The sequence below is a fragment of the Hylobates moloch genome, unplaced genomic scaffold (assembly GCF_009828535.3).
Source record: "Hylobates moloch isolate HMO894 unplaced genomic scaffold, HMol_V3 SCAFFOLD_2, whole genome shotgun sequence".
NCBI classification, from domain to species: Eukaryota; Metazoa; Chordata; class Mammalia; order Primates; family Hylobatidae; genus Hylobates; species Hylobates moloch.
Genome location: NW_026652277.1, coordinates 92,392,673 through 92,464,761, shown reverse-complemented (window position 1 = coordinate 92,464,761; position 72,089 = coordinate 92,392,673). Strand labels below are relative to the sequence as shown.

At 37.1% G+C, this 72,089-nt stretch overlaps 1 long non-coding RNA gene across 1 annotated transcript; it reads right to left on the bottom strand.

Moving 5' to 3' along the window:
- Positions 1 to 16,943: 16,943 nt before the first annotated feature.
- LOC131382770 (uncharacterized) lies at positions 16,944 to 25,869 on the bottom strand. The gene is made up of 3 exons (XR_009212362.1): positions 25,804 to 25,869; positions 19,941 to 20,079; positions 16,944 to 17,015 (listed from the first exon to the last, which is right to left on the bottom strand). It is a non-coding gene; the product is annotated as an uncharacterized LOC131382770 (long non-coding RNA).
- Positions 25,870 to 72,089: the final 46,220 nt, after the last annotated feature.

The following is a 72,089-nucleotide window of genomic DNA, read 5'->3' as shown; positions in this document are numbered from 1 at the left end:
GGAACTCCCTAGAAGTACTTCATGGAATTATGACCAAAAATGCTCCTGCTTCATAAAAGCTGGTGAACATGATCCTATTCACCAACTTAGACTGTGAACTATATTGGCATATATATGTGTGTGGTGTGCATAGCATATGAATGAACACACATAAATAGGTAAAACATTGCCCTGAAACATCTTCTTAAGAGATGTCGTTACAAAAGACGGTATTTGAGGTAGGCTCTATGTAGTATCAGTATAGGTCTATTCTATAGTCAGGGACATGATAGGTTAACAAAGTTCAGTAGGTTAGTCTGGGAGCCTACAGCACCTCCATATCTTCCATCATTCAAACATATACGCATTTATCAAACTGAAATATGAACATATTATTCTACACCATTGTATCAGTGGAACTAATGAACTATAAATTCTAAGTTAGAAATGATGAAATACCAACACATATTTTGGAACTGCTTTTACTACCAATGAAGACATTGGCAAGATGCTAGTTTAGCCATTTGGAGAGTTGGTGTCATGTTATTTCTATGTTAGTATTCTAAATATTCATCAGAATGTTTTAGCCCCATTGTTTTAATCTTTATAACTTTAAAGAATAAAAGGAATTTATGTCATAAGAAAGCCTACCAACTAAGACTTCAATACTTCAATCCTGTCTGTATAGTGACAACCACTGGTTAATAGGGAACTGATAGAAGCAAGGCTTTTGGCTGCTAAATTGTATTAAAACTTACAGGTGAGTTTTATTTCATTCTTTTGTGGCCACCTAAAATTTATATCACTTTTACTACTTTCGAATATTTTAATTTTACTTAAGTTCAGGGGGTTTGATGGTGGCATTGGAGAAGGTGTTATACTAATACAACTTTCCTCCACTTAATTCCATTATCCCTATTTAACCTCTTCACACCGATCTCCCAGTGCTCACAGTTAAATCTCTTCTTTCTGCAACTGCCTTCTCTGACTGTTCTTGCTGCCTTAAGGGCCTTTTAGCATAGCAATCCCTATTTCCAGTCAATAGCCATTCTATCTTCTCACACTTACTATTATCTTTCACAGAAAAGTACACCTAAGGAGTTATTATTTATTGTCACAAAAGCAACTAAACAAGTTTCATGTGAGAGCATTATTTGTCTTAAAATAAGTAAGTTAATATAGTTTCTTTCTTTTCTAAAAATGCCATTGTTATTGATACAAATAACACAGATGTTCAGAAAATATTGAGTAGGTTGTGAGTTATGTCTGTAATTGTACAACTTATTAATATGTTGTTTCCCCTGAAGAGTGACTTTAAGAATTCCAAAGTGTTATGTGATTAGATAAAAGGGTTAAAAGGACAGTTTGCTGGTTTTCTATAGAAGAAGCATACCATTCCTCGTGGAGGAATTGGTAATTCAGAAGAGAATTCAGTGGAGGAAGGCAGGTGGGTGATGCAAGCCTATGGAGATGGAAGAGCCCTGGCTTTTAAGCTAGTTGTCCAGTGATCAAATATAGTAGTTAGTAATTAAAATCTGGTTGGCTCTTTTTTTTTTTTTTTTGAAACAGAGTCTTGCTCTGTCATCCAGGCTGGAGTGCAGTGGTGTGATCTCCACTCACTGCAACCTCTGCCTCCTCAGCTCAAGTCATTTTCATGCCTCAGCCACCTGAGTAGCTGGGACTGCAGGCATCTGCCACCACGTCCAGCTAATTTTTTTTTTTTTTTTTTTTGTAGAGACAGTGTTTCACTGTGTTGCCCAGGCTGGTCTTAAATTCCGGAGCTCAGGTGATCCCCCCTTGGCCTCCCCAAAATGCTGGGATTACAGGCAGGAGCCACTGTGCCAGGCCAAAATCTGGTTGGCTCCTGATAATTATTTCTTGATTGGATGGACGAAAAAATAATTGAATAAATAAAACAAGTGGATTTATCTCAAACAAAGACTTTGATCTGTTGATGAAGAACTTATTTTCTAATCTATTATGTGTGGATCTTAGATTAAATCTTCAGAAAGTTAAGCTCAGAGCTATTATTTGCTGTATTCTAGATTTCCTTTTTTGTTTTGTTTTGTTTTTGTTTTTTGAGACAGAGTTTCACTCTTGTCATCCAGGCTGAAGTGCAATGGCACGATCTTGGCTCACTGCAACCTCCGCCTCCCAGGTTCAAGTGATTCTCCTGCCTCAGCATCCTGAGTAGCTGGGATTATAGGAGACTGCCACCACACCCAGACAATTTTTGTGTTTTTAGTAGAGACTGGGTTTCACCATGTTGGTCAGACTGGTCTCAAACTCCTGACCTCAGGTGATCTGCCCGCCTCGGCCTCCCAAAATTCTGGGATTACAGGCATGAGCCACTGCACCCAGCCTAGATTTTCAATCAAGAATATGCTGAATATTTCAAGAGACTCAGAATATCTTTGTGAAGTACATATATATTTTGTTGATATATACAAATATGTCCAAGTAAAAATTCATATGAACAACATTTAAACGAATTTTATTGCTTCAATAAAGTATAATTTTGATGAGCATAAACTTTAAGTATAATGTGAACAAAATAGTTAATTATTTTAAAGGAATTTTATTTAAAGAGGTTAGATATCCAATTGTAGACACATTTCAGTTCTTTCAGATACTAGCATTTCCAAAAAGACTTAAATGACGTGTTAAGACTATTGAAAAACTGACAGCTTATTATTAGCTTACCCTACCCAGTAGAGAAGATGATTATTTATTATGTACCATATACTTGACACATTTAAGCAATCCTTACTTCTTATAATTGCTCTCTGTTAAGTATTATAATTTCTATTTTACAGATAAGAAATCAAATTCACTAAGTAACTTGTCAAGGATACAATACCTAAGTGGAAGAAACAGGATTCGACCTAGGTCCACCTGCTTCCAAAACCTATTTAGTTTCTATTGCACAATGCTGTCTCTATAGTCAGATGAATGAAGGCACACACCTATGCACATACACACACATAAATAGCAAATTTCCTTACTTCTATCCTAATCCAAAACTTGTACTGACAGCAAAAGCATACAGGTGCTGTAATTATGTAGGCAAGAAAATAAAACCTAGAGAAAGCATATTCCGAATAGGAGAGAACATGGTTTATTCTTGTAATCATTTAACTGAATGCAGTCATTCCATTGTGACTCAGATTCTAATTGAAGCACAGTCGAAGTTTAGAAACTGTGTTGATGTTTTTTTTTCGCTTACCTTTTCCTTTGTCAATGTCATAGGGTCCTAGGAATCACTCCACTCTGAAGGATTCCCTTGTCTTCATGGCCCAGTTTCTCTGACACCGTGTTTATTCTTATGATGACCATGGTGGTAGGGGGGACTTGACAAGATCCCTTTTGCACTTTTATTGTCAATGGAATTTAATAGAACAACTTCTTTGAGGCTCTTCAAACATGAACTCTCCATTTCAAACTGCTTCCAAGTATGTCACTACTAAATAGAAATTTCTAGGGAAAGAAATAAACCATATGTTGCTTTTCCCTTCAGCTTATTTTAACCATATGGTACTAGAAATGGGAATGTAACAGTGCTATTAATTTAAACTCCCCGTGTTTCCAGCACTACTTTTCCCCAGTTAATTTAAAGAAATCTTTACTACTGGCCTGGAAAAACTGTCTTTGCCAAATAATTAAGAAGCAATGTGAGGAGAAAACATGTAACTGAAAGGTGCACTCAAGTGGGCCTGAGCCTAAGAACACCACTCTAAACCCAGAGTTCACAGAACACGCACTGAACTATTGGAAGAGTTCTGCGTTTGCACTTAATTCTGGCTTGGAACAGAGCTCACAGGTTGTCACTGATATCCTACTCACTGTTTTTAACAAAAGGGCTGAGTCTGGAGCATTATCCTTCATTTGAATTACACATACTGAGTACTTCAAAAGCTACAGAAGTTATTTGAGGTAACTATAAAAATGTTTTTATTTATAGTTTTATTAAAAAGCATAAACATGTTTTCAACACCAGAAGAATGACAACATACTTTCAACATAAATTCAGTTTTTTAAAAAATTAAGTTTTTTAAAAAAATTATAAAAGTTTGTTCATCTTAGAAATTAGAAAAAACTTAAGAAATTGGTCACACAGAGATGCAATGTCCACTCTTCAAATATGACTGTTGATTTAAATTTTAAAAAGATAAAAAATAATATAAATTAATTTCATGTAAACTAAAAAGTATAACTCAGAGCCTTTGCAAATTTCATATTCGTGTCTGTTCTTTGCTTTTCGTTTTGTTCAGGGCGTATTGGGACACTGAGATGGTTTGGTTCTATGTCCCCATCCAAATCTCATGTGGAATTGTAATCCCCATGTGTTCAATGTGGGGCCTGGTGGAAGGTGATTGGATCATGGGGGTGGTTTCTAACGGTTTAGCAACACCTCCCTAGTGCTGTCACTTGATAGAGTTCTTATGAGAGATCTGGCTGTTTAAATGTGTGTAGCACTTCCCCCTTCTCTGTCTCTCTCTCCTGCCATTTTGTGAGGTGCTTGTTCCCCTTTGCTTTCTGCCATGATTACAAATTTCCTAAGGCCTCCAGTCATGCTTCCTGTTAAGCCTGAGGAACTGTGAGTTAATTAAACTTCTTTTCTTCATGGATGACCTAGTCTCAGGTAGTTCTTTATAGCAGTCTGAGAACAGACTAATACAGACCGAAATAAGGTTTTCATTTTTTATTTTAATGTCATGTTTATCAATATTTTTCTTTAAGAGTTTTGGCTTATTAAGCTCCATTTAAGAAATTCTCCCCTACTTTAAACTCATAAACATGTTTAAAAATTTTTTTCCTTCTAAAAGTTTTAGTTTTCATTGTAGGTATTTAATAAGCCTGAAATTTATTTTCCTGTATAGTAGAGATTTATGTCTGATTCCCTCTCACTGCCATGAGAAAAACCAATTGTTGCTGCATCATTTATTGGATAATTCGTAATTCCCAACTAATTTGTAATGACAATTCTGTTACACAACATTATTTGAGATATGTCTGAGTCTATTTCTTATCTCTGTATTCTGTACTCTTTGTCAATTTGTCTGTCCTTGGCTTAATACATTACTTTTTAAATCATTATAAATATAGAAATTGCTATCTTATAGGACAAATCCCCATTTAATGCTCATCTTCAGAGTTGTCTTGGCTATTCCTGGCCCTTTAGTTTTCCAAATGAATTTTATGATAACAATGTCAAATTTCTTAAAAATGTGTGTGAGAATTTTACTATAATCATATTGCATTTATAGATAAATTTTGGGGAAATTCTTTTTTAACTTCATATTATTGAGTCTCTCCATCCATATTTTGTTAGAACCCTAGCATCTATAGCATCTGTCTTAGTGGTTATTGCTAGTGTATTGAGTTGCTATTTATTTTGTATGCTGATTAGATAAACAGAAAGCTTTCCTGATTTCTCAATATTTAAAATATTTTTTATATTTCTATGGCTTTTCCATGCAATCATATCATCTTCAAATAAAGATAGTCATATCCTTCTTTCTCATACTTGTATCTTTTATTTCTTTTGCTTATCTTATTGCAATGGACAGGACTTCCAATAAAACGTTGAATAAAATGGTGATAGTTTATCTTGTTTCTGATTTAAAATAATGCCCCTAAGTTTTACAATTAAGGACAATGTTTGTTTTATGTTTTTAATAGATTTTTTAAGTTAGGATAAGGAAATAGCCTTCTCTTCTGAGTTTATTAAATTTTTTTGTTATAAATGTAATTTAAAAAAATTTGTATATGTTTCCAGCATTTACCTAGATGCTTCTGTAGTTTCTGTCCTTTACTTATTACTCTTGGCACCTAGGGGTGCCAAGATGGTTCAGCATCATAAAATCTCATGATATATTCATGATATATTTATTTTTAATAGATAGCTTAGTTACATTTGCTTGCATTTTATTTAATATTTTGGAATCTATATTTATAAGTGAAACACTTATGTACAATTAATAAGTGAAATGCTTTCTTGTATATTCCTTGCCAGTTATTGATTATTGTTTTGTTGCTATTGTTCTTGTGGTTTTCTGCAACAGTTTATATAAAATAATAATAATTTTTTCCTTGGAGTCAAGATTACTACTAACGCAATTTGGACCTCAGCCCTTTTGTGGGAATATAATAATCATCTAACTATTAACAATATAATTCCATTAAGGTTTGTTGCTTTATTGTGGTTCTCCTTTTCGTCTTGAGTTTCCGTTAGTGATTTATATTTTCCTAAATAGTATTCATTCCATCAAAGTTGTACAACGTATTTGCCAAAAATTTTTCCTAGTATATCATATGACTGTTTAAAATCTTTCTAATATCTGCAATTAGTCCTCTTTTAATTTTTAAGATAGTTTATCATATCACCTCTCTGTTTCTTAAATAGTATTTCCAGAGGTTCTATCTAGTTTTCCTGATTCATCCTATTGTTTCTTAGCTTTTGTATTAGTCCGTTTTCACACTGCTATAAAGATACTACCTGCTATAAAGACTGGGTAATTTATAAACAAAAGAGGTTTAATTGACTCACAGTTCTGCATGGCTGGGGAGGCCTCAGAAAACTTACAATCATGGTGGAAGACAAAGGGAAAGGAAGGCATCTTCTTCACAAGGCAGCAGGAGAGAGAGTGAGCCAGGGGAAACTGCACCTTTTAAACCATCAGACCTCACGAGAACTCATTCACTATTATAAGCCCAGCATGGGGGAAACTGCCCCCATAATCCAATCATCTCCCACCAGATCCCTTCCTCAACACGTGGGGATTACAATTCTTGATGAGATTTAAGTGGGGACGCAGAGCAAAACCATATCAGTTATATATGTATATATGTATATATTAATGTGTTTTATATATATATATACACACATATATGTACATATATATAACTGATATGTTTTTGCTCTGTGTATACATGTATATATGTATATGTATATTTATATGTATACATACACATATATAATATGTATATATTATATATGTATTTTATATATATACACACACACATATATATATATATATATATTTTTTTTTTTTTTTTTCTGAGATGGAGTCTCACTCTGTCACCCAGGCTGGAGTGCAAAGGTGTGATCTTGGCTCACTGCAACCTCCGCCTCCCAGGTTCAAGCAATTCTCTTTCCTCAGCCTCCTGAGTAGCTGGGATTACAGGCATGTGCCACCACATTCAGCTAATTTTTGTATTTTTAGTAGAGACGGGGTTTACCATGTTGGCCAGGCTGGTCTCAAACTCCTGACCTTGTGATCCAACTGCCTCACCCTCTCAAAGTTCTGGGATTATAGGCATGGGCCACCACGTCCAGCCAAGTTTTATATATACATTTTTTGCTTTCATTTTATTATTATTATTTTACTTTCTTTATATTTACTTTGCTGTTCTTTTTTAGTTTTTTGAATTGAATACACTGGATATTTTGAAATTCTTTTTCATATTGTTTTGTTTTAATACATGCACTTATGTCTATGAATGTACATTGGCTTTATCACACACATTTTTTATATAGTACATAAAAATTTCATTCTAAAAATTTTGTAATTTCCATTTCTGTTTCCTCTTTGATTCAACGATTATTTAGGAGTTTTAGTTTCTAATATATATTTTACTATATTTTTATTCATAATTTATAATTGTTATCAAAGAACGTGTTTTGTATAATTTCTTTACAGTTTATTGAAACATACTTTGTGAACAATATTGTTCCTGTGTACTGAAATTTTCTTTTTATATTTTCTGGGTTATATGTAGATAATATATATATATCATCAATGTTGTTTATATTGTATATTTTCTATATTTGCTGTTTTTATTTTTTAGATATTTACTAATTTGTTATGTACTTAATCCCTCAGTTCCTAGTAAAAGTATGTTAAACTCCTATACTATGATTGTGATTTGCAGAGTTTCTCCTTGTAATTCTTCATGGTCTAATTGTCTTTGATAATTCTTCCTATCAGTTAGGGTGTGATCACAAAATCAGGAAGACTTTGAGTAATGTTGAGGAAGGGATTTATTTTAAGGGTTGGACCATAAACAACTGTGGGCTCTGGCTAAACTGTCTGTGCTGCTGCTTGTCTGGGGCTGCACCTAAAGGCAGCAGGGCCAACAGGAAGGAAAGTGGACATGCAATGGGGAGAGCAAGAATAAACCAGAAGCTGTGAGAAGGCAATGAAAACTCAGAGGACACACTGGAAATTGTGTCTGTCTCACTGCCTTCAGGCCTCCACATTTGATGATATTAATCACCTGTAGGGGAAGCTGAAGCCCTTTGCCACAGAGCTGCACATGTTGGTGCAGAAGTCACAGAAGCTGTGGGAAGAGGTCCAACGAGAGTCAGAGGAGCTCTGGGACCAGCTGCTGCCCCAGGTGCTGCAACAGCTGAGCTGCAGAGCACAAATATGGTTGTTACTTAACTCCTGCCTTCCAAATGTCATGCAAATTTCTATTGAGGCCAGCCCTAATCTGGAAGCATACAGGGATGGGGATTCTGGAAAGTCTAGTTTCAGATTAGCTAAAATGACTGCACAAAGCGAACACAGTTTCCCTCACTATTTAATTTCTTTCTTTATTCTTTTAAATGCTTTTAGCCTTTAACTATTCTGTTTGATATTAATCTTCTTACACTACTTTCTTTTGTTTAGGTTTTGCTTCATAGAAGTTTCTCATCCCTTTATTTAACTTTCTATTTGTATTAGACATGAAAATCCATGGCTCATATCTCCTGCTCAGGGAGCATAATCAACCAGGTGTCCCAGCTGCTGTTCTTCTGGGTCCGCCACTGTGTTCATGTTAAGGCCACATTTCCCACAGGCCACTCAAGAAGCAACTGAGCATAACAGGAGAACTAATGCAGGTCCATTTCTGGAACACATGGAACTCCACAACCAGGTGACTTTGTCCTAAGGACTCCCAATTAGAGTGTCAAAAATGCCTTGGAACTGGATTGTGGTTTAAGACTCTTCCTATTCAATCCTACCTTCCCTCTCCCTTTCACAGGGGTCAGACCTGCATGACAGGCTGAAGAGTTCCTTCTCCTCTTCTCCCTTTTACTTTACAAACATTTCTCCAATAAATTTCTTACACATCTAATTTTGTCTTGGTGTCTGCTTCTTCGAGAACTTGAACTAATGCACTGTGTATGTGTCACTTGCAAAGCATGTTTTAAGAGGTCTATGTTTAATTTTATTTTAATCTGACAAATTTTTCTTTTAATGGATTCATTTAATCTCATCTACTTGTGGTTTATGATATGTTTAGTTTTACTATTATATTGTTTTCTCTTTGCCAGCCTACTTCTTTACCTTTAGTTTTCCCCTTTCATGTTTTCAATTTGACTGCTTAAATCCTAGCAAGAAAAGCATGGGCTACTAAAATAACAAAGCTTAAACTATCAGTGGCTTCAATTCAAAGTTATTTCTCACCCATTTTGCATGATCATTGTACATTGGCTTATTTAGTCTCTCAGAAACCCAAACTGATGAAGGTTCCTTCTCAACACACACTTCCCTAAGAAAGGCAAATAAAAGAGAATATGCCAAACACTCAGTGGCTCTTCAAGCTTCCATCTAGAAGTGACACAGGGCACTCCCACCCCCATTGACTACAAGTAGTTACTTGGCCACTAAATTCAAGTATTATAGTTACCTGAATACCTGAATTCAAATGGGCAAGGAAATGCAATGCTGTCATGTGCCCAGGTAGAAAAGGATATTTGTGTATAGTCCTATTGAATACCTTTATTCCCCTCTGTTGGGTTGAAAACAATACGATATATTCTTATGCTTTTAATGGTTGGTCTTAAATATGCTTTAAACCTATCTACTTAACTACACAGTTGGCCTCCATATTTGTGGGTTCCGCATCTGTGGATTCAACCAAGCATGAATTGAAAATATTTGAAAAACAGACATCTGTACTGAATATGTGCAGAGTTTTTCTTGTCGTTATTCTCCAAAACAATCGAGTAAAACAAGTATTTACATAGCACTTATATTGTATTAGATATTTCAAGTTATCTAGAGATGATTTAAAGTATACAGGAGGATGTTCATAGGTTATATGTAAATATTATACTGTTTTATGTCAGAGACCTGAACATCAATGGGTTTTGGTATCCACAGGAAATCCTGGCACTAATCCCTCACAAATACTGCAGGATTATTGTATTTCACTTTTTTAAACAAAGTCTAAATGTATGTAATATTTTAATCTTGTACCCAAATTCAAAAAAACATTAATGGGCTTTAACTATCTCTCTTTTTTCTTTGCTTAAAATAAATAATTTATCAGTTTTCTTCTTGATTGTGTTTTTATATTCATGGTCACATTTTAAATTTCAAGATTCTAATATTTTTTCATATCTCCAGTTCCTATTACATTTCTGCCTAATTTTGTTTCATAATTTAATGATTCTTTACGTTAGGGGTCTGCAAACTGTGGCCCGTGGTCTATATCTGGGTCACTGCTAGTTTCTATAAGTAAAGGTTTATTGAAACACACACATTCTTATTCATTTATGTATAGAGTGTCCCCAACTTACTATGGTTCAATTTGCAGTTTTTTGACTTTCCAATAGTGCTTCCAGCTATGTATATTAATGGTAGTACCCATATAACTTCTGTTTTTCACTTTCAGAACAGTATTCAATAAAACCACATTAGATACTTAACACTTTATTATAAAATAGGCTTTGTGTTAGATAATTTCCAAATGTAGGCTAATGTTTAAGTGTTCTGAGTATGTTTATGATAGAATAAGCTAAGCTATCATGTTTGGTGGGCTAGGTGTATTAAATCCATTTTTGACTTAAGCTATTTTCAGCCTATGATGGATTTATCAAGACATAACTACATCATAGATTGAGGAGCATCTTTATGTCTATGGCTGCTTTCTTGCTATAATAGCACAGTTGAGTAGTAAAAAAAAAAGACTGTGTGGCCAGCAAAGACAAAAAGTATTTACCACCTAGCACCTTACAAAAAAAATTTGCACACCCCTGCTTTAAATGAGTTATGGACTTTCATTTTAAAGTTTTGATCACTTTAAACATACAACTCTTTTTCAGACTGTTGTACAACATTAATTTCATCTGGAGGGCTGTCTTCCCTAGAATTGCATTTCCTTGTGGGTTTTAGAACTTTGAAATATGGGCTCATTTTGAGAAGTGTTTTGTTTGTTAAATATTATTCTTCCCTTTTTCTCTCTTCCAGTGTCTTTCCTCCCTCCTGTCTAGCCGTTTTGTAGTTATTACCACTGGGTCTTAGCACTGCAGTATAGAAACTGGTCTTAACAATGGCAGTTTTGATTGATGAGGTTTTCCTTCTTGATGACTATAGGATTCTTGTGAATCCAGTCATCAAACCAGGAGAGTTGTCTGTGTAGTCACAAGATTCTTTCCTCCTTCAGCATCCCTATATCCACAGCTTGCTGTAATGCTTAGCCACTGTTAATAATCAGTAGTATGTTCTGAGCCGCTTTTGATCAGAGAAGAGGGCAGACTCACCATAGCCACTAACTTCAATTGATACCTGGTTCAAATCTCTGCTTTGAACCAGGAGAGCAAGCACCTGCTCAGTGTTGCCTGCTTCTAAACTAGGACCCTACCAGATCTGTAACTTATTCTGGTTCATCTATTTTTATTTCTGCTGTTTCTCAGCCACAGAATTGTTTATCATATTTTTTAATCTTGGACTTAGTGTTTGGCTTTCTTTTAAAAAAGTTTCAACATGTTATTGGCACACATTTGGAGCAGAGGGATGCATCAAAGCATGAACTGATGGCACTACCTTGACTGAAAATCTCCATTACATAGTTGATGTGATGATATAATGGTATCTGTTTATAGTATATATTTACTGGGTAATTAAAATCATAAGCATTGAGTTTAAATGAAGTTACTTGAGTGACTGATGACGAAGTAAATTCAGAGTTACTTTTCACAGGGGATACATCACATTGTGTAAACTGCAGGATTTAAGTAGAAGTATTAAAGTAAATCAAATCTTTAATTCAGCAGAATAGAACTATCTTTATAGAAAGTAATATAAAATTGATTTCAAAAGAAAATCATAGTTCTGCATCTGAGAAGACAAAAGAAAAACAAAATCAGTTAGTAGAGTTTTAAGTTTTGTCAAGGCAAAGAGGCAAAAACAATTATATGGACAGAGAGTAAGGTATGATCTAAGCTACCAGCAATATTCATGAATTGTTTTTCATTTCATCTAAAGTCTTTCATTTTAGAGCTCTAGTGGTTAATGTTCAGCTGTTAGTTTATTGCTTAATGGTTTAAAAGGACAAAAGGAGTAATAACTCATTTTTTGGGGACTGAATTTTCTTTTCTTATACAATCTCCTTTGTTTCTGTTTTTGATTTCTGGATTAACCTGGAGAGTCATAGTTGAACCACTGGTGGAAGGAGACTGAGTCCCTCCATCAATGCCTGACTAGAAACATCCAGATTGGACTGTTAGATAAGTGAGAAATAAACTGATGTTTTGCCACTAAGATCTGGTGGTGTATTGTTACTGTAACTAGTGTTGCCTTAATTAATGCAATACTAGATGATACATTTCTGTCCTGCACCTGTTCTCCTAGCAGATTTTTAAAAGACTTGGAACCAACCCAAATGTCCAACAATGATAGACTGGATTAAGAAAATGTGGCACATATATACCATGGAATACTATGCAGCCATAAAAAATGATGAGTTCATGTCCTCTGTAGGGACATGGCTGAAGCTGGAAACCATCATTCTCAGCAAACTATCACAAGGACAAAAAACCAAACACCGCATGTTCTCATAGGTGGGAAGTGAACGATGAGAACACATGCACACAGGAAGGGGAACATCACACACTGGGGACTGTTGTGGGGTGGGGGGAGGGGGGAGGGATAGCATTAGGAGATATACCTAGTGCTAAATGACGAGTTAATGGGTGCAGCACACCAACATGGCACATGTATACATATGTAACAAACCTGCACATTGTGCACATGTACCCTAAAACTTAAAGTATAATAATAATAAAAAAATAAAAAAAGTTTTCAGCTTAAATACATGGTTTTCAATAGCTCTAATTTTTGTATGTCAGAGGAAATCAGAAAATTTTTCTTGTATTTATTAAAGTTATTTCCACATAATCAACCAATAAGTTTTTTAAACTGAAAATAAGCTTTATTTTGGTCATGAAAGGCTAATTTTAATTTGCTTTCCATTAAAGCAAAACAAAGATGCATTTTAGATGGCTCTTTGGTCATCTGTTTCTATTCAATGGTTGCTTATTACTTAATCTTAGTTTCAAAACTGAAATGGTATTTGCATAAAGTCTATCCAAATTTGAAAGTTGTCATTGGGATGAATATGCTGTGTAGTCAACCAAGAACAGGATTTGCCTAGTGAAGCTTGAGAAAGATTATTTTAGAACTAATAAAATAAAGGAGTTTCAACAAATCTGAACAATGTGTACCACACTCTCTTGAAACTGCTTATCTGTTTCTTCAAACAGATATTTATTGAGCAATATCCATGTATAAACTACCATGCTGGGCCCTGTAGGCAAAGAAAAAGAAATATGATTCACTCTCTCACAGCCTCCAGGATCTTAAATTGTGGAGACAAGAGATACTCAAATATGTTACATGAGATAGTGTATGATAAATGTCAAGAGTGCTAGAGCAATAAGTAATGCAGAAAAATAATCCAGAAAAGGGATACGGAAACTCCAGCTGCAGTAATTAGAGGTTTAGCTTGAAAACGGGGATGATTTGGTATATTTGTAACAGGTTGAACAGCATATCCAAACTCTATGAAACAGGGTGAGATGGTTTGTGGCAAGGATGTCCTTAGACCCGTTGATTCCAATCATGAGGTGGAGGCACTCTTATCAAATTTTGCAGAGACATGATTCTGTCATTGGATGACAAATCTATTATCCATAAAAAGTAGACATGTAGGTTTCCTACTACATATTGAGCCTGAAATAAAATTATTTTGCACATTATAATGAAGATAATAATAAATCTAGATTTAGAATTGGAAAACTTATGGTCCAGTTTTTACTTCATAGGATAAGCTCAGATAGTCACTTAATGTCTCTGAACCTCAGTTTTTTATGTAAACTGGGGGTAAATATTCTATCCTTTTTATGTGAATAGTAGTTATGAAGAGCAAACAAGAAATGTGTAGGAAAGTGTTTTTTAGACTGTCAAAGGCTATGAAAATGTAAAGGGGGTAACGGATTTGTGGTGGATTAAAGAGAAACACAGATTTCTGTGGCACTTATCTCATTAAAAGTTAGAGTCTTTACCCTGTCCCTTGACTTGAGAAAGAGGGGCTGGTGACTGTTTGGAGTAATGGAACACAGTGAAAGTGATGCTGTGGCAGCTTCTTGGGTCATGCTTTAAGAGATTAGCAGGTTCTGTGTGCTGTATTATAGGAATTTTTGCTTTTAAAACTGAGCAACCATGCTGTCAAGAAGTCCAAGAAGCCCATGTGAGAGAAACTGAGGAGTCCCAAACCAACCATCTCAGCTAAGTCCCAGCCAACAGCTATCACCAACTTGCCACTTACGTGACTGAACAGTGAATTATTTAGCCCTACTCAAGCTACTTTGGCTGGCATTCTGTGGAAAACAAATGCACTTCCCCTGTCATGCCCTGTGTAAATTGCAGATTTGTCAGTAAAGCAAATGACTGTTGCTGTTTTAAACCATTAAATTTTGGGGTAGTTTGATAGTCGGCAATGAATTACTAGAACATGATGTTTAGCAAAGGAATTACTATATTATTTCAGAGTGTACTATAACTCATCATACATATTTTATTTGCTTTGACTATAATTTTTATGATATAGTTTGAGGTGTCTTCACAAGAAACATGCTCCAGAGGGAGGAAAAGAGGCTTCAGCTAGTTCAGGCTTCCTATGAGCACCTCCCTCATTTAACTCTTACAATGGATCGAATAATTCTTAAAATTTTTTATGGAGGAGCAGGATGAGACATGAAGCTTGTGGTAAGGTCTAATAGAAAAAAAAATCACAACAGAAAGGCTGGAGAAAAGTCATGACCTCTTCATCAGTATACTATTCTTCTTTTGAAAATAGTTCATGGTTTGCTAGAGATACTTTGTAGAAATTGAGCATCTGAATATGAAACACCAGACAACCATATGACCTGAAATGTGTAATGTATGTTTCACTGGATATTGTCTGATATACCCAAAAAACTTATTTCAACATTTCCTTAAGTGAATGTCTTCTAAAGCCAAATTCTGTCAAGTTCTTTCTATCTTAAAATATCTCTATTTCACCTTAATTTTGGAAGAATGTTTTTATGGGGTACAGAATTCTAAATTGATAGTGTAATTCTTTCTTTCGGCATTTTAAAGGTGTCATGCCATTGTCAGTTAACTTCCATTGATTCTGTTGAGAAGTCTGTCATATTCTTCTTTTTCTTTTTCTTCTAAATGTAGTGCGTGTGTGTGTGTGTGTGTGTGTGTGTGTGTGTGTTATGTGTGCATATGCATGTGTGTGGTGGCTGCTTTTAAGATTTTCTTTTTATCCTAGTTTTCTTGAGGCTTGACTTTGTATTTATACGGTTTGAGGTTCACTACATATTTGGTTTTGGATCTGTGGGTTGATAACTTCCATCAGTTTTCGATGTTTCTTAGCCAATGTCTCTTCAAATTATTTCTTTGGCACCATTTTATTTCTGTTCTACTTTTAGGAATACAATACATATATGTTGACTATTTGATACAGTGCCACAGATGGGGTTGGTTGCTTTTCTCAGTTCCTAATTTTTTTTTTCTTTTTTCATTTTAGTTTAGGTAATTCCAATTCACTTATGCTTTCTTTTGCTTTTTCTAGGCTGCTGTAAAACAAATAAATTCTTCATTTATGCTATTGGGTTTCCAAATCCTGGAATTTTTCTTTGTTTTTATGTTCCCAGTACTCTACTAAAATGAAATCTGACATCTGTTCCCACATGTGAACCATGTTTTCCATTAGTTTTTCTTAAAAAAAATTTAACATTTTTATATCAGATTTTTTATTTGCTAATTCTAATATTGTGGTCACATTTGGGTCTACTTCTATTGATTATTTATTGAATTGATTATGGGTCATATTACTCTGCTTGTTTTTATACCACACAATTTTTTATGCTAGAAATTGTGTGTAAAAGTACATATATATTATTTACTCAAGGAAAAGAAATGTCTGTTCTTGTGACTGGCTGCAAGTGATAAAGCTAAAGCAATCTGATGTATAATTGAGCTGGGTCTGAGGTTTGTTGTAGCTTTTGTTAGATCTGTTAATTCACCATATGTTTCAAATGTTTTACAGGCAGCATTGGAACTAGTTTATCTGGGCACTGTATAATTCTGGAAATGTCTTTATGTTTTACATCCCAATGACTATATTACCCAGATTTAGGGATTCCTGTGGTGGTCTTTTGTCTCTTTAGCTTTGCTTCTGACTTTCTAAGCCTCACAAAATCTATTCATACTTTGCTGCTTTGCCCTTAGGTTTTGGCATGTTACTATCTTGCACTCAAGTAAGGCTCTGAATGACTTGTGGCTGATATTTCTCAGTTCAACTATTGTGCCTCCAGCTTTTGGTTTCTGTGTAATTGATCCACTTTAGAGGAAATATCTTTCTACCTTCTTTCCCTGTTCCCAGGCATTGGAGAAGCACTGTTGTGCACTCATTAAGGGCCTGAGGTGCAGGAAGCTCTCTCTGCCCTCTTGCTGTGCTCCTATTCTTCTGCAAGCTACTGCATGTGTTCAGTGAAGGTATTGTGAAATAAGACTGGCAACTGGGTGTGTAAGTGCACTCTCACAGATCTCCTTGGAATCTCATACATCAGGCTAGCCACACATAGCTATTAAACCTTTATCAGAATTTTGGCTAGCTTCTCCTTACCTCTGTCTATAGCGGGTTTGTTCTTTCTCCTTACATGTCCACAGATTTTGGGTTCTTCTCTCATAGAAGGGGCTTTTCTCTTTCTGGAATTTAATTTATTTAGATTTTGTTTTAGTCTTTAGCAATCTAATGCAAAAAAAAATCATACCTTTATAACTTCTCTGGCTTGTTTCCTTTGTTAGGGGGAGAGCAGTGGTCTCTTGACTTTATACATCCTAACCAGAAGCTCTCATATCTTTATAATACATTTCTTTTCTCCTTTAATTTTTCAGGGTTATTTTTGATGTTTGTAAACAATGCCAAATATTGATATTATTCATCATGTATTAATAAACAAAGATGTGGAACTTAATCATAATCACATAAATTAAATTATAAAAATTTTTGGCCAGGCATGGTGGCTCATGCCTGTAATCCCAGCACTTTGGGAGTCTGAGGCAGGCAGATCACGAGGTCAGGAGATCAAGACCATCCTGGCTGACACGGTGAAACCCTGTCTCTACTAAAAATACAAAAACAAAATTAGCCACGTGTGGTGGCGGGCACCTGTAGTCCCAGCTACTCGGGAGGCTGAGGCAGGAGAATGGCGTGAACCCGGGTGGTGGAGCATGCAGTGAGCCGAGATCGCACCACTGCACTCCAGCCTGGGCAACAGAGCGAGACTCCGTTTCAAAAAAAAAAAAAAATTTAATTTCAGGAAACATTCAAATAATTATTTTAGGCGTTACCATAACTAAGCAATATGAGTATGACTGATGCCTCTTCCAGATCTTAAATCTTTTAATTCAAGTAAAATCCATTACTTTTGATTTGTTCTGAAGCAAATTTTTTAAAAATTACAACTGAAACACCCTTCTTCATAAATACATGCAAATAATCTTTTTATATATCTTCATACTTAGTAACCTTTTATTATATATTAGTATGTATTATATATAATATTTTATATACACACAAATATTTATGCCTTCAGTCCTTTTTCTGTCTCTCTTCTAGAACTTCTACCATTTCCTAAATCTCTATGACTATAGAAAGACCAAAATAAGGCATTATGTTTAAGAGAGAGAGTGCATGCAAGAGAGAGCACGCACAATATATTTAGTAATTTTATTTTCTTTTGTAAAATTGCTACTATTTCTTCCAAAGATCAATGAATATTCCACAGAAGAGGTGCCATTACTTTAAGTTACCATGTATTGCTCTTGTGTATAGATATTTAATCCTCTATTGTGTTCATGGTTCTTGTTTATAAGGTTTGCTGCTCTTACATTAAAGGAAAACATGTAAATGTTATCAAAATACTTTTAATCTGTAGAGTAATTTCACTGATTCAAAGTGGCTAATTTGTGGCTGTAACCGAAAAATCAACTGTGAACAAATAATATTTATTCTGGTGCCTTTCTTTATGCAAGAAATACCAATTATTCTGGATTAAGAGTTAGTCATAAAATAGTATTACACAGTGGGTAGAAGAGTCCCATATATATACACACGTGCATGAACAAGAAACATATGTTCTGTCGGATAGTACAAATAAGGCTGGGCATCTTAGTTGTAATAACGTGACTCCAAATTTTTCTAATCAAAAGTGAAATGGATTGGTTAGTGCTGGTCATGCTGAGATCAATAGATCTATCTTATTTTCTTCATATATAAAATCTTATTCAATCACAGGTAAAATGGCAATACAAAATAACATAAGAGCTCTAATAAAGTCTATACCATTCATTGCTTTTTGATATGAGCTGCTTTATATTCTGATTATGTTGCTGCTATAAAATGAACAAAGAGTAACATGGAATTTGATAAAGACAAGAAAACTTTTATTAAACTTTTACAACAGTGAGATAAATTATTCATACAATTGCATGAATAATGGTATCCATGCTGATTAAATCAGCTAAGAGGAAGCAAAATATTCACGTGCATGGCATGAGTTCCATTTTCAAATAGTTCTGAAATGAAAATGCAATATAAAACAACACAGTAGTTGGTCCCCCAAAAATGGAAAGAAAAAAATGTGGAGTACAGTATTAATTCAAAAGGGGAGAGAAAAGTTTAAAGCACTTGCACTTCTGAAATCCACTAGCCAGAAGGAATGTTCAAAGACAGAAGAAATAATCCACAACTTCAAAGGAATTTAATGAAAGAGAAATAGCAAAGATGATGAGGGTGCAAGAGGGACAGACCTAGGGCTTAGAGGAGGGAGAGAATGAGTATTTATCCAATGAACCATTCATAGCCTATTCTATCTGAGGCTTGAATAAAATAGGATTCTCTCCAAATTAAGCTGTTGGGCACATGCCAGCATTTTGGGATGATCTGAGAAAGAAGCTGCTGCCGGTAACAAATGAGGTGTCTTCTACATCTCCCCTGCCACATGTTTTGAAATTTGTGACTATCACTTGTCCTTTCATCAAAATGTTCGCAAAAGGAAAGTGTCAGAGTTCATACTTCTCTTTCCACATCACTGAGCACATGAAATGGAGGAGAAAACCCTTGCCACCCACAGAATTCCAAAGAGCTGAGTGCATGCTGCAGAACACGCTGGAAAAGTAGGAAGAGAGAAAAAATAGCTCATAAATGAGCCCAGTGGAGAAGGGGGGAGGAAAAAGAGGCATGGGGGGAAAGAGACTGACCAAAATGGTAAAATTCCTTACCAATGATGATGCACAAATCCACCCTCAGAAGGCAGGGGTGCTTTTCACTAGTGAGTGGTCCATCTGATGAGAGTGATTGACATATACATGTAGGGAGGACTGGAGACCCCTAGTGTCTGTGGGACTCCCTGTGAACCTTCACCCTTACTGGCTGCTCGTGGCCCTGTCCATTATGATTGGCTGGTTTGGCTGTCCTGATTGGTCAGTGCCTGTGCCCTGTCCATTCTGATGGGCTGGTTCAGCTGTCCTGATTGGTCAGAGCCTGTGCCCTGCTACCTGTTCCTTACAATAATTATCACCTCTGTTCTTAGTCCAAGCCGCTGAGAGAGCCCCGAAGCATTCTCTCACCACTGAGGGTACCTCTCCAGTTTCTCCCTGTGTTCCTCCTTCTGTGCTGCCATGTCCTCCTCCCTCCTCATTTGCCTTCTCTTCTGACTAGATGTTCATCTTTCTGGAGGCATCTGCCAGTCTCTGGGGTCTCTTAGTCCTCAGGAGTAAAGACAGAAAGGTAACCCAAGAACATGCACTTGAACTTTGTTGCTCCTTAGGAGAGACATAGTGTAATGTATACTTATTTTAGTCTTACCTTAACTTTCTTTTGAAAAAAGCCATCTGTTTTCACCCAAGTGCTTCTCGTTTCTCTGGTTTCCAAGGCTCCCCTTTCTTTTGATAGTAACAGCCAGCTGAGTTCCCAACCTGCCTGACTAGGAATTCTAGGGCTGTTCCCCAACATTTCTGGGAATCCCTAGTGAGTGTCTAAATGCTGCATAAAGCTTCTCTGGCTTCCACTTGTCACTTGCTACCAGGGACCACCACTCTAAGGCCACACCCCACCAATTATCTCATTACTCTTTTCTAAGCTGCAGCCACTATTCCTTTATTTCCCAAACACAAAGATATCGTGTTTGACAAAGTAAATGAAGACTTGTAAGACATGATAGGGGATTTATAATACAGAAGGGAGCACCACTTTTAAAAGTTTGTATAAATTTAAGGGGTGCAAGTGCGATTTTGTTACCTTAATATATTGTGTAGTGGTGAACTCAGGGCTTTTAGTGTATCCACCACCAGAATAGTGTGCATTGTATCCATTAAGTAATTTCTCATCACCCACCCCCCTTTCACCCTCCACACCCTTCCTAGTCTCCCATGCCTATCATTCCACACTCTATGTCCATGTGTACACAGTATTTAGCTCCCACTTAGAAGTTAGAACATGCAGTATTTGGCTTTCTGTTTCTGAGTTGGGAAAAAGAGTTTAACCTATCACTGTCAGAGTCTATATTATTTTTCAAAGGACCCCTTTGGTCTCTCCTTCTTTTCCCTGACAGCTGCCATAGTGTGGCGCCCAACCATTGTCCCTAGTTTCTTTCTTAGGTCCTCTCCTCCTCCTAAAACATAGAGCCCCAACTCCCTATATCTGGGCCTATAAGAGGAAACATTATTGGATATTATAATGGTCCTAGAAGTGTCATTCTATCCTCCAAGAAGGCAACCATTGCTTGAAAAACAAAACAAAACAAAACCAGAACACAGAATGTATAAATTCCATTCAAAAGTATGGCATTTGAATGTTTCACCAGTCAGAACTTTGTCAAGGAATAAGTAAATTCATTACACGTGCATGACTTTAAAAGGCCCTACAGAATGGTCTCTCTCACACAAAGCAAGACTCTGCATGAAAGACAAATTTCAGCTCAACCCTTAGAGTCTCAGAAAGTTGGGAAATCTTTACATCCAGTTTCAAGGACACCACCTCTTACACGTAATGGGTTTTTAAGTGATGCTACTGCTGAAGAGAAGATGAAAATACCTTCATTAAATAAAAAACTTGTAACATAATGCTGAAACAGAATTATTCAGAGGCTAGTGATCCCTTTCTTCTTCTTCATTTTTATTTTTTGAGATGGAGTCTCACTGTGTCTCCCAGGCTGGAGTGCGGTGGCGCGATCTCAGTTCACTGCACCCTCTGCCTCTCAGGTTCAAGTGATTCTCCTGCCTCAGTCCCCTGAATAGCCGTGATTACAGGCGCATACCACCACGGCTGGCTAAGTTTTGTATTTTTAGTAGTGACGGGGTTTTGCCATGTATGCCAGGCTGGTCTTGAACTCCTGACCTCAAGTGATCTGCCCGCCTCAGCCTCCCTAAGTGCTGGGATTACAGGCATGAACCACTGTGCCCAGCCCATTTCTTCTTATACACCAAACTCTACTGCCACTAGTGGTGACTCTGTTATGTCATGGTGCTGCCTCTAAGAAAGAAGAATGACCTTTCTCAAATTATGGAGCTGAAGTAGAATTTCCTTCTCTCATGTTATCATGTTAGATCTAGTGAGTGTGATAAAATTAAATAATTAACAATATTTCTTCAGTCCTACATGTGCCAGGCATTGTGCTGGGAGTTTAGGATAAAAAGATAATAAAAGTGAGGTCACTATCTTTAAATTGCTTCCAGTCCAATAGGAGAAACAGACTTAGAGGTACATATTATCAATAGTGAAATTGTATATAGGGTACAATGAATGCATTGTCAGTTCTGGGAGGGAGAAACAGAGGAAGAAAGATCTTTATTGAGTAGGTCATGTTTGAGTCCTGTTAATAAATGGTGCTTTCCAGGAAGACAATGTTAGGGGTGTTGGGGGTGCATTTTCAGATGTGTCTACAGTGAAGTGTGTGACAAAGCATGCATGTGAACCCTTGCCTAATTTTATCGGACAACCTTCAACTTTCTCCACTTACTGGGACTCTCCCATTGTAACTTAATGTTTCTAACATAATATAACATGATAGGATTTGGAGATGATAACTTGTTAAAACCAAATAGAATCAGTTTTAGGGTTCAGAATGACACATTCCTGCAGCAGGTGAAGGGATTCCTCCAACTTTTCCGTCCCATATCCAATTCTTTATTGTATTGTACATGCTACTCTCTCTAAATGCTAACGATAAAAAATCAAATCTATGACCAATGTGGGAGAAAATGAAGATGGGCTAATTATGTCAGTGATAGATCTACATTTACTCAGGAAAACCATGACTGAACTAAATTATGAGTCCTGTCTGTCAAACTGCACAATATAGAGTCAAGTTGCTGATTTCAGAATTTATAACATGTACTGTTTTTCCATGTGAACTTATTCATAGAAGGGAAAATTTTTAAGATGCTATCCCAATATAAATTTATAAATGCTCCACAGCTTGAAACATATTTCCACTATGTAAATACAATTTATGAAGGGTGTGATAATTACTATGCATTGCATATCTGTATCAAAACATCTCATGTACCCCATAAATGTATACGCCTACTATGAACTTATAAAAATTAAAATTAAAAATTAAAAAAATTATGAAGAATAAAAGCTAGGTGAAATGTGTCTAATATACTAAATTTCAAATGTCCCTTGTCCTATGGTAGAGGTCTGTAGAAAATTCTAGAATTGGCATGGGCTGTATCCTTCACTGTATGTAAGTGTGCTAGTTTCTACTATACCTGTGATATTTTAATGAGAGATCCAGGTCTCATCACTAAAGAAATGGGTTTTGGCTCACACCTCGACTATGTATAAACTGAATTTTCTTAGTGTCCATATCTCTGCAGTGTCTATTTTTAGGTAGAAATAAACCTGCGTCTAATTGTGATTAAGGTAAAAAGTTGTGGAAAGCAGTGAAGAAAGGGGTTGCTCCCTTTACAATTAACCAGTCACAATATATTCAGCAGTCTTTATATGCTCAGTACTTTGCTAGGCTCTTTGAGAGATGAAAGAGAAAAGTTGGTCAAATAGCAGGCCATTCTTTTATCCACATCCCTTTTCTGGGTTCCCATATCTTTCAGTAAAAATCAAATGCTGGGGGGCACTGCACAATTTGTGCTCTAACCCCTGTATCTCAATGTGACCCCATTTCTTTCTGCTTTTCTTCTAGCTTAGGGCATTTTGACCATACTGAACCCCTTGCTTTCCTCGGACATGAGAACATTCTTCTGCTGTGGAGGGCTATGATGCTGGTCTTTCCATCTCCAAGCTCTTTTCCCTGATATCCTCATGGCTTACCTCTTTGGGTCCTACCTCAAATGTCATCTTAGTAAAGGCTCCCCCACATGGTATTTAAAATTTCAACATAGAACCCCACCCCCATTATTCTGCACTTCTTTCTTCATCCCCTGCTTCAAATTTCTTCATTGCCCTTATCACTATCTATCATACTAAGTATTTTTTCTCTTTCGTTTATTGACTCTCCCTAGAATGTAGGACAAAAATCTTTCAACATTTGTTCCCACTGCTGCATGCCCAGAGCCTGGAATAGTACCTGGCACATCATAGGAGCTCAATGAATTGTTAATTCAATGGATAAGTTTAGTTGCTGCTCTCAAGAAGTGTGGTGCAAGGCTTAAAATTGAGGCTCAATATTATGTGCTGCCTTGACCTATGGTAAAATTGGTAGGATCTCAAATGGTCTAAGCATTGTTCCCACTCTTGTTCCTGTGGATATCGTCCCCCTAGTCAAACAACCCTCCTTATCAAACAGTCTGGATGCATTTCCTGCTTATTTCTGACTAGTGGGTTCCTGTTGTGGAATTGTTCAAACAAATCACTCATATACTCTCATGGGAGTCGGGGGGCACCTCATCCTCTTAATACTACAAAGCCTGCCTCCCACATTCCTTGTCATCCACTCTGTTCCTGAGCACAGGCTGCATGTGACGCTGTTGGCATGGTGTGCCTCTCCCGTGGTCTGTGAGTACATATGACTAATACACTGCTGTTGGTCTCACTTGTCCAGTGTGAAGTATTATGTGTTTGGCCATTCCCATAACACTACAGAGAAATCCTTTCCTCACCAATGGAGTGAATAGGAGGCAATTTTAAAATGAGGAATTGCAACATAGTGTGTGAGGCAAGATATATGCAGGAATCAAGAATAGAATTAGGAGTGTCCAAGCAAGTGGTAAATTATGTGATGCTAACTGAAAGTACCATGAAAATTCAGAAATGTTTGTATACATAAATAATTTTAGTTTAGTAAGCACAATATTTAATGAAAAAAGTTTAAAGACTTTGAAATAGGAATAAAAAAAGATTAGCAAGTGTTCTATTTAGTGCATTCTTCTGGGTTATCTCTGCCTTCCACTGTCTTTGGACTACTTTACAACTCAGAAAGTTGTAGAAAACTGGTAAAAATGCATATGACTCTTGTCCATAGAAATAAAAATTAATTATATCTGCTAAAATGCAATAGTCTATTGCCCTATGAACAGACCCACTTTGCATCTGTTTGTTATTTCACTTCAAAGTTCCTTACTGTATATATATTTGTATGAATGGGTGTATATATCTATATATATCTCCTTGGGATGCTTCTTTGAACTAGTTGTAACATTTTCCTTATTAATTGATGAGTGAAATAAAGTTTGTGACACATGTTCATTTTATACTTTATAAGAGTCATTATTTTATCCTTTAAACAATCATCCTTTAACAATGCCATTTCTACCAAAACATGAAAAATAGTGTTTTTTATCCTTATTCTTGCCATTAGCCAGAGAACACTTAACATTTTGAACAATATGGTAAATTATAATGAAATTAAGCATGGGACGTTATGATTATGTCTACCTGAAAGCAAACATCTGGATGAAACATGAACATTTCAGGCAGCCAAAATTCAGATGGCTGGATCTCAGTAGATGAAACATCTGGATTTTGTGAATTGATTAATTTCCATCCGGCTTTTCTATTTTGGCTTCATTTAGACATAGCTTTTGTCCTGACCCCAAACTTTTTCCTGGCACTATGCAAACAGCATTCTGTGTTGTGTAGAAAGAATTTATATTTATTTTGTTTTCTACCTTTTTTCATGCCTCCACATGGCATACAAGATAATAGCCTCTATTTTTACTTAATTATTACTTAAAACTATTGTTTGAAGCCATCAGTAAGGACAAAGGAAAATAAAGACTAGTTTGTGTTTGGTGTACCTGAGAAGTAATTTTATTCTGGTCTTTGGCCATGCAATTATAGGGAGACCATTTCATTTATTTTTGTATAATTGTGTGTGTTCCCCTTACATGAGAACTATTTCTGCTACATATTCCTCTATACATATACAAACAAAAAATGTATTTTGTATTTAGCGTCACATTCCTGCAAAGAGAAAAATAAGGAAAAAATCTGCAAAACATTGAAGACTCATGACCCACTTTAAAAACATACCTGGATACATCACATGAACTCAAGACCATGACGATGGAGGAAGGTAATGACCCGAAAGTATAACTGGACCTGAAAGTACAATGGAGCGTTCTTTTTAGTTCCTTGAATATTGATTCTATGTAGTCAAAGCCAAACTGTAAAATCGATGACTTACATTTGTATTTTCTATTATAGATTTAACACTTGGCAACTCTTACAACAACAACAACAGCAACAGGGAAAAACAACAACAACAACAACAACAACAACCAAAGAGTGCAAAAAGAACTAATGCAGTGAGGTGTCCCAGTTTATATTCAGTTCCAGTTTATATTCAGTTTTGTCAGTTTGACCTTCACAGGTCTGTAATTACGGTAATCACAGAGCACTGAACGTGCTAACAATCAAAGCATCCCAATTTGAACAGTTCAACAATAGCCTTTTTAATAGGGGTAAAACCGTGCCAGAAAAACTGCAAGGCTGCTTCAGCCTTTTCTGAAGATGCTGGATAATGGGGAACAGGTATCAAACAACTCACCTCTTAAAAATATGCTGCACAGAGAGATTGACTCCAGCTGTTACTGATAGAACCACTACATGGCTACAAAGAGGATTGTCTTCATCCCTTTGTGGCTCTGATTCTTCCTAATGTTGCCCAATGATGTGGACAAAGTGTTATTTCCCTTAAGACTTTCACTTTGAACACCCAACAGTGCCTATGACATTTTTAAACGTCAGAAAAAAAAAATTAGCAAAATAGGTAACAACGAGTTCGGCCAATATGCATTGCTGGTATCAGGAACTTTTTCTCCCTAAGTTAGAGGGAGAACCTCACTGATTTACAAGCTTCTTAACCTCATGCTTGCTCTCTCTCTCTTTTTTTAAATTTCTCCTCCTAGTTGCCACAGATTTACTCTGAATTATTTATTATATCTTTCTCAATACTCTTTGGACAAAAATAGACATTTATAAGACTCTGGCTAAGATTAGGAGAATAATCTTTGGTTATGAAACAGTGCTTGTTGTTCATGTTATTGTTGTTTTATATTAGTTAACTGGTTCTTATATGAATTACAATCTATATACCTATTCTTGTAACAATTTTAGAATGTCCAGGTTCAAAAGAAATTAGAAACCATCGAGCCTATACTTTTAATTATTTTTTCCTTTTCGCTCATGGATATTTTTAAACAAATTAAATCAGTGTATAAAAACAGGTAAATTCAAAGCTTCTCTGAGCCCAGATGTCCAGATTCTCATCTGCTAAGAGTCTCTTTTATCAATGGTCCCTATCCCGTGACATGTATAACAGAACTCCAAAGCTCCATGGAACCTAGCTCTAAAGCCTATGATTTAATCCAAGCTTTCAATGGCTGGAGAGATAAAGTGACTTAGCCAAGGTAACTCCTAACTTCTGGATTCACATTTCTCTGACCCTCTGAGCCAACCTGAAGTGAGCACCAAAAATATTTTAGCAAGCACTTACTTGTCACTCTGTAACATCTTTCCACTGGCTTACCCTGGCTGTTCTACTGCTAAAGACAATCAAGTACTTTCTCAGTGACTTTGGCTACAGTGGCAGCAGGACTAGTCAAATCAACACTGTGGGGTAGTGCCCACCTTCCAGAACCAGCTTTGGTTAGAAAAGGGAGGGGATGATTATAGGATTTATGCCACTAAAAATGAGAACCACTTTTCGCTGAGGGTAAGCAGTGCACACGCACTGTGGGATGCGTGTCCAGGTTCAGAAAAAACCTCCTGAAAGCCCGACCTCTCTCACTGCCAGAGTGCAGTGTGTGGGGGCCAAATAAGAACGCTGCAAACTTTGTCTCTCCACTGTATTTGTCTAAAGGTGTGAAAAATTACCCTGCTTGCCTGGGCCACTCAGACTGTTAAACAATCTCACAAGCCCTGTATAAGGTGGTTAGATAGTGAATTCACTGGAGATCCTTACACTTTTATTAAGACTCACCTCTTATTTACTATCAAGGAAGATAACGATTGGGGCCACTTGAATATGAAGGCTGTATGTTGCACTACTTCTGAGTCCAGAAGAGCCATTAAACTAGGAGCAGTTTAGGTTAAATTGACTGTCACAACAAAGTCCATGTCACAACAAAGAGACAGATAGGGGAAAGGAGAACTAATGTTTATTGAGCAGCTACTATGCAACACTCACTCTTCTAACGTATTTCCCCTACTAGTTCTGCAATTCCCCAAGTACTCGCAGTCCTGAGTAAAGGCATTAAAAATCACAATTAAATGCAAATGTTATCAAAGCACCTTATTGCATCCAGCCCAGCTTAGTTAAATGGCACCAATGTCCACCCAGTTGCTGAAGCCAAAATCTTAGAGTTATCCTTGATTCTCTCCATCCATTCATATAATTTATTATTAAGATGCATCAAATCCACCTTAAAACATCCCAGATCTTGCCTTCTTGCCTCCATCATCATGACCCCTCACCTGGGTTGCTACGGTGCCTTTCTACTTAGTCCATTTGCTTTACACACTTTATGAATACTTATAATAACCCAGTATGAGAGCCACTATTACAGCCCTGTGAAACACAAATATCAGGAGCACAGAGGATCAGGATCACAGACCTATAGCTACCTGGGTATTAGGTCTGTCTGGCAACACTCACTGCAGAGTCACTTAATAGAATTTTGAAAGAAGTTAAGTAATGTTAGTCATTTTGAAATTCACAATTCACAGACTATAAAGATAAGATTGCCTTGTCTATGTTCCTCAAAACACTACAATTTAATCAAAGGCAAAAAAAAATACCACTTGAAGGTCCCAGCTTGCTAATGTATTGTTAAATAAATTACCACCTTTGAGGACTAAGCCAAATGTGCAATTTGTAAGCCAAATGTGGCACTTTTTTTTTTTTTTCCAGGATGAGTGGGTCAAAATACATCGGTAATTAGAACAAAAGGAAACTTGAGTGTTTCTAAAATACAACTGAATGAATTCCCCCAAATTAAGTTATATTATTTATTTTGAGGAAATAACAAACTTTAGCTAGTTATCAAACAAACTTTTTCTATATGCATCTAGTAGCTAATGTTTCCAAAGGAAGGAAATAGTTATGAATATTGTATGAAATGTTTTGCTCTGACACTCTGATATTCTGAAGTCCTTATACTAATCACTACTTGGTACTGCTCTATTTATGTCTGTTGTCTCAAAGTGGTGGAAAAGTGGCCTGTAGGAATGAGGAAAACTGATGTACAAAGTGAGGAAGGAAATTTTAAATACAAAGCAATTTCACTAATAAAATGCTCAAGCAGTCTAGAGTAATTTGGGTACTTGGTGAATCATTGCTTAGCAATTCATGAACACTGTGGGTGCTTGGAATTCAATTCCATTGTCCTCTATCTGAATTGCTTTGAAAAAGGTCACATGAGAAGGAAAGGAAGTTTTGACTTTCACATGCCTGTTATTGCTAAGGAAACCACTTCCTCAGTATTCACATATTCAGCATGTCTCTAGTTTTGGCTTCCATACAAATTACATCTTGGTATTGCATTAAGAAACAAACAAGGGTGGAGAATATTTTAAAAACTCAACTCAACTATGATATGTTCACAGAACAAAAAGAGGAGCCCTTTCAGACGCCCTTTCTTTTCTGAAGTTCTCTAGGTATGCCTGGATGGAGCCTCTAAGACCTAACAGGATGTCTGAGATTCCAGGGAAGTGGCCTGTGATCTGTCAGTAAACAAATAAGAGGCTAATACAGCTTTGTTGTGTTTTCTGATTGGCATGGTTCTGAACTATCTCCTACTTGTAGTTGCAGACAAAGAAACGGGAGATGAATTACCATGTTCTAGGACTTTGTGTTCCTTTCCAATTCAAACTGCAATAAGAAATAAAAATGGTTAGGCTTCCAGTGTGTAGATTATATAACGTGTCTCCTCTCTTTTGTGGTTTTGTCTTGTTTTGTTCTTTGTCTTTTAAAGAGAAAAATGAACAAAATAAAGGGATATTTTAGAATGACTGGCTCCCTCGATGGGCCTTATTGCAAGTACAGCTGAACTCTGGCTCTTTTGGTTCAAGAATATCTTTACTATTTGACGGTTTCATTGCTTTTATTTGTATTTCTATTTTTGACCCAAACAGAAAGATCTTGTATAAGCTACCTGTTTATCCATTGTAGAAATGCAACTATTTTCAATTCTCCCTGCTGCTGAGAATAGTGATGAGGACCCAGAAGATCACAATTCTGAGATATCTGAGATCTATCTGCCTGAATAGCCTGGTTCTCTCTCCCAGCATTAGGATTTATAGTTCATCTTCTGCCTTTTTGTTTTCAAACTTGTTCATGAATCATAGGTTCAGAACAAAACTATACTGTTATTAAGAGCAATCTGCAAACAACTACTCTATAGTGAACTTATAACAGAAGAGTGCTCATTTGATATTACATGGTGGCAACTACGAAAGAGGCAACTGTTAGTTATAATAAAGCTGGAAGGCGTAGGATTAGGTGAGTATTTGGGAAATTTTGTACTAACAGAGTTAATATCAAGTGGACACCTAAAACATTTAGAATGCATGGCCTTAGAAATCACGAATTTAAATTTTATTTTTAGTATACAAGAAAGGAATATATTTACAGATTCATAGAGGAAATACAGAAAGAAACTTAGTTATTAATTTATTTATGATCCTTTATGCATATGCCCCAGAAATTGCACCAAAGCACTCTATTTCTGGGTTGAGTTTATGAAAAATTTGTAACCACGATTGTACATCTTGATTTCAATATGAACTGGGATGATGATAATGATGATGATGACATTTCTGTAATAATAATAATAATAGCTAATGTATATTGAGAATTTACTAAGAACTAGTCATTGGGGTAAGCATTTTACATATATCATCTCATTTAATCCTCACAACAACCTTGTGAGATTAGTACTATTATCCCTGATCTTCATAAGAAGAACTGAGGCTCAGAGAGGTTAAATAAATGCTTAAGTTCACTCATCTAGTAAGCAACAGGGCTAAGATTTGAAAACTGGTGGTCTCTCCCCAGAGTCTGACTTCTTAATCATTAGGTGTCTGTAAAGAGAAAGCCTTTCACATAGACTAATTTGAGATGCCAAAAGGCTAAAGGAAGGAAAGGATCCCACCCCTTCCTGCCCCAGCAAGAGAATGTGTATTGCTCGTATGTGATTGTTTTGAACTTAAAGAGGCAGATACCACAGTCCTCTGGATAGGGAAGGGGTTATCCCCAGCATCATTCATCCAAGAAAGGGGAGGCCTTGTGTACGAGAAAGAGGGAGAATTCGAACACCAGGCTAGATGAAAGGAGAGGTCTTGGACTGAGTGTTTGGATGGTGGATGTGCTAAGATAACAGTGACTCCCAATACCCTACTATCTCCACCTCCTGAGGAAGGATAAGGAATTTAAAAGAGATCTGTAGTGGACAGAAAGTTGGGGAAAAGTTATGTCTTGGTAAACTAAAAAATTGAGTTTCATGGTATGTCTTACATCTGTTTCATATTTAAATGTTCATGCTGTGTCAAAGACATGCTCAAAGATACCAAAGGAAGAGTCATATTTGGATCAAGCGTTAAAGGAAAATCAGGATTTCCCCTTCCTTCTTGCTCTTTGGGCCAAAGAGAAGATTTTGCCAAGTGGAGGGGTGAATCTAGCAGGAAAAGGTCATATCACCTCATGCCATTGAGGAGGTCCAGCTTTCATTGCCAAATTCAGAAAATCAGTTTTTCTTTCTTTCTTTTTTTTTTTTTTTTTAAAGGAAGGAAGCATTGTCCCCTCAGCATTTCAAAAGTATTTCCCCTACTATTTCTGCAATCTCCTAAATATTCATGTTCCTGCTAAAGACATTAAAGGCCACAACTAAATGCAAATGTTATCAAAACACCTTAGTTGACATTTACCCCGGCTTAGTTAAATGGCACCAATCTCCACCCAGTAGCTGAAGCCAACGTCTTAGAGTTATTCTTGATTCCCTCATCTTTTCATGCAGTGTATCATTAAGATGTGTCAAACCCACCTTAAAACATCCCAAACTTATCCTCTTCTCTCCATCATCCCGACCTCTTACCCGGGCTGCTGCAGTGCCTTTCTCCTGGGTCCATTTCCTTCCACATTTGCCCCCTCTTAATTCATTCTCCACACTTCAGTTAGGGTGAACTTTTTACAACTTAATGAAATCACATCCCTCTGGTGCTCAAAATCCTCTAGTGTTTTCCCATTTAGAATAAATCCCAAACTCCTTACCCTAGCTTCTAAAGCCTTCTATGATCTGGACCTGCCTATTCTTCAAAAGGCTTCTATTACTTGCCCCTTCAACCACCATACTCTACTGTGGACTATGGGCTGTTCTTCAAATGTGTCAAGCTCATTCCTGTGGTAAGGCACTTTGCACAAGCTGTTTTCCCTCCCTAGATTTTCTTTCTCCCTGTCTTCACATGGCTGGTCCCTTGTTGTTCAGATTTTACTTTTACTGTTAGCTCTTCAGAGAAGACTCCTTCAGCCTCCCCACTAATGTGGCTGAGTCACTCACATCATTGTCTGTTCCTCCTGCTAGAAGGGGCTTTGTGAGAGTGGGGGCTACATCTGTCTTGTTCACTGTAGTATACTTGAGGCTGAGAAATGTGCTGCCACATTGGAAGATTTCTCTGAGTACCAGTGAAAGGAGAAACACACACTTATTATTAGCCATTAGGATTCAGATCAATTCACATTATACCCAAGGGGGAATAGGACAGGGAAGTTTTTTACTGGGGATGAGGAGGATGGAGATGATAATCAAATTGCATTTGCTTCACAATTAACATAGCTAGCCCTAAAGAATGACAATAAAGATATTGATATTCAGGATTCTAAAGTTACTGTTTCCACCCCAGCAGTGACTACTACATAGTCTAAACTGCAGGTGCTAATTAATTCACTGTCTACATGTACCACTCAGGATTGGCTAGGATAGCATGGTGGCAACATGTAACGCCCAAACCTCTCAGTGACTTAAACAGTTGAAGTTTATTTCTTGCTAATGATGTATATTCATTACCTCCACATATTGTGGGCCCTCAGTGACCCAGTCAGATGGAGGAGCTACCATCCTGAACTTGTGTTTGGCTGTGCCAAAAGGAAAGGGAAAGAGAGTGTGCAGTGAATTACACCCGTCTCACCTCTGCTCACATTTTATTTGCCAGAGCAAGTCATGTTACAAGGAAAATTTGGCTGGGTGGAGAAATGCAGAATAGCACTAATGACTACCACTGGACATCTGTCTGGCTAACAAACAAAGTTTTCTTTTCTTCCTTCACGATATGTACATTTACTGCCTCCCAGAGGCAGAACACGCTAAAGTGCCATTCAGTCACAGCACCATGCAGGACCAGTGTGGTTCCTTATGACCCAGAGATCTATGAACTATAAGACAAGTTACCTGTCCCCTATACATCTGATATGCCATGGCAAAAGCAAGAGCACGATAACTTCATAAATACTTCCATTCAGAAAGGGAAGGAAAGGGAGACACACAGGAATCACTGATCCATAGAAACCAAAAGAACGTGCTGGGCAGAAGGGATGGTCCCCAGGTGATGGGAAATATTGCTTGATTAGGCTCCAAGTCTTCAACTCAAGAGAGATGAGCAGCTTTCCTACATTTGGCCTACAGAAGACTGGGGGCTCCAGGACCATTTTAAGTCTCACACAGTCACTTTGTTCACCCAGGCTTGTTTCTTTTTCGCCAGTATGTCTTTTTGAAATATTGAATAAGTTTCTGTGTTGGTTATTCTCTACCCCATTAAATATATCCTCTTCTCTGCCTTATTCTGTGTCCCAGGAGCTGACCTCTATGGACTGCATTATCCAGAATTCCTTATACTCTGGATTTTTGTTGGTTGGGCAAGTGGGAGACAGAGGTAGGAAATTGAAGGGCAGGATTTGAGAGGGAGAGAGATTGCAGTATTTATCCCTATCCTGACATTCCCTTCCTCAACTTTGTCACAGTCCTGGCAGTGGCTGCCTTACCCAGCTGGTCTTAGCTCCTGTCTAAAGGCTTTTCTTCCCTGGCTCCAGACCTCACCAGGATCCTTCCACACAGTGCTGTCCCTTTGTCCTTGAGGCCTAGGTGTGGCAAAGGTTTCCTGTGGTTGCTAATTCCTGAGTACCTCATCATTCCTAATTGGTACCTTGCCTCTGATATGTTTCTGTAGACTACCTCTTTATTACATTTCCTTCAGTTACATAATTTGTGTATGCCATCTACTTCCTGCCAAACTGACAAAGCTTCATTTCTATTTGATTCAAACAACAAGATGTGTCAATGGCCACCCAAAGGTCTTCTCTTGACATATTTCTTAGATGTACCATATTTATAGTCTTCCTTGCTCCTATGCTTCTCTCTTCCTCTTGACTTAATTTTGAAATCTTTGATGTCTGTGATACCTGGTCCAACTGAACTGAACCCATTTACTGGTTTTTGTGGAACATCTTATTTCATTCAGTGAAGTGATGGACGTTTCCTTTTTTATTTTTTGAGACAGGGTCTTGCTCTGTCACCCAGGCTGGAATGCAGTGGCAGTATCTCCACTCATGACACCTCTGCCTGCCAGGTTCAAGAGATTCTCCTGCTTCAGCCTCCTGAGTAGCTGGGATTACAGGCATGTGCCACCAGGCCTGGCTACTTTTTGCGTTTTTAGTAGAGATGGGGTTTCACCATATTGGCCAGGCTGGTCTCGAACTCCTAGCCTCAAGTGAGCCACCCACCCCGGCCTCCCAAAGTGCTGGGATTACAGGTGTGAGCCGAGCCACCGCACCTGGCAGCCATTTCCTTTTATTAGTTGGTTAGGGCTGCTATCACATTTTAGACTGAGTGGTGTAAACCACAGAAATGTATATTCTCACAGTTCTGGAAGCTGAAAGTCTAAGATCAAGGTGTTGGCAGTTTGCTTTCTAATGTGGCCTCTCTCCTGGGCTTGCAGATGCTTGCCTTCTTGCTGTATCCTTACATGGTCTTTTCTCTGTGTATGTATTTCTAGTGTATCAGGGTTCTCCAGAGAAACTGAACCCAAAGGGAATCTATCTGTCTATCTATCTATCTATCTATCATCTATCTATCTATCTATCTATCATCTATGTATCTATCTATCTATGTATCTATGTATCTATCTATCTATCTATCTATCTATCTATCTATCTATCATCTATCTATCTATCTATCATCTATCATCTGTCTATCATACAGAACTGGCTCACATGATTATGGAGACCGAGAAGTCCACAATCTGCCATCTACAAGCTGAAGACTCAGGAAAGTGGGTGATACAATTCAATCTGAGTTCAAAGGCCTGAGAACCTGGGGAGCCAATGATGCACATCCCAGTCCTAGGGCAGAAGATAAGATGAGATGTCTCAGCTTAAGCAGAGAGTCAGGAAAAATGGGTTGAATTCCCCCTTCCTTTGCCTTTTGTTCTATTCAGGCCCACAACACATAGAATGACATCCAGCCGCACTGGGAGGGCAATCAACTTTGCTGAGTCCACTGATTCCAGTGCTAATCTCATTGAGAAACACTCTCCCAGACACACTCAGAAACAATGTTTAATATGGGCCACCCAGTGGGCCACTCAAATTGGTACATAGAACAACTCTCACACCCAGTGTTTCTCTCTCCTTATAAGAACTAGACTGGATTAGGGCCCCACCCAAACAGCTTCTTTTAACTTAATCACCCTTTTAAAGGCCATATTTCCAAATAGGGTTACATTCTGAGATGCTAGAGGTTGGAACTTCAACATATGAATCTTGAAGGGTGTACAATACATCCCATAACATCCTTGATATGATCCTTGACCCAAGGCAGAATTCCAGGTGACCTTTGCTTCAAAGCCTCTAGTTTCATCTTTTAACTGTTGAAGAGAAAAAATCACCTTCTGCAATCTTGCAGGTTCCCAAATTCCTGGACACTTCCTTTTTTTTTGAGACAGTCTTTCTCTGTCGCCCAGGTTGTAGTGCAGTGATGCGACCTTGGCTCACTCCAACCTCCTCCTCCCGGGTTCAGGCAATTCTAGTGCTTCAACCTCCCAAGTATCTGGGACTACAGGTGCGCATCACCATGCCCAGCTAATTTTTGTATTTTAGTAGAGATGGGGGGAGGTGGTTTCACTATGTTGCCCAGGGTGGCCTCGAACTCCTGAGCTCAAGTGATCTGCCTGTCTTGGCCTCCCAAAGTGCTAGGATTACAGGCGTGAGCCACTGCGCCCAGCCCCTATTTTCTTTTATTGATGTTTGCAACCTCCCTGATTGTTTCTGAAGTCATCTCTTTTTGTGGTGCCCTGTCAAATACAGTCATGCATTGTTTAATGACAGGGATGTGTTCCGAGAAATGCATTGTTTGATGATTTTGTTGTTGTGTGAACATTACAGGATGTACTCACACAAACCTAGATGGTAGAGCCTACTACACACCTAGGCTATATGGTATAGGCTATTGCCCCTAGGCTGTAAACCTGGACAGCATGTTACTGTACTGAATGCTGTAGGCAATTATAATGCACTGGTGGGTATTTGTATATTTAAACATATCTAGAAAAGACACAGTAAAAATACATTATAATCTTATAAGATCACTGTTATATATGTGTTCTATTGTTGACTGAAACATCATTATGCAGTGCATGACTGTACAGCCAATTATAATCAATACATATCACTAACACTGTTTTCCTATCTTATTCTCTAGAACTACATTTTCTATCTTCCATGTTATCCCAGGCAACAGTTTTACCAACTGTTTTGCTACTGCATTACAACGATCACTATCATTCTCGTCTCCAGTGGCAGTTTGCTTGCTGTCTACTGCCCAGCTGTTAGCCTCTACCATATATTTTAGGCTTATTTGCTATGGTAGCACTCATGTCTAGGTACTTATTTCTGTATCATTCAAGATAGATGTTTTGCTGCCATAAAAATACACATTCCTTTCTTGCTTTGTTACTTGTCTGTCAGGTCTAAAATGGGTCTCTGGTAGTCACCCAGGGACCCAGACTGATGGAGAACCACATTCCTGAACATGCCCATGTGCCATGCCAGAGGGATAAGAGAGCCACTGCATCTTAAAACCTCTCCTCAGATATAGCACACGTCACTTTTTAAAAATAATTCTTTGACCAAAGTGAGTTACTTGGGTGCTTTTCATTTAAAAGGGGCAGGAAACTACAGCCTTACCATATGCTTGAGAAGAAAACCCCAAATTTTGGGTGAACAGCACTAATGATTACTGCACAGCATCGATGCTCAATACTTGGCATTTACTTCTGGAAATTTAGAAAAAGTAAACATTGCCTGTAATCCAGATTTGGAGGCCGAGGGGCAGTCACAAGGTCAGAGTCGAGACCATGGTGAAACCTATTCTATAAAATACAAAAAAAAGAAAAAGTAAACATTTAAGATCATCTGTGGCATAAATCATAGGTCCATGACAGTATTTTTGTTTTATAGATTCTGGGCCACTATTTCTCCCCTCACACACAGAAAAACAATATCCAGTTCCCTAAGGCCACAGAATTACATATTCAGCTCTATGGGTGTCAGCTGCCTATTGTGTGTCATTTAGTAATTTCCATGCCTTTTCTTTTTTACAACTAAAGAAGTCCAAAAAGAGGTGTAAAAAGTCAGGTGAAACTCCTTATGCTTTATTGTTCTTGTGATACATATGATATGTGTCTTATTCCTTTCCAAATGCATTTTAAAGTGAAGTCATATTTCAATTTGTCATTTCCATAAAGCAAGAAAGATAGCATTTATTGTCATGCACGGCCAAGCAGACTGGCAGATGCCACTAACAAATGGTAAAAAATTCTTCTATGGCTCATTATTTCTATAAAGACCCTATTTTTTGGTTATTATTTCTGAAAAAGAACATAAACCCAACTATAAACGACAAAAAAATACAGTGGCCATCAAACCCAATAACAGTGTGTCTTTAGGGAGCTAGTGAATAAGTGAAGTTAATCACAGTACCTCATATTCTGAAAAGACCTCATCACCCAGGGTACCAATTAAAGTAGTTTCCAGGCTAAAATAGATGTGTCTGTAACAGGAATCACTAACAATGGGTTAAAAATAGAACCAGGTACAAAACCTACAGTGAAAGAGTATGCATAAAATTAGATTGTTTTGATTAGGTACATCCTTTTCTCAGAAGCTTCTCCGGGAATAAATTACTTTGCTAAAAGTCTTTTCCCGATTATTCCATCCCTGTCTCTGACTCCAAGTGATTCTTCTAAAATACAAATCTGATCTTGTCATTTCTCTACTTAAAATTAGTCCATACAGAACTAGGTTGCTATCAGGAAAGAGTCCTGACTCCTTAACTCCTCAAAGTTTAACTCCTTAACCTCTGTAGACCAACCTATTAATGTCTGCTCTGGATTGAATGTTTGTGTCCCCCCACAAATTTATATCCAAACTCCCAAGATGATGCTAGTAGGAGGTTAGGCTTTTGGGAGGTGATAAGGTCATGAGGGCAAGGCCTCACTGATGGGATTAGTGCTCTTATAAAAGAGGGCTCAGAGAGCTTGTTTGCTTCTCTACCATTTGAGGACACAGTGAGAAGGCGCCATCTATGAACCAGAAAGAGGGCCTTCACCAGACGCTAACTCTGTCAGCTTCTTGGTCTTGGGCTTCCCAGCCTCCAGAACTGTGAGAAATATATTTCTGTTCCTTTGTTTTGGTACTTTGTAACAAAGCAGTCTCAACAGACTAAGACAATGTTCCTCTTCATACACTGGTGTCCCAGCTATTGAGCTAATTGCTATGTTTCAGCACTGTTAAATTAAGTTTAGCCTTAAGCTGCCTCTTTACATATTTTAAGTTGGGTCTAAAGCTTTCTCTGAACATCGTGAACTATAACCTACAAGGAGTTGTATACAGACTGTAGTCTATGCCTGTGCCAATCACCAAGTTCCTCAAAGGTGGCCGCTTTTCAAATTGTGTTCAGATAAGGCAAACGTCGAGCTGTAACCAATCCAGCTGTCTCTGTATCTCACTTTCCTTTTCTGTATGTCATTTTCCTTTTTCCTTCTTCCTTTATGGAAGAAGAGTTCATAACTCTTCTTCCACCGTGTGGCTGTGCTGGAGTCTCTGAGCCAACTCTGCCTCAACAGGCTGCCTGACTTGTGAATCGTTCTTTGCTCAGTTAAACTCTTTTACATTTAATTTGGCTATAGTTTTTCTTTTAACAGCTGCATCCTTAACATTTGCTAGTCTCTTGAAGCTCTACTTAAATGTTTCCTCTGCTCAAAAGTCCCCTTTGTTTTTAATTCCTCTAGGCCCTATCATCACCTCTAAGCATTTATTATTCATTATTTAGGTGGGTAATTTACATGTTTCTTCAGTTTTCTAGATTTGGGGCAACTTGGGTACAGCAATTTTGTCTTATAAAATAAATGCACGTGTGTTCATAGCCCATCCCATTTTTACAAAAGCTTTAAGGAGAACAGTTTTACTTATGTCTCTTGTTTTTTTATATCCTAAGAGAAATACTCATTGTTTTTTCTCATGTAACTTAGGCTATGGTGTTAAGTCAGATTACAGTAAAACAAATTTCTCACAGGGAGAATTTGTTTTATTTTATATATATAGTTTATAAAGGTTTGCAAAGGTATTCTACTAAGGTGGCATGTTGTTGAGGTCAAGCCCTTGGAGAAAGAAATGTTTGTGTCTCAGCATGTAGGTTGGCAGTATCTTATTTTCCAAATGAGTATTGGTGTTAACCATCCCATGAAAATACACTTTCTAAAAACACAACTTGTAAAGTTATATTATATTCTGTCAAAATGTGTCTTAAGTATTATATGGAATGCCCACGAGGTCCCTTGGTTGGGGCCATTGTATGATTCTCTTTCGTATGCACAACGTGGGGGAGATGAAGTTGGGGAGGTGTACCATGAAACTATATGTATTTTAAGTTGGGCCTAAAGGTTTCTTTTTACATCATGAACTATAACCTAAATGGAGTTGTATACAGACTGTAGTTGACAATATTCCTGTGTGGTCTGTATATCTAGATATCTGTATATCTGGATATACTCACTGTATTTACTTTAAGTTAATTCACAGTTCTTAGTGGAGCATGACTTTGATTGTCAGTGCCATTCCAAATCCCTTTCCTGATTCGCTCCGCCTACTGCCTACATCCTCCCCTGATTTACAGGTTCCTGACTGCTTTTCTGATGTCTTTTTATAGTTCTCAATCAATTTAATGAAAGAAATTTATCTTACAAAAATTTTGAAAATCAGCCTTTCCTGACCTTCCCTTGCCTTGTTCTTCTGCATTGGCAACATGGTCATTCTCTGAGTGCTTTTTTTTGCTTTCACATATTTGCCCTGAGCTCTGGCTTTTTTTTTTCTTTCACATATTTGCCCTGAGCTCTGGAAGCTCTGACTGCCCTCGCCTTCCTGACTGCTGACTCACAGGTTTACTCCATCCATAGAACTCTTTGGATTTAAGTGGCCCCCTGCCTTACTGGTACTTCTGGTTTCAGTATGTTTTTGGTCCTACCACCACCAGACACTCCTAATCCCTTCCATATCTTTTTAGAGATCCTTGTCCTGATATACTGATTTATTGTGCAATCCTGGGTAATTTATTTAACCTTTCTGTTTCTTAGTTTTCCTGTTTTACAAAGATGAGCATTGATAAGCCCCAAACTGCCTTCACACACCTTGTGAGGATCAAATAAGATAAAGTTTGCGAAAACACTTTGTTGAGTGAAAAGTGCTAAACTAATGTAAGATATTATTTTTATTGCAACACTGTTGTCATTGAAACATCATTCCTAGATGCCATTGTCTTTATACAGGGCTATGTGGTTTTAAAAATATTGATTTCTAGTTGGATAGACTAGGATATATGTAAGAAGGAAAATAATGGTAACTATTGTTATTGACCATATACCATTTGCCAAGTACTGTGCTAGGTGTTTTTGGTCTTATCTATTTTAATCTTTACATCTATTCTGCAAGGTAGGTTTTACAGAGACTCAGAGACATAAAGTACCTTGTCCAAAAATATATAGTCTGTAAGTCACAGAACAAAGGAGTGCGTTCACTTCTGTTTTATTGCAGAGCTGTGATGTTCAACATATGCCTTCCTTGAGATGCTGATATATTCCAAATAATTTTTGCATTTTTTTCTGGTAATATCATGAATATGTTTCCATCCTATGTACTCCCTGCTCATGACAATCATGGTGTATTGGGCAGCCTTTTAGGATGCTAACCAACAATCCCCACCTCCTGGTAATAAGATTCCGTAGTCTACTCCCCTTGAGTGTGAGTTGGACTTAGTAACTTGCTTTTAATGAATAGAATACAACAAAGGTGATGGGATAGCACTTCTGAAATTAGTTTACAAGAGACTGTGACTTCTGTCTCGCTGGCATTCGCTTGCTTCCTCAGTTTAAGGAAACTAACTGCAGTATTCTGAACTACCCTATGGAAAAGCTCATACGGCAGAGAACTGGTGGCAGCCTCTGACAACAGCTGCCAAGGACTTCAATCCTGCTAACAACTGGTGAATGATCTTGGAATCAGATCTTATCCCAGCTGAATCTTGAGATGACTGGAGATACAGCTGACACCTCGATTTTATCCTGTAAGAGACCATGAGCTAGATAGAGGACCCAGCTAAGCCATGCCTGGATTCCTGAACTACAGAATTGTGAGATAGTAAATGTTGTTTTATCCAGCTACTACATTTCAGGGTCATTTGATACACAGCAATAGATATCCAATACACATGGTATATACCAAGAAGCATTATTTATGAGACTCTGCTGTGCAAATTACTGATGAATGAAGAAATTATCTCTGACATGTCCAATTTTCTCACCTAATAAGCAATACCTAATAATAGCTGAAATTGGTACTCATGTCACTCTGAGTCTATGGCATTACTTACTATGCCATGCTGCTGTGCAAGGGCCTTTAGTGGAGGGTGTGGGTGGCCAGGCTGCTGTTTTAATGCTCAATGTACAAGTGAAAACAAGTATGAATGTTATATCTGAAGATAAGGCTGGTAGCAAATACTTTATAGGCCGTGTGTCTTAGGGGCTTCTCAAATAATAACAGTTAAGTTAGCTGTTGCTCTGCTTGGATATGTAGGTACTATGACCAAAAACAGAGATTAATTTTTTTTTTCTGAAAGGAGTCAGATAGTACATATTTTAGGTATGGCAAGCTACATATGGCCTGTGTTGCATATTATTCTTTCTGTTTTTAAAATAAGCCTTTAAAGTTTTAAAAGCTTTCTCAGCTCGGAGGTCTTATAGAAACAATCTATAGGTCATATTTGGCACAGGCTGTAGTTTGCCACCCCTGACTAAAGTTAAGGTAACCCTCAAAGACCATGGATTAATTTAACTATAGTTCTTTATAGGATTCCAAGAGGGAATTAAGCCCCATTGTCCTAAGGCATCTATTGCATATAATAAATTAACTTATCTCCTGTGGATCTTGAACGGTGTTTGCTATATAAATACTTGAAAAGATTGAGTAAATAATCACTAAGAATATTTTTGTGCTTTGTGGTTCAGATGACAAGCTCTGGTTAGGAAAAGCTAGTGGCACACATACGATTATTTATCAACAATCATTAAATAAGCAGTAACTATATGCTAAGTGTTACATTATGTGCTGTGAAATTATCTCAAAAACATCACCATCACACAGAGTGAACTGCAAGAAATTATGAAAATAACTTAATTTCTGAAGTCATACTCTAGCAGAAACAATGTGATGAGCCTAATAACTATTTCTCTTTCACTTATGTCATATCCTTGCTACAGGATAAGAGCATTTTTTTTCTCCACGAGGCTGTGATCTGTGCAGACCTATTGATAGTTGTCTGAGAAATAATAAGACCCCCTAGCAATATATGTCTTTAGTAGACCCAGATTAGACCTAATCTTTACCCTGCCACTAACTATGTGACTTCTAGCAATTACTTAACCTCTCCAAGATACCATCTTACCATCAAATGGAGAAAATAATAATACTTATTTCAGTGGATTGTTGTATGAATTTAAATGAGACAAAAAATGTAAAGCACTTGGGCATAATGCTTCACAAGTAGGAAAAGCTCTGCAGAAGTAGAGGCATACCTTGTTTTCTTGTGCTTTCCTTTCTTGGGCTTCACAGATACTGTGTTTTTCACAAATTGAAGATTTGTGGTAACTTTTCATTGTTCAAGTCTATTGGTGCTATTTTTCCAAGAGCATGTGCCCACTGCCTGTCTCTCTGTCACATATTAGTAACTACTGCACTATTTTAATAATATTGAAAATTTTGAAATTATTTATATGAAATAATTTTGAATAAATTAACAATAATCTTCAAATAATTTTGATTAAATAATTATATGAATAAAAATACTTCATAATAATGAAAAATATTTTTTCATTATTATTGTGGTGATCTGTGATCAGTGATCTTTGATATTACTATTGTAATAGTTTTGGGGCATCATGAACTGCCATAATTGATTAACATAATTGATCAATGTTGTGTGTGTTCTGACTGCTCCACTAAATGGCCATTTCCCATCTCTCTCCCTCTCCTCAGGCCTCCCTGAGACACAACAATATTGATATTGGCCAATTAATAACTGCACAAAATGGCTTCTAAGTGTTTAAGGGAAAGGAAGAGTTGCACGTCTCTTACTTTAAATAAAAAGCTAGAAATGATTAAACTCAGCAAGGAAGGCATGTCAAAAGCTAAGACAGGCCAAAAGCTAGGTCCCTTGCACCAGTTAGTCAGGTTGTGAACATAAAGAAAAACTTTTTGAGGGAAATTAAACTTGTTACTCCAGTGAACACATGAATGCCAAGAAAGAAAAACAGTCTTATTGCTGATTTGGAGAACGTTTGATGGTCTGGATAGAAGACTGAACCAGCCACAACATTCTGTTAAGCCAAAGCTTAATCCAGATCAAGGTCCCAACTCTTCAGTTCTATGAAGGCTGAGAGAGATGAGGAAGCTGCAGAAGAAAAGTTTGAAGCTAATAGAGGTTGGTTCATGAGGTCTAAGAAAAGAAACCATCTTTATAACATAAAAGGGTAGAGCCGAACAACAAGTGCTGATGTAGAAACTATAGCAAGTTATTCAGAAGATCTAGCTAAGATAATTTATGAACGCGGCTACACTAAACCACAGATTTCCAAAGAAGATAAAAAAGCCCTCTATTGGAAGAAGATGCCATCTAGGACTCTTATAGGTAGAGAAAATAAGTCAATGCCTGGTTTCAAACCTCCGCAGGATAGGCTCACTCTCTTGTTAGGGGCTAATGCAATTTGGTGACTTTAAGTTGATGCCAGTGCTCATTTGCCATTCCAAAAATCTGAAGGCCCTTAAGAATTATGCTGAATCTATTCTGCCTGTGCTTTATAAGTGGAACAACAAAGCCTAGGTGAAGGAAATCTGTTCACAGCATAGTTTACTGAATATCTTCATCTCACTGTTGAGACATATTGCTCAGAAAAAAAGATTCCTTTCAAAACATTACTGCTCATTGGAGAATGGCCTGAACCCCTGGGGGGCGGAGCCCGCAGTGAGCCGAGATCGTGCCACTGCACTCCAGCCTGGGCGACAGCGAGACTCTGTCTCAAAAAAAAAAAAAAAAAAAAGAAAAGAAAAAAAGAAAAAAAAAAATTACTGCTCATTGACAATGCACCTGGTCACCTAAGACCTCTGATGGAGATGTATAAGGAGATTAACGTTATTTTCATGCTGCTAACACAATGTCCTTTCTGCAGCCCATGGGTCAAGTAGTAATTTTGGCTTTCAAGTCTTATTTTTTAAGAAATACATTTCATAAGACTATAGCTGCCATAGATGGTGATTTCTCGATGGATCCGGGCAAATTGAAAACCTCCTAGAAAGGATTTGCCATTCTAGATGTCAGAAAGACCATTCGTAATTTATGGGAGGAGGTCAAAATATCAACATTAACAGGAGTTTGGAAGAAGTTGATTTTAACCTCCATGGATGCTTTTGAGGGTTCAAGACTTCAGTGTAGGAAGGAACTGTAGATGTGGTGGAAATAGCAAGAGAACTGATATTATAAGTTCAGCTTGAAGATTGGACTGAATTCCTTCAATCTCATGTTAAAACTTGAATGGATAAGAAGTTGCTTCTTATGGCTGAGCAAAGAAAGTGGTTTCTTGAGATAGAATCTACTCTTGGTGAAGATACTGTGAACAGTGTTGAAATGACAACAAGGAATTTGGAATATTACATAAACTTAGTTGATAAAGGAGTGGCAGGTTTTAAGAGGATTGACTCCAGTTTTGAAAGAAGTTCTCTTGTGGGTAAAATGTTATCAAATAGCATCATACACTACAGAGAAATCTTTTGTGAAAGGGAAATTCAATCAATGTGACAAACTTCACTGTTGTTTTATTTTTAAAAAGTGCTGTAGCCACCCCACCTTTTAGCAACCACCACCCTGATCAGCAGTGGTTGTCAAAGCATGACCCTCTACCAGCAAAAGATTAGGACCCATTCAAAGCTCAGATGATCATTAAAATTTTTTAGTGATAAAGTATTCTAAAATTAAGGTATGTACATTTTTTAGACATAATGCTATTGCACACTTAATAGATTGCAGTATAGTATAAACATAACTTTTAAATGCACTGGGAAACCAAAAAAAATAGTATGGCTCCTTTTATTGTGATGTCTACTTTATTGCAGTGGTCTAGAACTGAACCCACAATAACTTCAAGTTATGCCTTGTAACTATTATTGTTTTCAGGCTCACTTCCATGATGTCAGGGGCATCAGATACATGCTCTTATTTTTTCTAAAGTCAGATCCAATACTACAGCCAATAATTCTGTATGAGATGTATTAATAGAAATGAAAAATCTATAGTTTTCTCTAATTGCATTGGTCTTCTCAGAGAACTGGGCACAGCTATGGGGGGTAAAAAATACCCAACAGACAATCTCACATCTTGAAAATATTTTGTTTTAGAAGGATAGTTTGATTTTTTTCCTCAATGTAGTAAGTTGGTTGCAAAGAATGGGGAAGGAAGGTGGGGGAGGCATCAAATTTCTGATTTTAATTTTTTTTGTTGTTTATTTTTAGAGCTTCTCTCTTACAGAAAAAAAGTGTTTGCTTTTTTGGATTCTGAAGTAAAAATAACAGAACCAAGCCTTAGTGAATTCTTATACTGTGCCAGGATCTGAACGCTTCATGCTCAAACAGCCCTCTGAAATAGGAAAGCTTTTATCCTTCATAGTTTTGTAAATATGAAATTTGATGCACAGATTGCCTATGGAACCTACCCAAGGTCATCTGGCCTGTGTATCAGTAGCCCAACTATGAATCCAGGTAGGTTTACTTCAGAGCCCAGCTCTTAATTCCAATACTGTACCACTGTTATATAATAGAAAGATTTTCTGAGTTACAGATGCAATTTTAAATGTTCTTGTAGTCACACTTAAAAAAGGAAAAAAGAAACAGGTGCAATTAATCTTAATAATATATTTTGTAGAACCAACTATGTCTAACATATGACCATTTCAATATGTAATCAATATAAACATTTCAATGAGATATTTCGTATTTTTTCATACTTCATTTTTAAATCCAATGTGTACTAAATGCTTCTGCAGATCTCAATTTGGACTTGCCACATTTAAATGCTTCATAGCCACACAGGGCTGGTGGCTGCCCCACAGAAAGCACAGCTTCACCACCTGTGCAGCTAAAGTCACTTGACATTCTATTTATATCTTCCATGTTTACATAATCTTTATTCTTTTTGTTTTGGTATCTTCAAGAATGTAGAAACCAGAGCACTAAAACTGAAAGTAATTTTGGGGGCCGGGGGGGAAGGAAGAAAACCCGTAGTAATATTGTTATTGTCTAGGGGTTTCTAATAATGCCTGCGGAAACTGATGTTCTTAAGTGCCTTTTCTCAGATTTCTGAAATCTTTTGAGTTCCACTGCATGCCCATTTAAGAACATGAGGCTCATTTACCATATTTCCCCCTTGGCCAAGCAGAAATCTAAAAATAAACTCTTAGTTCTTAGGTTTGACCTAACTCTTTATATAAATATCCGTTTGCAGTTGTTATTTTAGAAAAAAATTCAATCCCCTAAGTCTTTTGGTTGTAAAAACTTTAGGAAACTGATTTCTCTCCTGAACACTTCCTTCCTCTGAACCACATAGAGTTTGGGATGTGGGGGAAGGAAGCAACAGTCACATTTTATTTTGTTTTTTGTTTTTCCCACAAGAGAACAAAAGAGACAACCCCCACTCCACAAAATTTTTCTGCCATTTCCCTTTTCACCACCAAATTTTAAATGATAATTAGTGTGTGAAAAATTGATCCCTTGACATAAAGTTGAACTGTAACTTTGTAGAGCTTTGGTCTAAAAAAGAACATCTTATCCGGTTTGGAAGTGCCCTATGGAAAACTGCCATGTCACATTTTCCCCTATCTGTATCTCTGCCAATGTTTCCCCAATGCCCGATGCACAGCAGACAGCAATAGAGAGTGCTTGTTGAAGTAAATTTATTTTAATTAATTGGGGGAAATTCAATACAAATTTTGGATTCACTATTTTAAAAGAAAAGTGGTTTGTTATTTCCAAGCATATTGATGGAAACAGGAGAAATATTTGGATGAGAAAGGAATGATTTGTGAGGAAGAAATGACCTAAAGATGAGTTGCAAACTACTGGAACTTGCAAGGCTCATCAGCTTCTAGGCGGTTCCTCCTTGAACCTATCTTTAAATGAAATTTTAATATAAACAAAATGTAAAAATTAAAAATAAAACAAAATTTTTTAAAATACGCGTACAATTTTGGTCAAGAGAGATGTTAAGGTAGGTAGGAAACTTAGCAAGAAAATGGTTATATTTAACTAGATTAGAATGAAGGAATATATATATGTGTGTGTACATATATACATATATAGTCATGCATTACTTAACAATGGGGATACATTTTGAGAAATAAATCATGAGGTGATTCCACCACTGTGCGAACATCATGGAGTGCTTACACAAACTTAGATGGTATAGCCTACTACATGCCTATATGGCATAGCCTATTGCTCCTAGGCTATAAACCTTTACAGCTCGTGTCTTTACTGAATACTGTATGCAATTGTAACACAGTGGTAAGTTTTTAATATGTAAACATATCTGAATATAGAAAAGGTAGTGGAAAAATACGGTATTATAATCTTATAGGACCAATAATCTTACAGGAACACCATCGTATAAGAGGCCCATCCTTAGCTGAAATGTCATTATGCAGTGCATGACTGTGTGTGTGTGTGTACTTGTGTGTATTTAAAGACATATCTTATACAAAACAATGGATTGGGAAAAATATATGCAATCAGAATGCCATCGGAAGACATGCAAGTGATATCCCTAATGTACAAATGACTACTAAAAGAAGTTGTAAATAAAGAAAAGAAAATGGGCCACGAACATTTTATTTTCACTAGTGAATCAAGGAAATGAAAAATATAAGAAAATTAGATGGAATATTTCACACACCAGATAAGCAAAAATTTAAAGAAGAAAAGGTAACACTGTCCAACATTAGTGAAGTAGGCCCTCTACCTAGCTGCTGGAGTGTGAATTGCTCAAACCTTTTTAGAAATTAAACTGGAAATGGCTATTACAATTTAAAACATCATACACTTTTATTTAGTAATCCCAATTGAGGAATTACCAGTACATAAACACATGTCTATTAAAGGGTTTATTACTTGTAAAGTAAAAGCTCTGTAATAAACAGGTGATTTTTCAGGTGGCAAAAACCTGAAAACAAGTTGAATGTTCATTACAAGGGGAATAGTTGAATAAATTATGATATGGTCATAATATGGGACATTATAGATCTATTAAAAATAATGATGGACGGGCACGGTGGCTCATGCCTGTAATCTCAGCACTTTGGGAGGCCAAGGCAGGCGGATCACGAGGTCAGCAGTTCGAGATCAGACTGGTCAACATGGTGATATCCCATCTCTACTAAAAATACAAAAATTAGCTGGGTGTGATGGCGCGTGCTTGTAATCCCAGCTGTTCAGGAGGCTGGGGCAGGAGAATTGCTTGAACTCAGGAGGTGGAGGTTGCAGTGAGCCGAGATTGTACCACTGCACTCCAGCCTGGGCAACAGAGCAAGACTCCGTCTCAAAAATAAATAAATAAATAAATAAATAAATAAATAAATAAATAAATAAAATAGATAAAAATAAAAATAATGAGATTTTGATGCATTATATAGGATGGTTAGTTCTGAGTGGCAGGACTCTGAGATTCTCCTGGCTTTCCCCAAATCACAATCTGGAGAAGAAAAGAGGGGCTTCCTCTTCCTGTCTCAAAAGCTATGCCTACCAAGCCTCACCCTTCCCATCCGTACACAGAAATTTTTCTCTCAGTATCCAGTGGCCATGATTGGGACATTAAGTCTCTGTTTCAGGCCCATTGTGGTGACTCACACTTGTAATCCCAGCAGGTGGAATGTGGAAAACTGAGGCAGGAGGATCACTTGAGCCCAGGAGTTGGAGGCTGCAGTGAGCTATGATGACACCACTCACTCCAGCCTGGGCAACAGAGCCAGATCCTGTCTCTAAAACAAAACAACCAACAAGCCCGAGCTTCAGCAGCATTAGTGGTGGGAAATCAGGCCTTCCTATGGCATCTTCCCAGTGGGAGGTAACTTTCGCTGTGTGGTTTGAAGGACAAATCAACAGGGCACCCAGGAAGGTCTGTCCCATCCTGGTTTGAGAGGGCCCACTGTGCCCTCATCCAAAAGGAAGATCTAAGTACACACTTGGCTTGGGTTCTCCCCACTCCAATTATCTATTGGTTTCAGTCAGGCTGAGCGCCTGGCATTGATTAAGCACCCCAGATCTATTGCTTTTTCCTTTCATCTCATGCTTTTTAAAACTATTACAAAACTATTTTTTTTTAAAAAAAACTGTTAATGTTAATTGAATATAAAATCCTAATGAGTTTAATTTGGTTATATAGTTATTTTAAGGAGGTAGAAATACAAAATGACACCATAATTTTAAAAACTGGTGGAAGGGTCCATAAGTCATCTGGCCTTATTTGGTTAGAATGCTCAGACAGAGAATTTGTACCTGAAAACATAAAGTGTAATTGAAAAAAAAAGAGCCAAAAAACGATTTTAAGTAAATATAGTAGACTTTATAGAGATTTCCATGGACTGATAGCTACCAACATTACCACTAGCTATTTTTGCTCAAAACATTTTATCAAAGTATCTTTCATACCTGTGTGTAAGTTGTGTAAAATCATAATTACTATTAAGGTCATATCTTCTTATATATATCTTAGAATTTAAAGTGATATTAATACGCTGGATAATTTCCTTTAGGTAATAAATTTAACTTCAAAGAACATTTGGTGGCTTCAAATAAGAGTCTTCCTTTTAGGACATTGATTTGTCACTGTTCCAAAGTATGTGATGTTGACTTTGAAGGCAATTCCAAAAGAGGAGTTTCCAAAAATATTTGGACAATGATAACATCAATCAAATTAACCCACAGCCTCTCAAGATGACTACTTAGACTGAAACAACATTCATTTAAATGCAAAACTCTGGCATGTTTGTTAAAAATTAGTAACAATATATAATCAGACTCGAGAGAGAGCGAAAGAAAATAATTAAAAGTGGCTGGGCATTGTGGCTCATACCTGTAATCCTAGCATTTTGGGAGGCTGAGGTGGGAGGTCCACTTGAGCCTAGGAGTTCAAGGTTGCGGGGAGCTATGATGGCACTCTGCACTCCTGCCAGGGTGAGAGAATGACACCCTGTCTCTAAAACAAACAAACAAACAACAAACAAAAGAAAAAAAGAAGGCAGTTGAAACAATTCAGGAGTGGGGAAGCTTCCACCTTCTTGTGGTGAGGCATCAAAAATTTTAATGGTTTCTGCTGTTAAAATCTCCATTTTCCTGGGCTTGTTCTAAAATACTAGGGACTATATTTCTATTTTTATTTATTTCTATGCTTACATTTTCAGGCCAGCAGTTAATTTCCTTTATTCGTTCATTTTTACGTCATTTCAAATAGAGTGTTTTAGGTAAAACGCCTCTCTAATTTTATTCCATAAAGTTGCTCTCTTCTTGAGAGTCCATAATTATAGTTTCAGGGCAGATAATGTTTTTCAATAAAGATTAAAATGAGTATTTTTTTCAGGTTTCCACCCTGGGCTGCTGTGTGTCCTACAACTCCAGGGGTAGGCTTGCCTTGCTCTTTTCAGATGACCCTGCACACACCACTTACAAACCCAGTACACACAAATGGTACTCCCTGGGCCTGGGGATGCAGTAGCTTTGTCACACCTAATATTATTTGTTGTGCTATATGTTTAAATCTTTAAAGCCTGAGATCCAAAGGGGAGCTTGCATAGCCATAATTATAATTTTTATATAGTTCTAAATACTTTGTCCATGATACTTCAAAAGTGATGTTCATGCCTAATGAGATTATTGTAAATAAATTATATTTTATTTTTACATAAGAGTATGTTATTTATAAAATATTAAGCTAGAAAAAGATGCCACTTATTTTCAAAAAGATATATGAAGGAGGTCAAATGTGGAGCACAGATGTCAATCATGGAGTCAGGCAACTTCTTCATTGATTGCTTCATGAAATCACATGGTGTTTAGAGGATTTCTGTCCAAGTAAAGCCATTTAATAACTCCTATCCCAGAAATAGTGTTCACAAATCTCCATTCTGATTTTCAATAGTCCCCAGCTTCTCTTGCAGTTCAGTTGGCCTAGATGAATGCTCCACCAATGACCACAAGCAGAGGAACGAAGCGAGCTTCAGGCCAAGGCTGCTAACGGTCTCAGCAGGTTCCCTCCATGTCTCTTCCCTGCTGTAGTAGCCCAGGAGACTATATGCTCCAGACTTTGTCACTCCAAGATGGAGAAAGGCTTCCTGATAGCATCAGACTGTGATGTGAGCTGATCTAGAATAAAACCTTTGTTGGATTACTCTACTGAGATTTGAGGGTCAATTTGAGACCATTAAGGCCCAGCCCATCCTAAGATAACAAAAGATATGGTATTTGTAGATAGGGTATTTGATCAAATTATTACAAAACAATATGATCTGGGAAAACATGATCCATGTCACCCTTTAATTCTCTGCCTTTAAAGATTATTGTGTAGTGTGTTTCACTTCAGGGGTTTATTAAATAATCTGTGGAATGAGTACGTAACTACAAAATATACTGTACATTCCGCCACTTTCAAAGAATCATGGTATAATAAAATAGCCAGCATTTTAAATTATATGGAAGAGAATTCACTTTACCATATATCTTAGATTCTAAGTCACACCTGATTCCACATCTTAACCCTCTAACATTCAGATACATCTTACACACAATAGCATCTTAGATTTGATGAAAGATTTTATTTTTTAGCACTTGGAAGCATATTTAGATCCTCTATAACCTTCAGTTTATTATTATGTAACTAGATTATCATTAACCTGTAATAATACTTGTTAATAGAGTGTCAGACCGTGATCTTTTTAAGTTGCAACAGCCACCGTAAAGCTGTTTCTTATACCTGTTCTGAATGTTCCATCCTGACTAACTCTCCATTTTTTGGAGTTCTGATCCTATCACGTGTTTCTTCCATTTTCACCCTTGCTTTTCACATGAGACTTTGCCCTCTGCATTGCTTTTCCAGCTACAACTTTTGTATCTTAACCACATTCTTCTTAAAATGTGGTCTCATAAAAGATTCAGTTTCCTCCTCTTCTTGCTCACCTTGGGCCTTGGACCCAGGGGCCATGCTCCTTTGCGCTCAGTGAGGCCTCTTATTGCCGAGTCTTCTGCTGTGTTTCTTCAAGCCCCGTGGTTCTTCAACATAAAAACCTCAGTGCAGTTGGGGAGAAGCTAGTAATAGCAATAGATTGCAAAAAACATCATTGCCTTCTTTGCCAAAGTTAGGTTTAATAATCAAACTTCATAACACGCTGGAAATTCCAGGAATACTTGAATTATCAAGCAATTCTCACAATTATTGGCCTCTTCAGAGGACTCAGAATCCCCAGGTAAATACAGTCTGAAAAATCTTGTTCATAAGTTTATCATTTAACAAATAGGCACCTTTAAACTTACCACACATAGTTTTATAGACTCAGCCTTGAAGCCACTAGCTGATACTCTGAGATCCTGTAGGAAATTATTACTTCATAAAGGTACTTTTTCCCCTAGAGAACCAGGATTAATATTTCAATAATTTTTTTGAAAATACCATAGCGGTAATTTTTTTCCTTAGCGAAAATAAACTGAAGTGGGACCCAAAGAAATCCTAAATGTTTATTAACAAAAGAATAATTACGTATGTTATTTTCAATCTTTGTGATCGAATGAAACTATTAAAATAAAAACTAGAAAGCCACTGTTGATACATGAAAGATTACCATGAAATAATGTAAAAGAAAGCAGAGCGAGGGTTTCTCTACTTTAAGGTTAAAATCACAGCCATAGTTCCAGAGTAAGGACTTTAGCTGTGGGGGCTGCTTTGAATTCAACTTAATCAAAACATTCTCTATTTTTTTAGATGGACTAACTGGGGAATGAGTGCTGTTGGGGATTCTAGTTCTGTGACAACTTAAATAGTGCTTCCAGAGAGGCAATAGTTGAACATATTGGAGTTTGTGACTGGTCCTGTCACCGAGACTCAAAAGAAATATGGGCTAGGGAGGATGGAGAGGGTGCAAGGGCTGTACATGTTACTATTGGGAAGTTCACCAAATAAGCCAGAGAGAGCACCATGATTCATAAGCTTGGGGCAGAGACACTGGTGGAGGTTTGGGTGAGAGGTGAAGACAGGAGACAAGGGCAGAGGCCATTTTGATTGCAATATTTAGTGAATATCACTTGGATTTTCTTCAAACTCAACCTCTTTCCATAGCCTTTTTCCCCATTCCCAAGCACTTGTGCCAAGTCTGAAGAGAAGCTAAAAATGGAAAAGAAGTCACATAAATGAGCTGAACAATGTGTGTGTGTGTCTGTGTGTCTGTGTGTGTAGCGTGTGTGCTACAAAGAAGGTAAGAACTGTCTTGTATTCTAAAAAGTAGTTTTGATAATGTTAAGAGTAGAACCATTTTTCTATTAAGAGCAGTAAAGGCTGGTATAGAAGTGAGGCCAGACTCATTTCTATTACAGAGACTCAAGCTGTGGCCAGAACAGATGCAATTAGACACAAGAGAGGAATGGCATGGCCATTTGGAAACACATGGTTCCTGAATTAAATGAGAGAATACCTGTTTTGCCACTGCATTTTTAATGTGTATATTTACTACATATGGTCTAGGGAAACATGAGTTATATAACTACATAAAGATACACATAGCAGAAGATGCTGACTAGGACTATTCTCAGAGTCCTGGAACATGTGAGAGTACTCTGAAGTTGTAGACTGTATGCATTAGTTGTTAAAAACTTGGGCTTTAGAACAAGACTACCTGTGTTTGAGTCCTGGTTGCACAACTTCCTGATGTAACCTTCAGCAGATTCCATAAACTTCTTTGTGCTTCAGTTTCTTCATCTTTAAAATGTGGTTGTGTGAGAATTAAATAAGCTAATGATAAGAATGGTTTCCGGCACGCAAAGTTTAGCTGTGAGGTGGTAATAATGATTGTGATGATGACAGTGACTAGGGCTCAAAGCTGATGAAATAAAGGCCAATTCATGACCTGTATTTCAAGGAAAATATCCAACAATTGGATCTAGGCATCTCTATAACTCATTTAGAAGTCTGGCCTTGTAAGTGACTACGTAAAAACTCTTTGCCTTCTCTCACAGACATATTACATACATACACACACACACACACACACACACACACACACATATATACTTGAGACACAGTCTTGCTCTGTTGCCCAGGCTGAAGCGCAGTGGCATGATCTTGGCTCACTGCAACCTGTGCCTCCTAAAGTTCAAGGAATCCTCCTGCCTCAGCCTTCCAAATAGTTGTGATTACAGGTGTCTGCCACCATGCCTGGTTAATTTTTGTATTTTTAGTAGAGACGGGGTTTCACCATGCTGGCCAGGCTGGTCTTGAACTCCTGGCCTTCTGATCTGCCCACCTTGGCCTCCCAAAATGCTGGGATTACAGGCATGAGCCACTGTGCCTAGCCTACGTATATTATTTGGGGGTACTTCTGGGTACTGTTAACAGAATGCAGAACAGTCGTAACACAATAGTGATTTATATTTTACTGACATAAAATCCATGTGTGTGTTATTGGTCAGCAATGGCTTTTCTCTATGGAGTCAATTAGGAATCAAAGCTTCTTGCATTCTGTATCTTGACCATCCCCCAGGGCATTAAAGTACTCTTCATCCAACTGCAGAAGAGAGCAGAGAGAAGTTACCAGCTTCTTAAAGGCTTGGGCCTGGTGCAGATACATCATCTTCATTTGTATTTCATTGGTAAGACCAAGTTTCATGGTCCTACCTACATGACAGCGGGGCTAGGAAACACAGTCTCTGAATGGGTCATGGTCTGTTAGAGACATACATACGTCATGAAAGGGGAGCATGCATTTTCATAGGCAGCTGGCTCTCTCTTCAACAAAAGCAAAGAGGGAGAGAGATTTGAACAGAAATCGTGAATTGCAAGAAGGGGACAACAGGCTTCTCATTCTTGACTAAGTGTTTATTGAGCTACAGAACTGGTAGAGCCACCTGACACATCCCCCGAGACAGAATGTGAGGGAGATCTCAGGAGATCTTGATGTTTGTTCCCTGGAGTTGTGGGTCCAAATGTGAACATGAAGACTGGTGCTTATTTCTCACCTGGTCATTTCATAAGGCAGAGGCCTCACTGGAGTAGCTAAATCAGTGGAGTCACCAGGGTAATAGGTTACATGGGAGGAACATGAAGGGAAAATGGCCACCTGATGGACTAACTCCTAGTCCATCAGGGGTCCCACACAAGGACCTCAGGAGCTGCCATGGCTCAAGATCCTGTCTCAAAGAAACAACAACAACAACAACAAAAGAAAGTGCATAACACTTGAGAAAGAGGCAGCAGAAGATACAGATGATATGGAGCTGTTCAGATGATGCCCTCCCTTATGGAGGGGTTTGGAGGCATAGGTCCCTTTTGTAGCCAAAAGAGAGATGTGGTTGATCCTCTCTGTAGGGTGATTAAGTAAAGGAGAGATCATAGCAAAGCTGAAGAGTGCCCCGAAAAAATTGTGCATAACAACAATTATGTAGAGAGTCTCACATTGGTGGAGACTTCGAGGAACAGATTCTAGGGTCACCTTCCCCCAGCATCGGACAGCCAGCTATGTATGACCCCTGCTATTTCTTCTATTTCTTCTTCCCATGTGACAGCTCCCTGGAAGAGGGATGGGATGAGTAAAAGAGCAGACCATGTCTCTTAAGAACTACAGACCCCCACCCCCAGGTTAAAGACTGAGCCTTAGCTATGGGGAAGAAGAAATACAACAGTAGAATTTGAAATGTGAAGAGTTGAATGAGGCTGTTCTAATATCTAAAAGGGACCAGAAAGATACAACATATTCCAGAGATACAATTAGGGGATTAAAAAAATCTTCAGATGATGGTTAAGTACAGTGATGGGAACAAAACAAAAATCAGACCCCCTACCAACATATCAAGTATGTCCACATCAAGACAAAACTGCTGGGTAAACAGGTTTCCTAAATGCATAGGTATAAAAGCCGGCATGTGGACTAGAAGACACCGTTTTCTCTCTGCTGTCTGAACTGATCGACTCATACGGAGTCCATTGACTCTTATTTGCCAGCATGGGTTTACCATAGAGAAGAAGGGACTGTGAGCCTGTTAAGCTTTGTAACATATCAGAGACCAAGTGGTATTATTGTGGGGCATTTGTAACTGAGTACATCAAAGTGCAGACAGAGGGAGGAAGAAACTATTTTTCTTTTTCTATATGGCATTGAGAGCCTTGGTGCTGGTAGGATTGACAGAGACCTGTTCTTTGGAGGAGCAGAGACCAGGGAGAATCTTGGGAATTTAAATATTTAAGAGGGATATTTTAGGATCCGGGAACTCCTTCACAAGCAAGTGAGGCCTTAAAGCTAACGAAATTCAGTTTAATGATTTAAATGTTTTCATTTATATATATAAACTGGTGAGGCATTAGGACGTACAGAGTTCAAGGATGAATAATTAAGAGAAATATTTATTTGTCATTTATTTTTACCAAAATATTGAATACCTACTATGTGTCACACAACGTTAGATGTTGGGCATACAATCAAGGGTAAAAATTTCATGTTCAACTGGGCTAAATATGTGAAAACAAATATAGAGAGCTTTAAATAGGTTACCTGATCTGGCCTGAGGGTGGAAGAGGATGGCTCAAGGAAGTGACACAAATGTTCAGTGTGTTAGGGTAATGGGAAACAGTGTTTTTATGTTTAGAAATTCCTTTAATGTTTTAATGCTCTTTCATAATAAATAATAATCGTAAAATAAAAGAAACAAAAATCTTGACATAGTGACTGAAATGAAAACTTCTTTAAAAGAACCTCACATTTCTCCTTATAGTCTAAGTAAATTAAAAATTATTTAACTCTCTGATGAAAGGTCTTCGTCACCTAATTTCTACTTTTACTTCTTAATCCAAAGCATCTTCCATTTGTTCATTTCCCCTTTCTTTTATTCCATTTCATGTTGGGTCCTGCCCTATCCTGTTCACTTCCTCCTTGAAACAAATCACCTTAAATATTTCTTCTTGGCCTATTCTGTAATTTCAAAATCCTAAGTAGTTTCAGAGGAAGAATATTAAACAAAGTTGTGGATCTGTCACCTTTTCTTGTTATATCCTGAAAAATTAAGAAAAAGATGGCTGTTGTGGCTTTTAAGGAATAAATCAAGTTAGCTGAGGAACTCAACAGGCAGGAGTGCTTTGAAAGCAAATGATGAGTCTCTCATGATTCTCAAGTGAAGCCTGAGAAAGTAGATTTAAATGCCCAGGTGTACTATAGAAGAAGCTGAAAAAACACTGACACAGGCATTCAAACTGAATCAGAGCATCCTCAATTCACACCTATTTTTTAACCACCTCCCCCACACACGTTACATGGAACATTTCCTACTAGCCTGTAGACTGAATATAGGCTGAAAAGGTAGAACTATTAATAAATTTAGACCTTAATATTAACTGAAACATTTAGGTGGTGAATGATACAAAATTTTCCTCCTGAAAATTAGAGTTTTCTCTTCATTTCAGTGTAATAGCAATGAGCAGTCCACCTCAATGCTGTATATGTGATTCTCCTAGCTTCATTATATAGCTATCAATCTAATTATAGGAATATTAAAAATATTAAAGACAAATAATAATATTCTCATGGACTCACTTAGGTGCTTGAATTGAGGCAGCCCTCAAAATTTTTCAGAATCCCGTCCAACTTCTACTGACTCAGATCAGAGTTCCTGACACTGGCTGTCAAGAAAGAAATGGGACCTTTGGCTGGTGTGGTGGCTCACGCCTGTAATCCCAGAACTTTGGGAGGCTGAGGTGGGTGGATCACTTGAGGCCAGGAGTTTGAGACCAGCCTGGGCAGCATGTATAAACCCTGTGTCTACAAGTGTGGTTGTGGGTGACTGTAATCCCAGCTACTCGGGAGACTGAGGCATGAGAATTGCTTGAATCCAGGATGTGAAGGTTGCAGTGATCCGGTATCATGCCACTGCACTCCAGTCTGGGCAACAGAATCAGGCTGTCTCAAAACTAACAATAAAAATAAGGAAATGGGACTTTTGAATATGATTTCAAAGCATAGGAAAAAGTATGGAATAAAGAAGAAAACACACAGATAAGGAAGAAACACTAGAAAGTTCATTTCCTCTATATTGACTGGATAAAATAAATAACAGCAATTGTAGATACTGCATTTGCTGATTATAAAACAACTATTTTGCTTTCTACACAAAATAGCTTTTTCTTCTGAGTTGGATGCTAAGCAAGAGGTCTCTGCTTAGGAAACCTATTTGAAAATATAATAAGACGTATTTCAGTAAGGAGAGAACCAACTAAAGCATGAAAAAATATTTTATAAAACTCAATAAAGTACTTGTGATTTTGCAAAAAAAGTGGACGTTCATGAATGCTTCATGCAGTGTTCAAAATATGGAAAAAATTTTTACCTCTCTTTTAATATGGTATCAAGAGCATTTTCTTAAGTCTCAACCTTAACTGTATACCTTCTTAACGTGTATTTCTTCAAACTCAGTATATAGCTGCAAGCGTGGGCTAGATTTGGGGGATATAAAAAATGTGGAGAAACGTTTCTGTTAATTGGTTTGTTGGACACCGTTGGATACTGTAAGATACTGTTACACAGTATAAGATAAAGATTGACAGATGGAAACCCAAAATATTGGGAAAGTTGAAGTTTGTTCTTTGTGAGAAAGAAGTATTCCGCTAGCTGACCCTCAGAGACTTATCCACTCTATTTATAATGCTGGAGCCTAGTGAGCCTCCCCAGCTTGCGGGGTAGGGGGCGTTGGCTTGACAGATAGGATTTAAGAATGAAGGAGCAGAGGGTCTCTTTCTTCCAAAAATGATGGCGGGTGAAACTGAGCTCAGCATGCCAAACTTACCCTTAAATTCCCCGTAAGATAGATTACTCTGCTCCCCAGAAGAAGGGGAGTAAAGGAACAGAAAGAGGGCAGAAGTGTTTAGGGAAAATCCCTCCTCATAGAAACCAGAACAGCTGAGAAAACGTGTTTCTCTCTAGCGGAAATGACTCCTTAATCCCCTTGGATTTTTTCATTCAACACTCTTGGTGGCTTCAGCACATGGTTCAAGGTGGCTTTGAGGGATTAAGCATCAAAAATCTAAGAAGGGTAATGCAGTGTAATTGGTAGCACTGTTTTGTATTGCTTTGAATCCTAATGTTTTCTTTTGGGTCCTATGCCCAGAGCTGTGTTAATATGCTTGAATGTTTTAAGCTTATTATAACTAGCCACCACTGGTAAGAATGCTGACAAGCCACTAAGATCCACATACTTGACTTCAAATGGTCTAGTTCCACAAACAAATCAATGACACTTTGTCTTGCTTTACAGATGTTTGTTCAAATATATCAGTTACATCATTGTTCAGAATTTTACACCCCAGAGTTTATTCTAAAGACAGATGAAAGATATGTTTCTGAGTTCTTAGAAGTATAGGAAATGTGGTATTCATACAAGATACAAACAATAACATTTCTGTAGACGTTTACTTTTCTGTTACTATGTATAATGTGTATATATATATATATAAAATCCAGGCTGCTAAGCGTATTGTCCACTATGAGGACCAAGTGGGTTATGATTGCCAAAGTTGAAGCTGTTTTAGTAAGAAAAACCATTAGAGAGAGATCTCAAAGTTAAACTGTCTCTATGCCAAATAAAAAAAATGTTTTTTGCAAAACCTACAAATCTTAGTTTTCAAATGATATTGAAAAAACAAACATGCCTGAAGTGCAAATGTGATAGGTGTTATTGCCTCAATTCTTACTGACTTCTGATAAACAAGTTTTCAAACAAAAGCAGAGAGAATATTAAATGACATCTTATGATGAAGGAGTCTTACCAAGAGTCTTTTGCATTTAGTGATTTGGTGGCCTTTGAAGATTTCTTACAATTTAGAGAGGGGAATTATTCTTGGCTGACGTCCATGAGTACATGCGGGGACTGAGAGAGGCTGACCAGAATTCTAAAATAAGTCTGTGTTTATAGTACTCACAAATCACAGCTGACTTGTGGTTGGGGCTGTTACCCTTCATTTCTAGAAAGGTGCAAGGGTGCCCTCTGGGGCCCTGGTGAGAAAGTTTTTCCTCACACTTTCTTAAGTTATCTGGGCCATCAAATCAGAAACCTCAGAGGCCGTTGGCAAGGTTTTAGCCAGCTGAAGTGGAGCCTGTGAAGTGGTAGCAACAGCATGATCAGCTGAAGTCGGGATTGCCAGTAATTGCCAATTCCACCTCCAATTGTCCTCTAGGCCCTTCTAACAATGTATGGCATTGCTATGCTGGCCTGCCCATCCCTCAATCAGAATGCCAAACTGCTGCTTTAATGACAGGTTGACTTGTGTTGTGACTCTTTTGGCAATAATAATAATGTTCTTTGCAAAACCACACAATACTGTTTCTTAAAGTGCCCTCAAATTACATCATTTGTTGCATTAGCCATAGAGACTATAGAATCTGAAGAACATTACAGATGATCTAATTTAACCTATTTGTTCGTTAAAAAGGAAATGGAGGGTGGGGACTAATGCGACACAACTTTACTAACACGAGATTTGAATCCAGAATTTGTTATTCTGAATCCAAATTGAGTGAAGTTTCCATTACACAATGTTTACAACAAATGTGGGAATGAGACAGGATAGATATTATTCCCATTTTATGGATGAAGCTATTGAAGATTATGAAGGTTAAGTGACTTATACACGGGTGCATGACCAAGTCAGGACAAAGCTAAGAAGGAACTCGGTTCCTTTGACTCCCAGTTAGTATTTTTTACAAACACACATATGCATGAACACAAACTCAGAAACCGAGACACAAATCTTCCATTAACCAGCTGGTCAACTATTAATCATTTACTGAGCATCAGATATTTTCCTGGTCAGTAGGGATATTTTTAAACACGACAGAGTCAGGATTTCCAGGGTGTGTAAGCCAGCATCCAAAGTGCCCCCCCAAATGATTTTTGCCTCTTTATATATATATATCACATGAATATCTATTCATATATATTCAATATATATTCATATGATATATATTTTTATTTATATTTATATATATTCAATATATATATTCATATGAGATATATATATATATATTCATGCCCTAGTCTAGTCCTTTCTCGCACTGAATAGGGATGACCTGTATAAACTATAGGACAGTGCTGGAACCACCGTGTGTTACTTCAAAATCTAGATAAAAAAGCACATTGTGGTTTCTGCCTTGCTTTCTCTTGGTTCACTTGCTCTTGGGGAATCCAGCTGCCATATTATGAGGACACCCTAGCAGCCCTGTGGAGAAATCCATGTGGCAAGGAATTGAGACCTCTGTCTGGTCACCTGCATAAACCTGCCTACCATGTGTGTCAGCCATCTTAAAATCAGATTTTCTAGCCCCAGTCAAGTCTTCAGATGACTGCAGCCCTGGCTGACATCTAACTGCAACCTCGTATGAGACTCTGAGGCAGAACAACCCAACTAAGCCACTCCCAAATTCTGAACTCACTAAAAAGTATGTGAGATAATAAATGATTGTTGTTTCAAGCTGCAAAGTTTTATATAATCATGCAGTGATTGATGACTAATATTGAGGGAGTGATAAACACATAATAAATAAAATAATTTCAGATGTCAATAAGTGTTATGAAGAAGATAAAGGAGAACAATATGATACAGGAATGGGGGAAAAGCTGCTTTGCCAAGGGTGGGAACCTCTCTGAGGAAGTAACACTTGAGTTAGACAAGACTGAGCATATAGAAGCAATCACGGCTGGGTGCGGTGGCTCATGCCTGTAATCCTAGCACTTTGAGAGACTGAGGCGGGAGAATTGCTTGAGGCCAGGAGTTCAAGACCTCAAGAACAACTTGGCCAACATAGCGAGACCCTTTCTCTTAAAAAAAATCAATCATGAAAAGATCTGAAGGCAAAGAAACCCAGAAAGAAGCAGGAGTAGGGACAGAGGCCCTGAGTCAGGAAGATTGGCATGTCTGAAGCACAGAAAGCCACCCAATTTGGCTGGAGGATGGTGAATTGGGGAGAAAGTTGAGCAAGGTAAAATCAGAGATATAGGCAGGGGTTAATCACAAAAAGCCCTGAAGGTAATGGGAAGTCATTGGAGGATTTGTGGCTAGAGGAGGCACATGATCTGATTTAAACGTTGGAAAGAACTTTCTGGCTGTGTGTAGGCACTGGATAGTCAGAGGGTGGAAACGCATACAGAAAGAGAAATTAGAGGCTGTTGCAGCTGTTCTGAAGAGTGATAGTTGCCAATTGAACTAGGGTGGCAGCAATGAAGTGGTAAGAACTGGTTGGACTTGGGATATATTTTGAAGATAGGGCTGACAGGACTTGCTAATGGAATTGGTGTGGGTGTGTGGGAAAGGGAAATTAAGGACAACTCAGCTGTGAGCCATGTGGTTGAGAAACCACTGTTGACTTCAGGTTTTTCATGTGAAAAAAAAAAGGTAATAACTGGACCTATCTTTGTGATATGATGTACTTTATGGGACATTTCTTTAAAAAGCATTCAGCATTCAGTAGCTTCAAGAGATTCTTACTGCTTATGACCTCACTCAGGTTTATTAGAGTTGTTTTGCTTGGGAAAGGCGGAAAATACTGGCAGATACCTGGCTGTGTGAAATGAACTCTTTTCTCTTAAATTTTAGTGTCTTATGGAGACTTTTATTTAAGATTTTCTGAGTTCCAGTTATAGTTACTTCTTCATGAAGATAACACTAAAAAGCAGCTTATTTCTCTATTGCTACGTTCTTTCTGCATAGAAAATATGGTCCTGATAAATATGAAAATCAGAAGGCAGTTTTCACCATAATACAATTAAGTCTTGTGAAAAATCTTAGGCATTCAGTACCTATTTTTAATGTCAGCATGTATTTTTAACAATAACACCTCATGATTTGAAAATGATAAGGCACACAACTGTGGGTACTGTTTATGTTTGAAAACTAATAGCAAGTTCTCTTATACTTTATCCTACAAGGGAAAAACCAGCATGGGTCACTGTGGCCATATTATGTTACAGCCCCGTAAATCAGCTGTTCTCTCACTCATTCACACACACAGATCCTAGCTACTTAATATACAGTTAAGCACATTCTCTAAAACAAAATTAAAATTCATTCAAATGCCGAACAGATGTGAATAAAAAGAAGAGGGTAGTTTAGAAATATTTCTGTTGCTATCAGCAATTATTTTGTTCCATGAATGGCATTGGCTATTGGTGTGGAATGTGAATAAAGCTGGTTTGGTTACTGTGGAAGTTGGAACAACAGCAAGTTTCCCATTTTCAGTCCATGAGATTATTTATTGAAAGTTCGTTATGCTTTTCAAGCTATATTTTAAATAAAGCATCAAATTAAAATAAAAAATATTTTATATAGATAAGAAAAGGATTTTGTTCTACACATTCACATAGATATGGTCATACACAAAATGCTACAAAAGCTGATTTTTAGAATACATTTTTTGAAATATTCCTAAACCTAAAAATAACTACAGCAATAAAAATTATTGCTGTCTTTATTAATACAAAAATATCCCCTTGAACCACATTCAAACAGACAAATTAAATAATTAGAAATTGGTTTGTACTTCTAAGGTATAATTTTATTTAAATACTACTATTAGTTTACTGGAAAATTAGAAAACGTAAATGTACTTCAGCAAATCAATTATGCATGCCAGTGATTTTAAAAATGCAGGGTAATATGAAGAAATCTGGTGGGTGGAAATGAACTTTCTAAGTACAAAATTTTTATTAATAGGGGCGTCATTTTATAAGGAGTCCATCCAAATGAAATGTCAACCAACTCATGGTAAAGACCAACAAGACGATCAAAGGAGACAAAGGAAGTGAATATTACGCTTGAAATTAAAACATGATTCTAATAGAAAAACTGGAATCAGAAAGGCTGACGTCTCATATTAACCATGAATGACACTGGGCTATGTATATATCTAACTTACAAGGAAATAAAACACTGTGTAATGTAACTATATTAGTCAGAGTTCCCCGGGGAAACGGAACCAATAGGATGTGTATTTATATATATATATAGACAGAGAGAGAGAGTGATTTATTTTAAGGAATTGGCTCAATGTGATTGTGTAGGCTGACGAATCCAAAATCTACAGGATGGGCCAGCAGTCTAGACACCCAGGGAAAAGTTGATATTGCAGTTTGAGGCTGAAGCCTTTTTGTAGAATTTCCTCTTCCTTAGGAGAGGTCAGTTTTTTTTTTCTTAAGAGTTTTAATGATTGAATGAGGCTCACCCACATTATGGAGGGTAATCTGCTTTACTCAAAGCTTACTTACTGATTTAAATGTTAATCTCATGTAGAAAATGCCTTCACGGCAAAATCCAGATGTGTTTGACCATACATCTGGGAACTGTGGCCTAGCCAAGTTGACACATTAGATTAACCATTACAAGAATATGGTAAATCAGTTCTCTCACACATTGATGGTGAATATATTAACTCTTCAATAATTCAAACAATTTGAATGTTTTATCAAGTTTCAAGATATTTACAGTTTTTTAAAACCAAATAGTTACGTTTCTATTCTATGGAAGTAAACCTAAGTGCATACACAAGGAGCATAAATCATAAAGGAAAAGATTAATAAGTGCAATATATTAAAATTAAAAATTTGTGTGACATTAGACATCATACACAGGTTGAAAGTAAGTAATAAGGCCGGGTGCGGTGGCTCACACCTGTAATCCCAACACTTCGGGAGGCCGAGGCAGGAGGATCACGTCAGTTCAGGAGTTCGAGACCAGCCTGACCAATATGGTGAAACCCTGTCTCTATTAAAAATACAAAAATTAGCCAGGCGTGGTGGCATGCGCCTGTAGTCTCAGCTGCTCAGGAGGCTGAGACAGGAGAATTGCTTGAACTCGGCAGGCAGAGGTTCCAGTGAACCAAGATTATGCCACTGCACAGAGACACCGTCTCAAAAAAAAAAAAAAAAAAGGTAAGTAATCAAACAGGAAAGGTATGTGGGACACATAGAGCAGACAAAATATTAGTAACCAGAGTACATAGAGAGCTCTTACACTCCTACAATCAACAAGAAAATGATGTAAAATCCAATGGAAAATGAGCAAAGGTTAAAGGGCAATTCTTGAAAGAGGACACCTGAATGACTAGCAATCATTTGAAAGAATAAGCAGCCCAAATTGTAATTACAGAAATGCAAATTAAGACAACAGTCAATTTTCAAACTATCAGAAAGACCAAAATTAAAAGTTTAACAATGCCAGCTGTTGGTAAGAATATAAATTGGCATAACCACATTGGAGAACAGTTTACCAATACCTAGGACAACTGAAGATGTGTATACCTTAAAACCTTAAAATTCTCCTCCTAGGTCTATGTAATGTAGGGAAATGTTGGCACATGAACACAGATATGCAGAAAGAATATGTATTATTTGTAGTATTATTTATAAATTCAGAAAAGAGCAAACAGTTTATGTATCCATCAGCAGAAAAATACATATAGCTTGATATAGTTAGCAAATAAAATATTGTATGGCAATTTAAATAAACTAGATTCGTATATATCAGCATGGGTTTATCATGAAAACATGTCATGTGAAAAAAGCAAGTTACAAAATTATATATATCATATGCTTTCCCTTATCACAACTTTAAACACATTTAGTTGAGAAAGTCGAGTAAAAGTTTAAGAAATTATACTACTATATTATAGCATACTATGCTATACAATAATATACATGCATATGTAGTAAGATTATTTTTTAAAAGAGAGCAAAACATCCACCAACATTAAAATATTGTTTATCTTTACAAAGATGGTGAGGGGTCTACGGCCATACCACCCTGAACGCACCCGATCTCGTCTGATCTCGAAAGCTAAGCAAGGTCGGGCCTGGTTAGTACTTGTATGGGAGACAAAGATGGTGAGGGCAATGGGTGGCTGTGTGTGCCTGTGGGTACTCATACTGTGTAAAAAGAAGGGAGTGAGGAGGTACAAAAGGGCTTTAACCGAATATGTAATGTTTTATTTTTTTAAACAAAAACAAGTTAAGCAAATATGGCAAAGTAATATGTTAAGAATGTACAACACCAAGAGTGAACCCTAAGGTAAGCTTCAGGCTCTAGGTGATAACGATGCGTCATTCTAAGTTCATGGATGTTTAAATATGTACCGCTTTGATGCCGAATGTTAATAGCAAGGGAGGCACATGCAGGGGCAGAAGGTATATGTGAACTCTCTGTACTTTCTGTTCAATTTTGCTGTGAACCTACAACTGGTCTAAAAGTAGTTTACTAATTGAAAATAATGTTAGTTGATGTTTACACTTTAAAAATTATTATTTGGACATAGACAAATATTTGAAAAATTTAATAACAATATTAGTTTTAGGTCACTTCAAAATTTTATTTCAGGTGCATGCATTACTGCTATGTTAAATATAAATATAAATAAACTTAAAAATTTACTTCTCAAAAAGCTAAGATTGATATTTCTTGAGGGGAGGTCATTTTAGATGATATACGTGTATTTATTATATATATGTAAATATATATGTGTATATGTATGTGTATGTATATACAGTCATATGTCACTTAATGACGGGTGGTTCTGAGAAATACATCATTAGAAGATTTTGTCTTTGTGCAAACATCACAGAATGGTACTTACACAAACTTAGATGGTATAGCCTACTACACACCGAGGCTTTATAGAATAGCCTAAGCTCCAAACCTGGATAACATGTTACTGTACTGAATATTGTAGGCAATTGTAACACAATGGTAAGTATTCATGTATCTAAACGTATTTAAAAATAGAAAAGATACAGTAAAATTGCAGAGTAAAGATAAATAATGGTACATCTATTTAGGGCACTTAATAGGAATGAAGCTCTCAGGACTGGAAATTGCTCTGCGTAAGCTGGTGAGTGAGTGGAGAGTGAATGTGAAGGCCTAGGATGTTACTGTAGACGATATAAACACTATACATTTAGACCACACTGTATTTATAAAAACAGTTCTCCTTCTTCAATAATAAATTAACTTTAGCTTACTGTAGCTTTTTTACTTTGTAAACAATTTTTTTTCAACTATTAAACTGTCTTGTAATATTTAGCTTAAAACACAAACACATTGTACTTCTATACCAAAATGTTTCCTTTATATCCATTTTCTGTAAGTTTTTGGTTTTCAAACTTTAGTATTATTTTTTAAAAACTACTTAAACTTTTTTGTTAAAAACTAAGGCACAAACACACGTTAGTGTAGTCCTACACAGAGTCAGGACCATGAATATCACTGTCTTTCACCTCCACGTCTTGGCCTACTGGAATGTCTTCAGGGATAATAGCACACATGGAGCTGTCATCTTCTATGATAACAATGACTTCTTCTGGGATCCTCCCTGAAGGACTTGCCTGAGGTTGCTTTACAGTTAACCTTTTAAAAAATAAATAGAAGGAGTATTCTCTAAAATAATGACTAAAAGCATAGCATAGCAAATACATAAACCAGTCACATAATCTTGATTATCAAGTATTATGTACTGCACATAATTGTATGTGCTATAATTTTATGTAACTGGTGGTGCAGTAGGTTTGTGTACTCCTTTATCACCAAACACATAGGGTAATGGGTTATGCTATGATGTTATGACATACCTAGGTAGGAATTTTTCAGCTTCATTATAATCTCATGGGACTGCTGTTGTAGATGTGGCCCCTTGATGACCAAACATTGTCATGAGGTACGTGACACACACACACACACACACAAATACATACACATACAAATACATACACATACACATACAAACATATTTTGCATTTCAGTAACATGCTTTTCGGTTTTGCAACTTAAAATATTAATGTTTAAGCTTTTTAGGTCAAATATGAGTGGTGTATGTATCAAGTATTTGCTTTATCATCTTTGTAAGGAAAAACATGTGATTTCCTCAATGCTTTTAGTGGACTTTCTCACTCTACAGCTCTCATAGGATTCTATAGTTTATTCCCAAACTTCAGTCACTGTTTCTTGTTGCCAGCTAAATAGGAACCTCAAGATAATGACAAAATTACATATGATTGCTAGAAACAAATAAATCTCTTTATTATTCATAACAGAAAAGTTACTTAGCTCTTGAACAGAAAGGTTTCAGGATATTCCAGAGCAATAGTTCCATAGCTGCAGTTTTGAAAAATTCTGGCCAGGTGCAATGGCTCACGCCTCTAATCCCAGCACTTTGGGAGGCCGAGGCAGGTGGATCATGAGGTCAGGTGTTCGAGACCAGCCTGGCCAACATAGTGAAACCCCATCTCTACTAAAAATATAAAACTTAGCGGGGCATGGTGGCGGGGGCCTGTAATCCCAGTTACTTCGGAGGCTGTGGCAGGAGAATCGTTTGAACCTGGGAGGCGGAGGTTGCAGCGAGCCGAGATTGTGCCATTGCACTCCAGCCTAGGTGACAGGGTGTGACTCCATCCCCCTCCCCCCACCAAAAAAATCCTAATGCCTAGGGACATCTCATACCAGTACATCAATCTCAGAGTAGGATCTGGCATCAGTATTTTTTAAACTTCCTAGGTATGCAACCAAAAATCTTTTGATAATGTGTAATTCAGAACCATAACTTTTCTTCTTCTCTCTTGAAGAAAGATATGTCATATGAAATTTTACAATTAGATTCCTATAGCAGCCGTGATAATGCCTAAAATTGGTATGGTCTTCACAGCTTTGAACCTTACGAACTCTATAAATCTTTGAATTCATAATGGATCAGGAGCATGACCCCTTATCTTGTTAGATTTATCTTATGAATACTGCTTTACTTATGTATACTTTTTGTTGCTAAAGGCAACAGCATCTAATATTTCAAGTTTTGGCCAAAAATAATATCACAAAAATAGGTTATTTTGAAAAATGTTACAAATACTTACCTAGAGGGACTTTTAAGAATGATTAGTTCTTAGGTAAAACTGAAAATCTGCAGTTAAGAAACCTCATTTATTTAAATATCTGGATGATATTTATAACATTTTTTATAAACATAGTGAACAAAATTTTCACTTAAGTTTTCATCATTTCCTGGCAGTTGGGCTTATGTTTACCATTGAGCTGTGTTTTTGTTTCAGATATAAAACAATAAAACCAGAAATGGGTGATGGTAAAGATACTTCAAAAGGCAAACTATCCCTGGTGCATAATGTATTTCATGGAAGCTTAGTTACTACTGTTGAACATTGTAATTCAGTTTCAATAACTGCTGAGAGACAGAATCTTATTCTGGATTTCTGACATATGGTTATAAAGTTGTATGTCCCTCAATATGTACACAGGTGTCATGATGCACTGAAGTATAAATGTACTTTGTATACAGCCTCTCTTATCATTTGAGAAACTGATCTTGTAACTAAATCACCACCAACTTAAAGGTCTTGAAAGGTGGGTCAGACATATGCCGGGGTGGAATATGCAATTACTGATGGAGCATAATTTCAGCGATAATAGAAAGCTATTGTTTCTTCATTCATGTATTCATTTGTTTACTAAAATTAAATTAATTGAGCACCTATTTCATACCCTATTTTGTATTGCAAATTATTTATTTTGCAACATTATTGCCCCTTAGGAAAAAGGGATTGAATCTCCTTCATTTCAATGAAGTGGAAATTTGACATTGACTAGCAGGAAATCTTTGTAATAATTATTTGCCTGTTGGCATAAATTTTCTTCACAGATTAATTAGCTACTACAGAGGAAAACAAAGTTCAAGGATCTGTGAGGGGAAAGTGAAGCATTCCTCCACAACTCTACTTCACATATTTAAAGATTTTTCTCTTTTGTGAAAACCCTTCTCCTCTTTTAATATATCCCACAGTCATGTTATAATTTTTTTGCTTCTATTTGCTGTCAACCTTATGAAAGAAGTGTTCTATTATGCTGTTTTCATATCCTCATTAACAATTCACTTTCAAAAATTAACTATTGATTTTTTAAAGATGACAAATGGTTATTATAGAAGGAAATATAAGCAATACTGAAAACTTAGAAAAATAATCTTACCCCTAATTTTCCACCTCCTCAAAATCACAATCATAAACATTTAAGAAGTGTTACTTAGGAAATCTCTCTATGCATAAATCACTAGGGAGATAAATTTTAAAATATTAGAAAAATAGGATATTATTTATGCTCTTTTAAAATTCAAGATATTCAATATTTATTTTTCTTATCAACTCAATAAGTGAAACATTTCATATACAATAAATTCCATCCATGTAGGTGCACAGCTCGATAAGTTTTGACAGTTATACACACCCATGAAACTACCATCACAATAAAGACACAGCAAACTTGCATCAATCCCAAAAGATTCCTCACTCCCCATTCCATGTCTCTCTGCTTTCTGTCCTAGGCAACAACTGATGTGATTTTTTTGTCACTATAGACTCATTTACATTTTATATAAATGGAATTATAGAGACTGTACTGTTCTTTGTCTTTCATGGAGAAGTTTTCTGAATATAATGTTGCATAAATGTCAATTAGATCCATGTGGTAATGCCTTCTAGCTCTTCTATGTTTCCAGTGAATTTTTAGTCTCAATTTTCTATCAATTGTTTAGACAAGAGTGTAACATTCTCCTCTCAAAATTGTGGAAATATTTATTCCACTAATTCTATTAATTTTTGCTTCATGTGTGTTGCGGCTCTGTCATTTGGCACATATCCATGTATTATTTTTATGTCCTACTGATGAACTGAATCTTTTTTATTACAAAATGTTTCTCTTTATATTTAGTAGTACTCTTTGTCATGAAGTCTATTTTTCGATTTTTTTCTGGTATCATTTCTCTTTAGCTTGATGAATTCCCTTCAACACAGATCTGGAGGCAATAAGTTCCCTTACAGTTTTTATTTGTTTTACAATCTGAAAATATCTTTATTTCACCTTCATTCTTGCTGGATTTAGAATTTTGGATCAATAGTTTATTTTCTTTCAGTACATTAAGAACATTGTTTTATTGGTTTCTGGTCTTTATGGTTTCTGCTGAGAGGCAAGTGACCATTTAAATCATTATTTTCCCATATGTAAAGTGACATTTTTCTGTAGCCATTTTTAAGATATACTTGTTATCTTTGGTTTCCAAAAGTTGGACCATCATGTTCTTAGCCATGGTTTTCTTCTAACTAATCCTGTTTGGAGTTTACTGAGCTTCTTGAATATGTAAATTTACGGTTTTTGCCATTTTTTAATGCTTTCAGGCATTATATCTATAAATATTTTGTATTTTGCATTTGAGAACGTCCATCCCCAATCTCTGTCTCCTTTTCGGGACTCTAGCTACACATATAAAGACCTTCAGAAATTGTGCCGCAGATTCCTGAAGCTCTGTTCTTGCTTAGTATAATTTCTCTCTCTCTCTCCTTCCTCCTCCTTTTC